General features: G+C 39.0%; 1 protein-coding gene across 7 annotated transcripts; it reads right to left on the bottom strand.

The window, feature by feature from the left end:
* Positions 1-25,314: 25,314 nt before the first annotated feature.
* On the bottom strand, positions 25,315-56,873 carry pax2a (paired box 2a). Of its 7 annotated transcripts, none has more exons than XM_058651878.1 (12): positions 56,190-56,873; positions 54,690-54,867; positions 53,479-53,676; positions 50,066-50,151; positions 49,807-49,926; positions 48,765-48,809; positions 41,615-41,790; positions 39,055-39,175; positions 32,303-32,518; positions 30,347-30,448; positions 28,279-28,365; positions 25,315-28,149 (listed from the first exon to the last, which is right to left on the bottom strand). In XM_058651878.1, the coding sequence occupies exons 1-12, from the start codon at positions 56,230-56,232 to the stop codon at positions 28,028-28,030; spliced, it is 1,494 nt and encodes a 497-aa protein (XP_058507861.1). In that variant the 5' UTR covers positions 56,233-56,873; the 3' UTR covers positions 25,315-28,027. The 7 variants fall into 7 exon arrangements, with proteins under 7 accessions (XP_058507861.1, XP_058507862.1, XP_058507863.1 ...); XM_058651879.1 differs by having other exon boundaries at positions 54,690-54,855; positions 56,190-56,872; XM_058651880.1 differs by having other exon boundaries at positions 25,315-28,168; positions 56,190-56,871.
* Positions 56,874-72,089: the final 15,216 nt, after the last annotated feature.

Here is a 72,089-nt window from a genome sequence, read left to right as displayed (position 1 = left end):
TGTCGTCCAAAATGTGACAAAAAAGTCATAGTATAGTATGTCGTCCAAAAATGGGCAAAAAAAGAATTGGTTAGTATGTCGTCCAAAAAGTGACAAAAAAGTCATACTTTAGTATGTCGTCCAAAATGTGACAAAAAAGTCATAGGTTAGTATGTCGTCCAAAATGTGACAAAAAAAGTCATAGGTTAGTATGTCGTCCAAAATGTGACAAAAAAGTCATAGGTTAGTATGTCATCCAAAATGTGACAAAAAAGTCATAGGTTAGTATGTCTTCCAAAATATGACAAAAAAGTCATACTATAGTATGTCATCCAAAATGTGACAAAAAAGTCATAGGTTAGTATGTCTTCCAAAATGTGACAAAACAGTCATAGGTTAGTATGTCGTCCAAAATATGACATAAAAGTCATAGGTTAGTATGTCGTCCAAAATGTGACCAAAAAGTCACAGGTTAGTATGTTGTCCAAAATGTGACAAAAAAGTCATAGTATAGTATGTCGTCCAAAATGTGACAAAAAAGTCATAGGTTAGTATGTTGTCCAAAATGTGACAAAAAAGTCATAGTATAGTATGTCGTCCAAAATGTGACAAAAAAGTCATAGGTTAGTATGTCTTCCAAAATGTGACAAAAAAGTCATAGGTTAGTATGTCGTCCAAAATGTGACAAAAAAGTCATAGGTTAGTATGTCGTTCAAAATGTGACAAAAAAGTCATAGGTTAGTATGTCGTCCAAAATATGACAAAAAAGTCATAGGTTAGTATGTCGTTCAAAATGTGACAAAAAAGTCATAGGTTAGTATGTCGTCCAAAATGTGACAAAAAAGTCATAGGTTAGTATGTCGTCCAAAATGTGACAAAAAAGTCATAGTATAGTATGTCGTCCAAAAATGGGCAAAAAAAGAATTGGTTAGTATGTCGTCCAAAAAGTGACAAAAAAGTCATACTTTAGTATGTCGTCCAAAATGTGACAAAAAAGTCATAGGTTAGTATGTCGTCCAAAATGTGACAAAAAAAGTCATAGGTTAGTATGTCGTCCAAAATGTGACAAAAAAGTCATAGGTTAGTATGTCATCCAAAATGTGACAAAAAAGTCATAGGTTAGTATGTCTTCCAAAATATGACAAAAAAGTCATACTATAGTATGTCATCCAAAATGTGACAAAAAAGTCATAGGTTAGTATGTCTTCCAAAATGTGACAAAACAGTCATAGGTTAGTATGTCGTCCAAAATATGACATAAAAGTCATAGGTTAGTATGTCGTCCAAAATGTGACCAAAAAGTCACAGGTTAGTATGTTGTCCAAAATGTGACAAAAAAGTCATAGTATAGTATGTCTTCCAAAATGTGACAAAAAAGTCATAGGTTAGTATGTCGTCCAAAATATGACATAAAAGTCATAGGTTAGTATGTCGTCCAAAATTTGACCAAAAAGTCATAGGTTAGTATGTCGTCCAAAATGTGACAAAAAAGTCATAGGTTAGTATGTCGTCCAAAATCAGACAAAAAAGTCATAGTATAGTATGTCGTCCAAAAATGGGCAAAAAAACTCATAGGTTAGTATGTCTTCCAAAATGTGACAAAAAAGTCATAGGTTAGTATGTCGTCCAAAATGTGACAAAACAGTCATAGGTTAGTATGTCGTCCAAAAATGGGCAAAAAAACTCATAGGTTAGTATGTTGTCCAAAATGTGACAAAAAAGTCATAGGTTAGTATGTCGTCCAAAATGTGACAAAAAAGTCATAGGTTAGTATGTCGTCCAAAATATGACATAAAAGTCATAGGTTAGTATGTCGTCCAAAATGTGACCAAAAAGTCATAGGTTAGTATGTCGTCCAAAATGTGACAAAAAAGTCATAGGTTAGTATGTCGTCCAAAATCAGACAAAAAAGTCATAGTATAGTATGTCGTCCAAAAATGGGCAAAAAAACTCATAGGTTAGTATGTCATCCAAAATGTGACAAAAAAGTCATAGTATAGTATGTCGTCCAAAATGTGACAAAAAAGTCATAGGTTAGTATGTCATCCAAAATGTGACAAAAAAGTCATAGGTTAGTATGTCTTCCAAAATATGACAAAAAAGTCATACTATAGTATGTCGTCCAAAATGTGACAAAAAAGTCATAGGTTAGTATGTCTTCCAAAATATGACAAAAAAGTCACACTTTAGTATGTCGTTCAAAATGTGACAAAAAAGTCATAGGTTAGTATGTCGTCCAAAATGTGACAAAAAAGTCATAGGTTAGTATGTCTTCCAAAATATGACAAAAAAGTCATACTATAGTATGTCGTCCAAAATGTGACAAAAAAGTCATAGGTTAGTATGTCTTCCAAAATATGACAAAAAAGTCATACTATAGTATGTCGTCCAAAATGTGACAAAAAAGTCATAGGTTAGTATGTCGTTCAAAATGTGACAAAAAAGTCATAGGTTAGTATGTCGTCCAAAAAGTGACAAAAAAGTCATACTTTAGTATGTCGTCCAAAATGTGACAAAAAAGTCATAGGTTAGTATGTCGTCCAAAATGTGACAAAATTCATAGGTAAGTATGTCGTCCAAAATGTGACAAAAAAGTCATAGGTTAGTATGTCGTCCAAAATGTGACAAAAAAGTCATAGTATAGTATGTCGTCCAAAAATGGGCAAAAAAAGAATTGGTTAGTATGTCGTCCAAAAAGTGACAAAAAAGTCATACTTTAGTATGTCGTCCAAAATGTGACAAAAAAGTCATAGGTTAGTATGTCGTCCAAAATGTGACAAAATTCATAGGTTAGTATGTCGTCCAAAATGTGACAAAAAAGTCATAGGTTAGTATGTCGTCCAAAATGTGACAAAAGTCATAGGTTAGTATGTCGTCCAAAAATTGGCAAAAAAAGTCATAGGTTAGTATGTCGTCCAAAATGTGACAAAAAAGTCATAGTATAGTATGTTGTCCAAAATGTGACAAAAAAGTCATACTATAGTATGTCGTCCTAAATGTGACAAAAAAGTCATAGTTTAGTATGTCATCCAAAATGTGACAAAAAAGTCATAGGTTAGTATGTCTTCCAAAATATGACAAAAAAGTCATACTATAGTATGTCATCCAAAATGTGACAAAAAAGTCATAGGTTAGTATGTCTTCCAAAATGTGACAAAACAGTCATAGGTTAGTATGTCGTCCAAAATATGACATAAAAGTCATAGGTTAGTATGTCGTCCAAAATGTGACCAAAAAGTCACAGGTTAGTATGTTGTCCAAAATGTGACAAAAAAGTCATAGTATAGTATGTCGTCCAAAATGTGACAAAAAAGTCATAGGTTAGTATGTCGTCCAAAATATGACATAAAAGTCATAGGTTAGTATGTCGTCCAAAATTTGACCAAAAAGTCATAGGTTAGTATGTCGTCCAAAATGTGACAAAAAAGTCATAGGTTAGTATGTCGTCCAAAATCAGACAAAAAAGTCATACTATAGTATGTCGTCCTAAATGTGACAAAAAAGTCATAGTTTAGTATGTCATCCAAAATGTGACAAAAAAGTCATAGGTTAGTATGTCTTCCAAAATATGACAAAAAAGTCATACTATAGTATGTCATCCAAAATGTGACAAAAAAGTCATAGGTTAGTATGTCTTCCAAAATGTGACAAAACAGTCATAGGTTAGTATGTCGTCCAAAATATGACATAAAAGTCATAGGTTAGTATGTCGTCCAAAATGTGACCAAAAAGTCACAGGTTAGTATGTTGTCCAAAATGTGACAAAAAAGTCATAGTATAGTATGTCGTCCAAAATGTGACAAAAAAGTCATAGGTTAGTATGTCGTCCAAAATATGACATAAAAGTCATAGGTTAGTATGTCGTCCAAAATTTGACCAAAAAGTCATAGGTTAGTATGTCGTCCAAAATGTGACAAAAAAGTCATAGGTTAGTATGTCGTCCAAAATCAGACAAAAAAGTCATAGTATAGAATGTCGTCCAAAAATGGGCAAAAAAACTCATAGGTTAGTATGTCATCCAAAATGTGACAAAAAAGTCATAGGTTAGTATGTTGTCCAAAAATGGGCAAAAAAACTCATAGGTTAGTATGTCGTCCAAAATGTGACAAAAAAGTCATAGGTTAGTATGTCGTCCAAAATCAGACAAAAAAGTCATAGTATAGTATGTCGTCCAAAAATGGGCAAAAAAACTCATAGGTTAGTATGTCTTCCAAAATGTGACAAAAAAGTCATAGGTTAGTATGTCGTCCAAAATGTGACAAAACAGTCATAGGTTAGTATGTCGTCCAAAAATTGGCAAAAAAACTCATAGGTTAGTATGTTGTCCAAAATGTGACAAAAAAGTCATAGGTTAGTATGTCGTCCAAAATGTGACAAAAAAGTCATAGGTTAGTATGTCGTCCAAAATATGACATAAAAGTCATAGGTTAGTATGTCGTCCAAAATGTGACCAAAAAGTCATAGGTTAGTATGTCGTCCAAAATGTGACAAAAAAGTCATAGGTTAGTATGTCGTCCAAAATCAGACAAAAAAGTCATAGTATAGTATGTCGTCCAAAAATGGGCAAAAAAACTCATAGGTTAGTATGTCATCCAAAATGTGACAAAAAAGTCATAGTATAGTATGTCGTCCAAAATGTGACAAAAAAGTCATAGGTTAGTATGTCATCCAAAATGTGACAAAAAAGTCATAGGTTAGTATGTCTTCCAAAATATGACAAAAAAGTCATACTATAGTATGTCGTCCAAAATGTGACAAAAAAGTCATAGGTTAGTATGTCTTCCAAAATATGACAAAAAAGTCATACTTTAGTATGTCGTTCAAAATGTGACAAAAAAGTCATAGGTTAGTATGTCGTCCAAAATGTGACAAAAAAGTCTTAGGTTAGTATGTCTTCCAAAATATGACAAAAAAGTCATACTATAGTATGTCGTCCAAAATGTGACAAAAAAGTCATAGGTTAGTATGTCTTCCAAAATATGACAAAAAAGTCATACTATAGTATGTCGTCCAAAATGTGACAAAAAAGTCATAGGTTAGTATGTCGTTCAAAATGTGACAAAAAAGTCATAGGTTAGTATGTCGTCCAAAAAGTGACAAAAAAGTCATACTTTAGTATGTCGTCCAAAATGTGACAAAAAAGTCATAGGTTAGTATGTCGTCCAAAATGTGACAAAATTCATAGGTTAGTATGTCGTCCAAAATGTGACAAAAAAGTCATAGGTTAGTATGTCGTCCAAAATGTGACAAAAAAGTCATAGTATAGTATGTCGTCCAAAAATGGGCAAAAAAAGAATTGGTTAGTATGTCGTCCAAAAAGTGACAAAAAAGTCATACTTTAGTATGTCGTCCAAAATGTGACAAAAAAGTCATAGGTTAGTATGTCGTCCAAAATGTGACAAAATTCATAGGTTAGTATGTCGTCCAAAATGTGACAAAAAAGTCATAGGTTAGTATGTCGTCCAAAATGTGACAAAAGTCATAGGTTAGTATGTCGTCCAAAAATTGGCAAAAAAAGTCATAGGTTAGTATGTCGTCCAAAATGTGACAAAAAAGTCATAGTATAGTATGTTGTCCAAAATGTGACAAAAAAGTCATACTATAGTATGTCGTCCTAAATGTGACAAAAAAAGTCATAGGTTAGTATGTCGTCCAAAATGTGACAAAAGTCATAGGTTAGTATGTCGTCCAAAAATTGGCAAAAAAAGTCATAGGTTAGTATGTCGTCCAAAATGTGACAAAAAAGTCATAGTATAGTATGTTGTCCAAAATGTGACAAAAAAGTCATACTATAGTATGTCGTCCTAAATGTGACAAAAAAGTCATAGTTTAGTATGTCATCCAAAATGTGACAAAAAAGTCATAGGTTAGTATGTCTTCCAAAATATGACAAAAAAGTCATACTATAGTATGTCATCCAAAATGTGACAAAAAAGTCATAGGTTAGTATGTCTTCCAAAATGTGACAAAACAGTCATAGGTTAGTATGTCGTCCAAAATATGACATAAAAGTCATAGGTTAGTATGTCGTCCAAAATGTGACCAAAAAGTCACAGGTTAGTATGTTGTCCAAAATGTGACAAAAAAGTCATAGTATAGTATGTCGTCCAAAATGTGACAAAAAAGTCATAGGTTAGTATGTCGTCCAAAATATGACATAAAAGTCATAGGTTAGTATGTCGTCCAAAATTTGACCAAAAAGTCATAGGTTAGTATGTCGTCCAAAATGTGACAAAAAAGTCATAGGTTAGTATGTCGTCCAAAATCAGACAAAAAAGTCATACTATAGTATGTCGTCCTAAATGTGACAAAAAAGTCATAGTTTAGTATGTCATCCAAAATGTGACAAAAAAGTCATAGGTTAGTATGTCTTCCAAAATATGACAAAAAAGTCATACTATAGTATGTCATCCAAAATGTGACAAAAAAGTCATAGGTTAGTATGTCTTCCAAAATGTGACAAAACAGTCATAGGTTAGTATGTCGTCCAAAATATGACATAAAAGTCATAGGTTAGTATGTCGTCCAAAATGTGACCAAAAAGTCACAGGTTAGTATGTTGTCCAAAATGTGACAAAAAAGTCATAGTATAGTATGTCGTCCAAAATGTGACAAAAAAGTCATAGGTTAGTATGTCGTCCAAAATATGACATAAAAGTCATAGGTTAGTATGTCGTCCAAAATTTGACCAAAAAGTCATAGGTTAGTATGTCGTCCAAAATGTGACAAAAAAGTCATAGGTTAGTATGTCGTCCAAAATCAGACAAAAAAGTCATAGTATAGAATGTCGTCCAAAAATGGGCAAAAAAACTCATAGGTTAGTATGTCATCCAAAATGTGACAAAAAAGTCATAGGTTAGTATGTTGTCCAAAAATGGGCAAAAAAACTCATAGGTTAGTATGTCGTCCAAAATGTGACAAAAAAGTCATAGGTTAGTATGTCGTCCAAAATCAGACAAAAAAGTCATAGTATAGTATGTCGTCCAAAAATGGGCAAAAAAACTCATAGGTTAGTATGTCTTCCAAAATGTGACAAAAAAGTCATAGGTTAGTATGTCGTCCAAAATGTGACAAAACAGTCATAGGTTAGTATGTCGTCCAAAAATGGGCAAAAAAACTCATAGGTTAGTATGTTGTCCAAAATGTGACAAAAAAGTCATAGGTTAGTATGTCGTCCAAAATGTGACAAAAAAGTCATAGGTTAGTATGTCGTCCAAAATATGACATAAAAGTCATAGGTTAGTATGTCGTCCAAAATGTGACCAAAAAGTCATAGGTTAGTATGTCGTCCAAAATGTGACAAAAAAGTCATAGGTTAGTATGTCGTCCAAAATCAGACAAAAAAGTCATAGTATAGTATGTCGTCCAAAAATGGGCAAAAAAACTCATAGGTTAGTATGTCATCCAAAATGTGACAAAAAAGTCATAGTATAGTATGTCGTCCAAAATGTGACAAAAAAGTCATAGGTTAGTATGTCATCCAAAATGTGACAAAAAAGTCATAGGTTAGTATGTCTTCCAAAATATGACAAAAAAGTCATACTATAGTATGTCGTCCAAAATGTGACAAAAAAGTCATAGGTTAGTATGTCTTCCAAAATATGACAAAAAAGTCATACTATAGTATGTCGTCCAAAATGTGACAAAAAAGTCATAGGTTAGTATGTCTTCCAAAATATGACAAAAAAGTCATACTATAGTATGTCGTCCAAAATGTGACAAAAAAGTCATAGGTTAGTATGTCGTTCAAAATGTGACAAAAAAGTCATAGGTTAGTATGTCGTCCAAAAAGTGACAAAAAAGTCATACTTTAGTATGTCGTCCAAAATGTGACAAAAAAGTCATAGGTTAGTATGTCGTCCAAAATGTGACAAAATTCATAGGTTAGTATGTCGTCCAAAATGTGACAAAAAAGTCATAGGTTAGTATGTCGTCCAAAATGTGACAAAAAAGTCATAGTATAGTATGTCGTCCAAAAATGGGCAAAAAAAGAATTGGTTAGTATGTCGTCCAAAAAGTGACAAAAAAGTCATACTTTAGTATGTCGTCCAAAATGTGACAAAAAAGTCATAGGTTAGTATGTCGTCCAAAATGTGACAAAATTCATAGGTTAGTATGTCGTCCAAAATGTGACAAAAAAGTCATAGGTTAGTATGTCGTCCAAAATGTGACAAAAGTCATAGGTTAGTATGTCGTCCAAAAATTGGCAAAAAAAGTCATAGGTTAGTATGTCGTCCAAAATGTGACAAAAAAGTCATAGTATAGTATGTTGTCCAAAATGTGACAAAAAAGTCATACTATAGTATGTCGTCCTAAATGTGACAAAAAAAGTCATAGGTTAGTATGTCGTTCAAAATATGACATAAAAGTCATAGGTTAATATGTCAGCCAAAATGTGACAAAAAAGTCTTAGGTTAGTATGTCGTCCAAAATATGACATAAAAGTCATAGGTTAGTATGTCGTCCAAAATGTGACAAAAAAGTCATACTATAGTATGTCGTCCAAAATGTGACAAAAAAGTCATAGGTTAGTATGTCGTCCAAAATATGACATAAAAGTCATAGGTTAATATGTCATCCAAAATGTGACAAAAAAGTCTTAGGTTAGTATGTCGTCCAAAATATGACATAAAAGTCATAGGTTAGTATGTCGTCCAAAATGTGACAAAAAAGTCATACTATAGTATGTCGTCCAAAATGTGACAAAAAAGTCATAGGTTGGTATGTCGTTCAAAATGTGACAAAAAAGTCATAGGTTAGTATGTCATCCAAAATGTGACAAAAAAGTCATAGGTTAGTATGTCTTCCAAAATATGACAAAAAAAGTCATACTATAGTATGTCGTCCAAAATGTGACAAAAAAGTCATAGGTTAGTATGTCTTCCAAAATATGACAAAAAAGTCATACTTTAGTATGTCGTTCAAAATGTGACAAAAAAGTCATAGGTTAGTATGTTGTCCAAAATGTGACAAAAAAGTCATAGGTTAGTATGTCTTCCAAAATATGACAAAAAAGTCATACTATAGTATGTCGTCCAAAATGTGACAAAAAAAGTCATAGGTTAGTATGTCTTCCAAAATATGACAAAAAAGTCATACTATAGTATGTCGTCCAAAATGTGACAAAAAAGTCATAGGTTAGTATGTCGTTCAAAATGTGACAAAAAAGTCATAGGTTAGTATGTCGTCCAAAAAGTGACAAAAAAGTCATAGGTTAGTATGTCGTCCAAAATGTGACAAAAAAGTCATAGTATAGTATGTCGTCCAAAAATGGGCAAAAAAAGAATTGGTTAGTATGTCGTCCAAAAAGTGACAAAAAAGTCATACTTTAGTATGTCGTCCAAAATGTGACAAAAAAGTCATAGGTTAGTATGTCGTCCAAAATGTGACAAAATTCATAGGTTAGTATGTCGTCCAAAATGTGACAAAAAAGTCATAGGTTAGTATGTCGTCCAAAATGTGACAAAAGTCATAGGTTAGTATGTCGTCCAAAAATTGGCAAAAAAAGTCATAGGTTAGTATGTCGTCCAAAATGTGACAAAAAAGTCATAGTATAGTATGTTGTCCAAAATGTGACAAAAAAGTCATACTATAGTATGTCGTCCTAAATGTGACAAAAAAAGTCATAGGTTAGTATGTCGTTCAAAATATGACATAAAAGTCATAGGTTAATATGTCAGCCAAAATGTGACAAAAAAGTCTTAGGTTAGTATGTCGTCCAAAATATGACATAAAAGTCATAGGTTAGTATGTCGTCCAAAATGTGACAAAAAAGTCATACTATAGTATGTCGTCCAAAATGTGACAAAAAAGTCATAGGTTAGTATGTCGTCCAAAATATGACATAAAAGTCATAGGTTAATATGTCATCCAAAATGTGACAAAAAAGTCTTAGGTTAGTATGTCGTCCAAAATATGACATAAAAGTCATAGGTTAGTATGTCGTCCAAAATGTGACAAAATTCATAGGTTAGTATGTCGTCCAAAATGTGACAAAAAAGTCATAGGTTAGTATGTCGTCCAAAATGTGACAAAAAAGTCATAGTATAGTATGTCGTCCAAAAATGGGCAAAAAAAGAATTGGTTAGTATGTCGTCCAAAAATGGGCAAAAAAAGAATTGGTTAGTATGTCGTCCAAAAAGTGACAAAAAAGTCATACTTTAGTATGTCGTTCAAAATGTGACAAAAAAGTCATAGGTTAGTATGTCGTCCAAAATATGACATAAAAGTCATAGGTTAGTATGTCGTCCAAAATGTGACCAAAAAGTCATAGGTTAGTATGTTGTCCAAAATGTGACAAAAAAGTCATAGGTTAGTATGTCGTCCAAAATGTGACAAAAAAGTCATAGGTTAGTATGTCGTCCAAAATATGACATAAAAGTCATAGGTTAGTATGTCGTCCAAAATGTGAACAAAAAGTCATAGGTTAGTATGTCGTCCAAAATGTGACAAAAAAGTCATAGGTTAGTATGTCGTCCAAAATCAGACAAAAAAGTCATAGTATAGTATGTCGTCCAAAAATGGGCAAAAAAACTCATAGGTTAGTATGTCATCCAAAATGTGACAAAAAAGTCATAGTATAGTATGTCGTCCAAAATGTGACAAAAAAGTCATAGGTTAGTATGTCATCCAAAATGTGACAAAAAAGTCATAGGTTAGTATGTCTTCCAAAATATGACAAAAAAGTCATACTATAGTATGTCGTCCAAAATGTGACAAAAAAGTCATAGGTTAGTATGTCTTCCAAAATATGACAAAAAAGTCACACTTTAGTATGTCGTTCAAAATGTGACAAAAAAGTCATAGGTTAGTATGTCGTCCAAAATGTGACAAAAAAGTCATAGGTTAGTATGTCTTCCAAAATATGACAAAAAAGTCATACTATAGTATGTCGTCCAAAATGTGACAAAAAAGTCATAGGTTAGTATGTCTTCCAAAATATGACAAAAAAGTCATACTATAGTATGTCGTCCAAAATGTGACAAAAAAGTCATAGGTTAGTATGTCGTCCAAAATGTGACAAAATTCATAGGTTAGTATGTCGTCCAAAAAGTGACAAAAAAGTCATACTTTAGTATGTCGTCCAAAATGTGACAAAAAAGTCATAGGTTAGTATGTCGTCCAAAAATTGGCAAAAAAAGTCATAGGTTAGTATGTCGTCCAAAATGTGACAAAAAAGTCATAGGTTAGTATGTCGTCCAAAATGTGACAAAAGTCATAGGTTAGTATGTCGTCCAAAAATTGGCAAAAAAAGTCATAGGTTAGTATGTCGTCCAAAATGTGACAAAAGTCATAGGTTAGTATGTCGTCCAAAAATTGGCAAAAAAAGTCATAGGTTAGTATGTTGTCCAAAATGTGACAAAAAAGTCATACTATAGTATGTCGTCCTAAATGTGACAAAAAAGTCATAGTTTAGTATGTCATCCAAAATGTGACAAAAAAGTCATAGGTTAGTATGTCTTCCAAAATATGACAAAAAAGTCATACTATAGTATGTCATCCAAAATGTGACAAAAAAGTCATAGGTTAGTATGTCTTCCAAAATGTGACAAAACAGTCATAGGTTAGTATGTCGTCCAAAATATGACATAAAAGTCATAGGTTAGTATGTCGTCCAAAATGTGACCAAAAAGTCACAGGTTAGTATGTTGTCCAAAATGTGACAAAAAAGTCATAGTATAGTATGTCGTCCAAAATGTGACAAAAAAGTCATAGGTTAGTATGTCGTCCAAAATATGACATAAAAGTCATAGGTTAGTATGTCGTCCAAAATTTGACCAAAAAGTCATAGGTTAGTATGTCGTCCAAAATGTGACAAAAAAGTCATAGGTTGGTATGTCGTCCAAAATCAGACAAAAAAGTCATAGTATAGTATGTCGTCCAAAAATGGGCAAAAAAACTCATAGGTTAGTATGTCATCCAAAATGTGACAAAAAAGTCATAGGTTAGTATGTTGTCCAAAAATGGGCAAAAAAACTCATAGGTTAGTATGTCGTCCAAAATGTGACAAAAAAGTCATAGGTTAGTATGTCGTCCAAAATCAGACAAAAAAGTCATAGTATAGTATGTCGTCCAAAAATGGGCAAAAAAACTCATAGGTTAGTATGTCTTCCAAAATGTGACAAAAAAGTCATAGGTTAGTATGTCGTCCAAAATGTGACAAAACAGTCATAGGTTAGTATGTCGTCCAAAAATGGGCAAAAAAACTCATAGGTTAGTATGTTGTCCAAAATGTGACAAAAAAGTCATAGGTTAGTATGTCGTCCAAAATGTGACAAAAAAGTCATAGGTTAGTATGTCGTCCAAAATATGACATAAAAGTCATAGGTTAGTATGTCGTCCAAAATGTGACCAAAAAGTCATAGGTTAGTATGTCGTCCAAAATGTGACAAAAAAGTCATAGGTTAGTATGTCGTCCAAAATCAGACAAAAAAGTCATAGTATAGTATGTCGTCCAAAAATGGGCAAAAAAACTCATAGGTTAGTATGTCATCCAAAATGTGACAAAAAAGTCATAGTATAGTATGTCGTCCAAAATGTGACAAAAAAGTCATAGGTTAGTATGTCATCCAAAATGTGACAAAAAAGTCATAGGTTAGTATGTCTTCCAAAATATGACAAAAAAGTCATACTATAGTATGTCGTCCAAAATGTGACAAAAAAGTCATAGGTTAGTATGTCTTCCAAAATATGACAAAAAAGTCATACTTTAGTATGTCGTTCAAAATGTGACAAAAAAGTCATAGGTTAGTATGTCGTCCAAAATGTGACAAAAAAGTCTTAGGTTAGTATGTCTTCCAAAATATGACAAAAAAGTCATACTATAGTATGTCGTCCAAAATGTGACAAAAAAGTCATAGGTTAGTATGTCTTCCAAAATATGACAAAAAAGTCATACTATAGTATGTCGTCCAAAATGTGACAAAAAAGTCATAGGTTAGTATGTCGTTCAAAATGTGACAAAAAAGTCATAGGTTAGTATGTCGTCCAAAAAGTGACAAAAAAGTCATACTTTAGTATGTCGTCCAAAATGTGACAAAAAAGTCATAGGTTAGTATGTCGTCCAAAATGTGACAAAATTCATAGGTTAGTATGTCGTCCAAAATGTGACAAAAAAGTCATAGGTTAGTATGTCGTCCAAAATGTGACAAAAAAGTCATAGTATAGTATGTCGTCCAAAAATGGGCAAAAAAAGAATTGGTTAGTATGTCGTCCAAAAAGTGACAAAAAAGTCATACTTTAGTATGTCGTCCAAAATGTGACAAAAAAGTCATAGGTTAGTATGTCGTCCAAAATGTGACAAAATTCATAGGTTAGTATGTCGTCCAAAATGTGACAAAAAAGTCATAGGTTAGTATGTCGTCCAAAATGTGACAAAAGTCATAGGTTAGTATGTCGTCCAAAAATTGGCAAAAAAAGTCATAGGTTAGTATGTCGTCCAAAATGTGACAAAAAAGTCATAGGTTAGTATGTCGTCCAAAATGTGACAAAAGTCATAGGTTAGTATGTCGTCCAAAAATTGGCAAAAAAAGTCATAGGTTAGTATGTCGTCCAAAATGTGACAAAAGTCATAGGTTAGTATGTCGTCCAAAAATTGGCAAAAAAAGTCATAGGTTAGTATGTTGTCCAAAATGTGACAAAAAAGTCATACTATAGTATGTCGTCCTAAATGTGACAAAAAAGTCATAGTTTAGTATGTCATCCAAAATGTGACAAAAAAGTCATAGGTTAGTATGTCTTCCAAAATATGACAAAAAAGTCATACTATAGTATGTCATCCAAAATGTGACAAAAAAGTCATAGGTTAGTATGTCTTCCAAAATGTGACAAAACAGTCATAGGTTAGTATGTCGTCCAAAATATGACATAAAAGTCATAGGTTAGTATGTCGTCCAAAATGTGACCAAAAAGTCACAGGTTAGTATGTTGTCCAAAATGTGACAAAAAAGTCATAGTATAGTATGTCGTCCAAAATGTGACAAAAAAGTCATAGGTTAGTATGTCGTCCAAAATATGACATAAAAGTCATAGGTTAGTATGTCGTCCAAAATTTGACCAAAAAGTCATAGGTTAGTATGTCGTCCAAAATGTGACAAAAAAGTCATAGGTTAGTATGTCGTCCAAAATCAGACAAAAAAGTCATAGTATAGTATGTCGTCCAAAAATGGGCAAAAAAACTCATAGGTTAGTATGTCATCCAAAATGTGACAAAAAAGTCATAGGTTAGTATGTTGTCCAAAAATGGGCAAAAAAACCCATAGGTTAGTATGTCGTCCAAAATGTGACAAAAAAGTCATAGGTTAGTATGTCGTCCAAAATCAGACAAAAAAGTCATAGTATAGTATGTCGTCCAAAAATGGGCAAAAAAACTCATAGGTTAGTATGTCTTCCAAAATGTGACAAAAAAGTCATAGGTTAGTATGTCGTCCAAAATGTGACAAAACAGTCATAGGTTAGTATGTCGTCCAAAAATGGGCAAAAAAACTCATAGGTTAGTATGTTGTCCAAAATGTGACAAAAAAGTCATAGGTTAGTATGTCGTCCAAAATGTGACAAAAAAGTCATAGGTTAGTATGTCGTCCAAAATATGACATAAAAGTCATAGGTTAGTATGTCGTCCAAAATGTGACCAAAAAGTCATAGGTTAGTATGTCGTCCAAAATGTGACAAAAAAGTCATAGGTTAGTATGTCGTCCAAAATCAGACAAAAAAGTCATAGTATAGTATGTCGTCCAAAAATGGGCAAAAAAACTCATAGGTTAGTATGTCATCCAAAATGTGACAAAAAAGTCATAGTATAGTATGTCGTCCAAAATGTGACAAAAAAGTCATAGGTTAGTATGTCATCCAAAATGTGACAAAAAAGTCATAGGTTAGTATGTCTTCCAAAATATGACAAAAAAGTCATACTATAGTATGTCGTCCAAAATGTGACAAAAAAGTCATAGGTTAGTATGTCTTCCAAAATATGACAAAAAAGTCATACTTTAGTATGTCGTTCAAAATGTGACAAAAAAGTCATAGGTTAGTATGTCGTCCAAAATGTGACAAAAAAGTCTTAGGTTAGTATGTCTTCCAAAATATGACAAAAAAGTCATACTATAGTATGTCGTCCAAAATGTGACAAAAAAGTCATAGGTTAGTATGTCTTCCAAAATATGACAAAAAAGTCATACTATAGTATGTCGTCCAAAATGTGACAAAAAAGTCATAGGTTAGTATGTCGTTCAAAATGTGACAAAAAAGTCATAGGTTAGTATGTCGTCCAAAAAGTGACAAAAAAGTCATACTTTAGTATGTCGTCCAAAATGTGACAAAAAAGTCATAGGTTAGTATGTCGTCCAAAATGTGACAAAATTCATAGGTTAGTATGTCGTCCAAAATGTGACAAAAAAGTCATAGGTTAGTATGTCGTCCAAAATGTGACAAAAAAGTCATAGTATAGTATGTCGTCCAAAAATGGGCAAAAAAAGAATTGGTTAGTATGTCGTCCAAAAAGTGACAAAAAAGTCATACTTTAGTATGTCGTCCAAAATGTGACAAAAAAGTCATAGGTTAGTATGTCGTCCAAAATGTGACAAAATTCATAGGTTAGTATGTCGTCCAAAATGTGACAAAAAAGTCATAGGTTAGTATGTCGTCCAAAATGTGACAAAAGTCATAGGTTAGTATGTCGTCCAAAAATTGGCAAAAAAAGTCATAGGTTAGTATGTCGTCCAAAATGTGACAAAAAAGTCATAGTATAGTATGTTGTCCAAAATGTGACAAAAAAGTCATACTATAGTATTTCGTCCTAAATGTGACAAAAAAAGTCATAGGTTAGTATGTCGTTCAAAATATGACATAAAAGTCATAGGTTAATATGTCAGCCAAAATGTGACAAAAAAGTCTTAGGTTAGTATGTCGTCCAAAATATGACATAAAAGTCATAGGTTAGTATGTCGTCCAAAATGTGACAAAAAAGTCATACTATAGTATGTCGTCCAAAATGTGACAAAAAAGTCATAGGTTAGTATGTCGTCCAAAATATGACATAAAAGTCATAGGTTAATATGTCATCCAAAATGTGACAAAAAAGTCTTAGGTTAGTATGTCGTCCAAAATATGACATAAAAGTCATAGGTTAGTATGTCGTCCAAAATGTGACAAAAAAGTCATACTATAGTATGTCGTCCAAAATGTGACAAAAAAGTCATAGGTTGGTATGTCGTTCAAAATGTGACAAAAAAGTCATAGGTTAGTATGTCATCCAAAATGTGACAAAAAAGTCATAGGTTAGTATGTCTTCCAAAATATGACAAAAAAAGTCATACTATAGTATGTCGTCCAAAATGTGACAAAAAAGTCATAGGTTAGTATGTCTTCCAAAATATGACAAAAAAGTCATACTTTAGTATGTCGTTCAAAATGTGACAAAAAAGTCATAGGTTAGTATGTCGTCCAAAATGTGACAAAAAAGTCATAGGTTAGTATGTCTTCCAAAATATGACAAAAAAGTCATACTATAGTATGTCGTCCAAAATGTGACAAAAAAAGTCATAGGTTAGTATGTCTTCCAAAATATGACAAAAAAGTCATACTATAGTATGTCGTCCAAAATGTGACAAAAAAGTCATAGGTTAGTATGTCGTTCAAAATGTGACAAAAAAGTCATAGGTTAGTATGTCGTCCAAAAAGTGACAAAAAAGTCATACTTTAGTATGTCGTCCAAAATGTGACAAAAAAGTCATACTTTAGTATGTCGTCCAAAATGTGACAAAAAAGTCATAGGTTAGTATGTCGTCCAAAATGTGACAAAATTCATAGGTTAGTATGTCGTCCAAAATGTGACAAAAAAGTCATAGGTTAGTATGTCGTCCAAAATGTGACAAAAAAGTCATAGTATAGTATGTCGTCCAAAAATGGGCAAAAAAAGAATTGGTTAGTATGTCGTCCAAAAATGGGCAAAAAAAGAATTGGTTAGTATGTCGTCCAAAAAGTGACAAAAAAGTCATACTTTAGTATGTCGTTCAAAATGTGACAAAAAAGTCATAGGTTAGTATGTCGTCCAAAATGTGACAAAAAAGTCATAGGTTAGTATGTCGTCCAAAATGTGACAAAAAAGTCATAGTATAGTATGTCGTCCAAAAATGGGCAAAAAAAGAATTGGTTAGTATGTCGTCCAAAAAGTGACAAAAAAGTCATACTTTAGTATGTCGTCCAAGATGTGACAAAAAAGTCATAGGTTAGTATGTCGTCCAAAATCAGACAAAAAAGTCATGGTATAGTATGTCGTCCAAAAATGGGCAAAAAAACTCATAGGTTAGTATGTCGTCCAAAATGTGACAAAATTCATAGGTTAGTATGTCGTCCAAAATGTGACAAAAAAGTCATAGGTTAGTATGTCGTCCAAAATGTGACAAAATTCATAGGTTAGTATGTCGTCCAAAATGTGACAAAAAAGTCATAGGTTAGTATGTCGTCCAAAATGTGACAAAAGTCATAGGTTAGTATGTCGTCCAAAAATTGGCAAAAAAAGTCATAGGTTAGTATGTCGTCCAAAATGTGACAAAAAAGTCATAGTATAGTATGTTGTCCAAAATGTGACAAAAAAGTCATAGGTTAGTATGTCGTTCAAAATGTGACAAAAAAGTCATAGGTTAGTATGTCGTCCAAAATATGACATAAAAGCCATAGGTTAGTATGTCGTCCAAAATGTGACAAAAAAGTCTTAGGTTAGTATGTCGTCCAAAATATGACATAAAAGTCATAGGTTAGTATGTCGTCCAAAATGTGACAAAAAAGTCATAGGTTGGTATGTCGTTCAAAATGTGACAAAAAAGTCATAGGTTAGTATATCGTCCAAAATATGACATAAAAGCCATAGGTTAGTATGTCGTCCAAAATGTGACAAAAAAGTCATAGGTTAGTATGTCGTCCAAAATGTGACAAAAAAGTCATAGGTTAGTATGTCATCCAAAATCAGACAAAAAAGTCATAGTATAGTATGTCGTCCAAAAATGGGCAAAAAAAGTCATAGGTTAGTATGTCGTCCAAAATGTGACAAAAAAGTCATAGGTTAGTATGTCGTCCAAAATGTGACATAAAAGTCATAGGTTATTATGTCGTCCAAAAATTGACTAAAAAGTCATACTTTAGTATGTCGTCCTAAATGTGACAAAAAAAACTCATAGGTTAGTATGTCGTCCAAAATGTGACAAAAGTCATAGGTTAGTATGTGGTCCAAAATGTGACAAAAAAGTCATACTTTAGTATGTCGTCCAAAATGTGACAAAAAAGTCATAGGTTAGTATGTCGTCCAAAATGTGACAAAAGTCATAGGTTAGTATGTCGTCCAAAAAGTGACAAAAAAGTCATACTTTAGTATGTCGTCCAAAATGTGACAAAAAAGTCATAGGTTAGTATGTCGTCCAAAATGTGACAAAAAAGTCATAGGTTAGTATGTCGTCCAAAATGTGACAAAAAAGTCATAGGTTAGTATGTCGTCCAAAATGTGACAAAAGTCATAGGTTAGTATGTCGTCCAAAAATTGGCAAAAAAAGTCATAGGTTAGTATGTCGTCCTAAATGTGACAAAAAAAGTCATAGGTTAGTATGTCGTTCAAAATATGACATAAAAGTCATAGGTTAATATGTCATCCAAAATGTGACAAAAAAGTCATAGGTTAGTATGTCGTCCAAAATATGACATAAAAGTCATAGGTTAGTAGGTCGTCCAAAATATGACATAAAAGCCATAGGTTAGTATGTCGTCCAAAATGTGACAAAAGTCATAGGTTAGTATGTCGTCCAAAATGTGACAAAAAAGTCATAGGTTAGTATGTCGTCCAAAATATGACATAAAAGTCATAGGTTAGTATGTCGTCCAAAATGTGACCAAAAAGTCATAGGTTAGTATGTCGTCCAAAATGTGACAAAAAAAGTCATAGGTTAGTATGTTGTCCAAAATGTGACAAAAAAGTCATAGTATAGTATGTCGTCCAAAAATGGGCAAAAAAAGTCATAGGTTAGTATGTCGTCCAAAAAGTGACAAAAAAGTCATACTTTAGTATGTCGTCCAAAATGTGACAAAAAAGTCATAGGTTAGTATGTCGTCCAAAATGTGACAAAAAAGTCATAGGTTAGTATGTCGTCCAAAAATTGGAAAAAAAGTCATAGGTTAGTATGTCGTCCAAAATGTGACAAAAAAGTCATTCTATAGTATGTCGTCCTAAATGTGACAAAAAAAGTCATAGGTTAGTATGTCGTCCAAAATATGACAAAAAAGTCATAGGTTAGTATGTCGTCCAAAATGTGACAAAAAAGTCATAGGTTAGTATGTCGTCCAAAATCAGAAAAAAAAGTCATAGTATAGTATGTCGTCCAAAAATGGGCAAAAAAAGTCATAGGTTAGTAGGTCGTCCAAAATGTGACAAAAAAGTCATAGGTTAGTATGTCGTCCAAAATCAGACAAAAAAGTCATAGTATAGTATGTCGTCCAAAAATGGGCAAAAAAAGTCATAGGTTAGTATGTCGTCCAAAATGTGACAAAAAAGTCATACTTTAGTATGTCGTTCAAAATGTGACAAAAAAGTCATAGGTTAGTATGTCGTCCAAAATGTGACAAAAAAGTCATAGGTTAGTATGTCTTCCAAAATATGACAAAAAAGTCATACTATAGGTTAGTATGTCTTCCAAAATATGACAAAAAAGTCATACTATAGTATGTCGTCCAAAATGTGACAAAAAAGTCATAGGTTAGTATGTCGTTCAAAATGTGACAAAAAAGTCATAGGTTAGTATGTCGTCCAAAAAGTGACAAAAAAGTCATACTTTAGTATGTCGTCCAAAATGTGACAAAAAAGTCATACTTTAGTATGTCGTCCAAAATGTGACAAAAAAGTCATAGGTTAGTATGTCGTCCAAAATGTGACAAAATTCATAGGTTAGTATGTCGTCCAAAATGTGACAAAAAAGTCATAGGTTAGTATGTCGTCCAAAATGTGACAAAAAAGTCATAGTATAGTATGTCGTCCAAAAATGGGCAAAAAAAGAATTGGTTAGTATGTCGTCCAAAAATGGGCAAAAAAAGAATTGGTTAGTATGTCGTCCAAAAAGTGACAAAAAAGTCATACTTTAGTATGTCGTTCAAAATGTGACAAAAAAGTCATAGGTTAGTATGTCGTCCAAAATGTGACAAAAAAGTCATAGGTTAGTATGTCGTCCAAAATGTGACAAAAAAGTCATAGTATAGTATGTCGTCCAAAAATGGGCAAAAAAAGAATTGGTTAGTATGTCGTCCAAAAAGTGACAAAAAAGTCATACTTTAGTATGTCGTCCAAAATGTGACAAAAAGTCATAGGTTAGTATGTCGTCCAAAATCAGACAAAAAAGTCATGGTATAGTATGTCGTCCAAAAATGGGCAAAAAAACTCATAGGTTAGTATGTCGTCCAAAATGTGACAAAATTCATAGGTTAGTATGTCGTCCAAAATGTGACAAAAAAGTCATAGGTTAGTATGTCGTCCAAAATGTGACAAAAGTCTTAGGTTAGTATGTCGTCCAAAAATTGGTAAAAAAAGTCATAGGTTAGTATGTCGTCCAAAATGTGACAAAAAAGTCATAGTATAGTATGTCGTCCAAAAATGGGCAAAAAAAGAATTGGTTAGTATGTCGTCCAAAAATGGGCAAAAAAAGAATTGGTTAGTATGTCGTCCAAAAAGTGACAAAAAAGTCATACTTTAGTATGTCGTTCAAAATGTGACAAAAAAGTCATAGGTTAGTATGTCGTCCAAAATGTGACAAAAAAGTCATAGGTTAGTATGTCGTCCAAAATGTGACAAAAAAGTCATAGTATAGTATATCGTCCAAAAATGGGCAAAAAAAGAATTGGTTAGTATGTCGTCCAAAAAGTGACAAAAAAGTCATACTTTAGTATGTCGTCCAAAATGTGACAAAAAAGTCATAGGTTAGTATGTCGTCCAAAATCAGACAAAAAAGTCATAGTATAGTATGTCGTCCAAAAATGGGCAAAAAAACTCATAGGTTAGTATGTCGTCCAAAATGTGACAAAATTCATAGGTTAGTATGTCGTCCAAAATGTGACAAAAAAGTCATAGGTTAGTATGTCGTCCAAAATGTGACAAAAGTCATAGGTTATTATGTCGTCCAAAAATTGGCAAAAAAAGTCATAGGTTAGTATGTCGTCCAAAATGTGACAAAAAAGTCATAGTATAGTATGTTGTCCAAAATGTGACAAAAAAGTCATAGGTTAGTATGTCGTTCAAAATGTGACAAAAAAGTCATAGGTTAGTATGTCGTCCAAAATATGACATAAAAGCCATAGGTTAGTATGTCGTCCAAAATGTGACAAAAAAGTCTTAGGTTAGTATGTCGTCCAAAATATGACATAAAAGTCATAGGTTAGTATGTCGTCCAAAATGTGACAAAAAAGTCATAGGTTGGTATGTCGTTCAAAATGTGACAAAAAAGTCATAGGTTAGTATATCGTCCAAAATATGACATAAAAGCCATAGGTTAGTATGTCGTCCAAAATGTGACAAAAAAGTCATAGGTTAGTATGTCGTCCAAAATGTGACAAAAAAGTCATAGGTTAGTATGTCATCCAAAATCAGACAAAAAAGTCATAGTATAGTATGTCGTCCAAAAATGGGCAAAAAAAGTCATAGGTTAGTATGTCGTCCAAAAAGTGACAAAAAAGTCATACTTTAGTATGTCGTCCAAAATGTGACAAAAAAGTCATAGGTTAGTATGTCGTCCAAAATGTGACATAAAAGTCATAGGTTATTATGTCGTCCAAAAATTGACTAAAAAGTCATACTTTAGTATGTCGTCCTAAATGTGACAAAAAAAACTCATAGGTTAGTATGTCGTCCAAAATGTGACAAAAGTCATAGGTTAGTATGTGGTCCAAAATGTGACAAAAAAGTCATACTTTAGTATGTCGTCCAAAATGTGACAAAAAAGTCATAGGTTAGTATGTTGTCCAAAATGTGACAAAAGTCATAGGTTAGTATGTCGTCCAAAAAGTGACAAAAAAGTCATACTTTAGTATGTCGTCCAAAATGTGACAAAAAAGTCATAGGTTAGTATGTCGTCCAAAATGTGACAAAAAAGTCATAGGTTAGTATGTCGTCCAAAATGTGACAAAAAAGTCATAGGTTAGTATGTCGTCCAAAATGTGACAAAAGTCATAGGTTAGTATGTCGTCCAAAAATTGGCAAAAAAAGTCATAGGTTAGTATGTCGTCCTAAATGTGACAAAAAAAGTCATAGGTTAGTATGTCGTTCAAAATATGACATAAAAGTCATAGGTTAATATGTCATCCAAAATGTGACAAAAAAGTCATAGGTTAGTATGTCGTCCAAAATATGACATAAAAGTCATAGGTTAGTATGTCGTCCAATTGTGACAAAAAAGTCATAGGTAAGTATGTCGTTCAAAATGTGACAAAAAAGTCATAGGTTAGTAGGTCGTCCAAAATATGACATAAAAGCCATAGGTTAGTATGTCGTCCAAAATGTGACAAAAGTCATAGGTTAGTATGTCGTCCAAAATGTGACAAAAAAGTCATAGGTTAGTATGTCGTCCAAAATATGACATAAAAGTCATAGGTTAGTATGTCGTCCAAAATGTGACCAAAAAGTCATAGGTTAGTATGTCGTCCAAAATGTGACAAAAAAAGTCATAGGTTAGTATGTTGTCCAAAATGTGACAAAAAAGTCATAGTATAGTATGTCGTCCAAAAATGGGCAAAAAAAGTCATAGGTTAGTATGTCGTCCAAAAAGTGACAAAAAAGTCATACTTTAGTATGTCGTCCAAAATGTGACAAAAAAGTCATAGGTTAGTATGTCGTCCAAAATGTGACAAAAAAGTCATAGGTTAGTATGTCGTCCAAAAATTGGAAAAAAAGTCATAGGTTAGTATGTCGTCCAAAATGTGACAAAAAAGTCATTCTATAGTATGTCGTCCTAAATGTGACAAAAAAAGTCATAGGTTAGTATGTCGTCCAAAATATGACAAAAAAGTCATAGGTTAGTATGTCGTCCAAAATGTGACAAAAAAGTCATAGGTTAGTATGTCGTCCAAAATATGACAAAAAAGTCATAGGTTAGTATGTCGTCCAAAATGTGACAAAAAAGTCATTCTATAGTATGTCGTCCTAAATGTGACAAAAAAAGTCATAGGTTAGTATGTCGTCCAAAATGTGACAAAAAAGTCAAAGGTTAGTATGTCGTCCAAAATCAGAAAAAAAAGTCATAGTATAGTATGTCGTCCAAAAATGGGCAAAAAAAGTCATAGGTTAGTAGGTCGTCCAAAATGTGACAAAAAAGTCATAGGTTAGTATGTCGTCCAAAATCAGACAAAAAAGTCATAGTATAGTATGTCGTCCAAAAATGGGCAAAAAAAGTCATAGGTTAGTATGTCGTCCAAAATGTGACAAAAAAGTCATAGTTTAGTGTGTCGTCCAAAATGTGACAAAAAAGTAATACTTCCTCATGAAGGATTGCGATTTTGATTAAATTTTGATGAATTGTTCAGCCCTACTGAGAAAGAGTCATGTGATAGCCTTGATTATCTTTAATCAATCGTGTGAGTTCATTAGAAATGTATTCAATCATATTTGGATATATTCAAAGGTTATGCTCTTCAGTTTCAATGCTGACAGGTATTAAAGTAAACTAAGGGCATAGTTATGGAATAAGCTCAATGATGAAATTAAATTGTGTAAAACTCTTTTTGGGTTCAAAAAAAGTTTGAAATGTAAAGTAATTACAGCTTACAATGCAAAGTGAAGTCTAGTACTATAATCATCAGTGTATTGTTTTTATGTATTTTCTCCACATTTCTGATTTTCTTGTTTTTTCCTAGTGTACAGGATATGCAAAAATAAGCCATGTGCTTCAGCCTCTTCCTTTTTTCGGTTATTTGCATAATTGTGTTAAATGATTTCACTTCATGTTTACTTTTTATATGAATGTAACCAAAATAAAGATATTCATTCATTCAATTAATATTGTAAAATACACTATTTTTATTTATTGTGTTTATCGTTGTGTTAAAAGAAATGTAAATATATGGCAAAATGACATATGTAACATCACATAAATGGGGTTTAAATTTGCCACAAATGGCTTCAGTCCTTGTCCGCCAGCTTCCAGCTCTGTAAAGCAGTTTCTTTGCTGTATATATTACCAGTGACAGACATGAATCATGCCAAAGAGGCCTCGCTGTAGGGCATCACCACGCCACGTTGACAATAAGGGTGAAGTGTTTGAGTACGTCCTGCCACGAGGCCCATTGGCCCCTGTGGCAGGGGCCTCTGTGCAGCTTGAGGAGCCTCGCGGATGACAGGTGCTTTTTGTAATGCCTAACTGATGAGAGCCAATCAGTGTGCCCCGTTCTGCCGGTGTGTGTGTGTGTGTGTGTGTGTGTATGTGTGTGTCTTCTCCTGTTGTTGTCATCTGGCCTGCTAAAGTAAAGATGAGCTTGACTGACAGATGCATCTGAGTTCACAGTTTATTGGTTTCTACGAGAGAGCCAGATATGCCAATTTAGATAGTGACAAAAAAAGTTCCCATCTAAATGGAATAATTTTACCACTGGGAATTCTGAGCTGGGAGAATAGGGAGTGAGTGTGTGCGTGTGTGTGTGTATGTGGGGGGGGGGGTCTTATCTTTTAACAAGGCCTGAATGACAAACACATAGGACAGTTAGGGGCTGACAGAAACAGCAGCTTTTGATGCTTCACAGGGGATCCATGAAATAAACAATAGGCAGAGGAAACAGGGAAAAAAAGAGAAATCCGAATGGCTGGGTTTGTGTGTTTCAGGGTAGAGAATGCAGGGAGGAAGCCATGCAACAGCAGTGGTGTGGTATAGCAGGATGAATCTGATGCATCATTAAATAAAGTGGAGACAGAAGCTGGTGCAATGCTCTCCTGCCTTTTCGATTGTCCTTCTTATTTGTTTCACCCTCGTCTTCTTCCCCTTCCTCCTGTTTCTATTTTCCCCTCTCTCTCTCTCTAACTTGCACAAACACACATTACCATAATGCAGTTGATCTCTCTATCGCATACGGCATTAAACTATAATGTATATAATTTCGGCATTCGTTATCCCACTGTGCAGCTATTGTGTGGACCATATTTGAGAGCTGTAACCCATGTAAGTGCCTTCTGTGCTCCTGACTGTTAATAAAACCAAATGTCAATACACCAGCAGCAGTAGCAGCAGCAGCAGCAGCAGCAGCAGCAGCAGCGGTGCTCCCCGGGAACCTTGAACTCTGAATCATTTTCTTATGGGGTTAATAATGAGGGGACACCGAGTCAACGACTGACATATAAAAGAATTTATTTCTCATGTGCACAAAAAGAATTGGAACAGAACTGAAACAGAACAATGATTGAGGCCACAAGGCTTTCTGTATAGATTTTCATCAGAAATCCTTTTTATGTCCATGACACATCTCCTGTATCATCTTTACTACAGCAGAAGAGCCATTCCCTCAGAGGTGCTCCGCTTCCTAAAGCAATGACTTAGCTGAATGACGTGGCCTGCACTCTGTGCCAGTGTTTCATCTCCGGATATGTCGAGCTACACGCAGACAGAAATAGGCAAATCCCATGTGCAATTTGTGGAGGAAATCTTCTCGTGCAGAGCCGGGCTGCAGTCTGTTTTTCTCTGTTATCTGGTTCCCTCAGAAATGACAGTCACCCCTGGCACCAGATTATGTAGGTTTTTTTTTCTTGTGTTGAATTAAACTTCCCCCTTGGATGCTTTTATGCTAAAGAGATGCATTGTTTGTTGGGCTGAGCGAGAGAGAGAGGAAGAGGCGAGGAAAACAGTGGAAAGACGGGGAAATGGACGGGTTTCTGTACATGGAGGCACAGATGATCTGAATTAACAAAATGATCACGACATCTACGAACACAGACAGGAACGATATCTTTGATTGTTGCCAAGGACTTCAGTTTGATCTTGTCTTGATGATTTTTTTTTTGGGGGGGGGGGACAAAAACAAAAAAAAGTAAAAACCATTTCACACTGAAGGTCTTTGAACTTCTTCACTTTTATGCTGTTTTTCACGGGTGGGGGGGGGGGGGTTACTTGTTTCAGAGCCCGACAACAAAAGATGACACAGAAAGCCATTTAACTCATTGCATAGTGACATAAAACATCATCATGACAACATCATGAAAAATAAAAGTTAAATGACAAAGACAAAGTCTAGTGTATGGGATGTTAGCTGCTGAAAACCTGTGAGGTGCGATAATAGCTGCGCACTTCATCAGAGCACAACATTACATTAGGACACATAATGTAATGCACGTTTTTTTTTTTTTCCTGTTTGTATATCTACAAAGGGAGCCAGTACATTGGAATGATACTGCGATGGTGTGAGTGTGTGTGTGATATTATTTACAGAGAAGAATTGTCTTCACATTATTCACAAATCATTCTACAAAGCAGCATTTGAGTTGCAGCCGTTGGAATATTGACTCACTGAATTTTCAACCTCATTTGTGTGGTTTGTTGAATAGTCACAGCATACATGTTCAGTGTTGACTACGTACTCAAACAAAAAGAGATAATACTGTTTTACTTATGCATACATATACTGTAAATAAAATATTAAATATCAAACTAAGTCTTTGGCAAATGTAGTTAAAAGTACATTCACAAAATATTTTTTCCCAAAAAAAGCAAAACTGAATCAGTGTTTTCTTCCAGTCCGTGTGGAGCGTTGAGCCGTGGATGTGATTCGGAAAAAGGCAGCTGATCTCTTTGAATAGGCGTGACTTTAACTTGGAAACACAGGGTTGTAAGGCAATTGTTGAAGCTCATTTACAAATTGGCTCGCTCAACTGCGTACAGCTTTCTAATCAGTGTAGGCATCTATTGGTATGACCAAGCAGCTGAATGGAATATAACCAAGGAAAATGATAAAGATGTTGTTCTGCTTTGTTTGCTTTACACCCAAATATTTAACAGTTCTGCTTCGACTTAATTTGTATGTGAACGCACCAAATAAATCAGATAAGCTGAGGCGATAGTGCAAAAAAAGCGAGATGCATGGACATGGACGTGACGGGAGATGAGAGGAAACAGTGTGACAGCAGTTCTGCAAAATCTTTGATACCATATTTTTTTTTGTTGTCTTTACATTAAAAATTAGTAGTGACAGGAAAAAAATAATTTAAAGTATTCAAAATTCTGGCTAGACCATTTTCTGAGTCCACATTCTCTGCATTTTTTTTTTTTTTTTTTTTTCTTTTTTAATACTTCGGAAAAAAATGATTTACATTTTTACATCTGATTGTTTGCCACAGGGAGTGGGATGTCGCCAGTGGTCTGTACAGGGTCAGTAAACGTTATAGGGACATGCTGTGTGTGTCGGACAGAAATGGGAGCAGAAGATGTCGTCGAAGCACCAGAGTAAAGCCCGCCCTACATCGTGGAGCCAGGATCTCGGTAAGTGTCAGAGGGGCCCCACAACACTGGCTCAGGCCGCTGCATCGTCAAGCTATGGGGGACCATCGTCGAACTCCCTTGGACTTCTCTTTTTACGAGCAGAAAAACACTGCAGTTCGTTACGTAAAAGGAATGTGAGGATCCATGAATAAAATAACAACAACAACAGCAACGAAGAAACAAAAAAAAAAAAACACAACAATTTTTTCCACATGGTATTCTTCACACGGTTTTTCTTCAATTTATACTTTATAATATATATATTTATATAATCTCTTAAAGTCATTCTGGAAATATTCAGGTCTGTGTGTGTGTGTGTGTGTGTGTGAGAGAGAGAGATAGAGAGAGATTGAGGGCGTGATGGGTAAGTTCTAAACGCCACACGGGCCCTTTTTTTTGGCCCAAAGTGTGAAGCGCTGAAGTTGGGCTAGATGCACCGCCATCAGCCTTGCTGATCCTTCCTTCCTTCTTTCCTCCTTCCTTCCTTCCTTCCTTCCTTCCTTCCTCCACATCACATAACATCACAGGGCTTCCTTTAGGATTCCACCTCGCTTTCCCTTTGACCTCAGTGTTTCTCAGACGGGGACAATATGGAGGCCGAAGCCCTCGCCCTGCAGTTTGAGCTGCTCTCCATAGTAACTAGTGGCGATCATAGGCAGCGGCAGCAGTGGGAGGTGCGGAGCCACGGGACGCGGCACTATAATAATAAGGGGAACCTGAAAGTTAACAGAAGAACGAGGCGTTGGAAACAATGAGGTCAAAACTTGTTTAAAGCCCCAAGTACAGTACAACTTAAAAAGCTTATTAAAGTACATTAGTCACTTACTTAATAACGCTGGATTGCTGAACCGCCAGGCTTCGTTGTAAGTGGTGTATTGTGGATGAGAGTAAGGGTTCCCGGAAAAGTCCCCTCCTGGAAATCAATAAAAACAAACATTAGCAAAGGGCTAACAAAGTGACAAAGACTGTTACATATTCTTACACCATGGCTACATTTCAACAGTGACATGAAATGAATTTGGTTTCTGAAAATACGGCTAACAAGAAACAAGAATGCAAAAAAACCGACTTGAATTCAAAGATAAGGTCAAAGAGAAAGTAAGGTTGGTCGTCATGAAGCGGCTAATGAGAGCTCATGAATGAAGAATGTGGAAACAGTACTTTCCTTACATCAAATTCAACCCCACCCCCGACCACAATGACTCTAAATGCTGTAGTATATATATATATATATGTATATATATATACATATATATATATATATATATATATATATATATATGTCTTGTTGTCTTGCTACTGTAATAGTGTCCCCACTGTGGGACAAATAAAGGACTATCTTATCTTATCAGATGAGTTAAGCTGTAACGCTGCCACAGAATTACACTAACGATGGAGAAGAAGAAGTGGAGCATGTTCATAAAGCAAGAAGAAGAAGATGGCGTCAGTGAATTTAAGAGCATGAGAGAGGCGGGGCTATGACATCATTGTTTTTCCAAAGTTACATAAAGATTATACACACAGAAATGTATGAGTGGCATTTCCCATCAATAGCATTTTAAAGGTAGTTTCCCAAACGCAAATTCAATGTGAATAAAAAGCTGACACGTTATAAAACATTTGCAGATTCTAAACTTGTTCTTGTGTGAACGGACCCTCAGTTTCTGCCGGACCAAATTTAAAAGCAGCTTCAGGTTTTTCAAACAAAAACTGAGCCAATAGTATTTTTAAATGTTTTTTTTTTGGGGAGAAGATGTGAGAAAGCATCAATTATTTAATAAAAAAGTTATCATCATGTTTTACAATTTCCCTTTGCTCTTTACTGCTCAAGGTCTTTCTTGCTTTTCGCGACGATTCTTTGCGTCAAAAACTTTCCCGTGAGTTTCACTGCCACTAATTCTGCGGCTGTCCTCCTGTGCAGGTCATGGTGGGAAGGACGGGGAGGCTGAGGGGGGGAGGGGTTAATGTCAGGGAGCGATGCTGTGGGTCCACAGGTTTCTTTCTTTTATGGGACCATAAAGGCAGGGTTTTATATGAAGCTGCTGAAGAATGGCTTTGCTTTAACAGTGTTTTGGACCAGTCACTAAATCTAAGTCATTCGCCGGCAGATGAAAAAGAAAATCCACAACACCTGGATTACAAAGGATTTTGGTTTGCATTCACCTCTATTTATATATGCCAGACGGGCTCGCTTTGATTACTGCTCAGAGTGAAAGGCTCACGTCTCTTGCACAATGAAGGGCACGGTGTTTTCAGTTGTTTGGAGGAGATCTACACGCACTACACAACAGCTATAGCATCCTTACAGCTGGTCGTGTAACCCGAGCTCATCCCTGAGAGAGATAGTGATTTAAATATTTACAGGCCCTCCACGCCTCTGTGTTTTGACCCTTAACTGTTTGCTGTGAACCTGAACTGCAGGTTAAGTAGAGGGGAAAGAGATACGCTCTGCAGCCCTGAGTGTCCGGGGAGGCGAGGAGAGGAGCAAAAGCCGTGTTTATCGACGGAGCTGGTGAGAGTGCGCCGTGTGGACATGGTGAGGGTAATGAGCGCTGGGAGCTGGAGTGTAACTGAGAGGAACTGTCCTATCTCACGGCCACTGATTGTGGTGATCGCCTATCGAGTTCATCTAATGTCCTCATCCGCAGATGCTAACCACACGCTAACCGCAGTCTAACAAAGCTATAACAAGCTTCCCTCAATCCTGCAGAGCCAGGATTTGCGCTTCCCTTTGCTTCTGAGTAAGGACTGACTGCGGGTTTCTTGTAGAGGTTTAGCACAGCTATGTCATTCAGCCCACAGTTCACAGTTCAGCCAACAAATGAAACAAATGAGTGTATCTTGTGAAAGTCAAAATGAACAGCATCATAAAAAAGAGGAAAAGTGCCACGTACCAGGGACCATACCAGCGAGTGTGGAGGTGGGGTAGCTGCCTTGTCCTGTTGGGGGAACGTGAGGTGGATATCCAGGTAAAGTGGTGCTGGCCATGTCTCGACCTGTGGGGACACAAGAGGAGAAAAATGATGAGGATTGTTAAAAATATCTACGGAAGTTTTATTTTCATATTAACACGCTGATAATGATTCATGATTCATATTTAAACTGACTTGTTAGGTTTAATTGTGAAGAATTGGGTTAGAGTGGCTCAGTGGTTAAGACCGGTACCCTGTGTGCGAAAGACACCATGGTCGCAAGTTCGACTCCACACCTGGCTGATTGTACTCAATTCCATTGTAAGTTGCTTGGGATAAAAGCGTCTGCTAAATGACATGTAATGAATTGTAACCAAAGTGAAGATATTGAAGGAAAACTGTTGAAATGTGTCATCTTATTTCCCCATCTGTCCAGTTAAAAAGAACAATTTGGTTTGAATTAAAATTAACTTTACTATAGAATATATATATATATAGAATTTCTCAGAAACAGTGTCATGTGACAGTGTCAGTTTTTTATCCAGGCATTATAGTTAAATCACCTTAGTGGATAATAGTCACAATAGCAATGAAATCACAACATTAAATTTCCTCATCCAACATTTGAAACCCATACAAATCCAAAAGGAATAACACACATGTGTAATGGTTGTTTGCATCAGCTGAAGGGTAGTGATGCACTGTAGGTGAAAGCTTAAGAAATAATTAATAAATAATAATAATAATAAATTCAAAGTCGCTTTACATTAAAAGCACAAAAAGAACAAGATAATGAATTAAGAAAAAAAGGAAAAAAGACATTTAAGTTAAAACAAGGTGAGTTTTGATGGGTGATTTGAATGAGGAGAGGTCAGAAGAGTCATGGAGCGGTTGGGCCGTGTGGAGGCTCCGTCTCCACAGGTCTTGTGCGCTCGTCCCTACATGAGTCAGCGCTCTATCACAGAGCAGTTTGTTATGTTAACTTCACCAAAGTTATTATGGTTAAAAAAAAAAAGTATGAAACAAGCTCATCAGTGATGCAACTACTGTAAGATGAATGCACCGCTGTCCTAAGCAGCTCTTAAACTGACATGAGCATCAGACCAGCGAGTGCTCTCGCTGCTCTCTGCTCCACATTCAGCTCTGTAATTAACGGTGACAGTATCGGGCCTGGCTGGATGAAGGGGCACAGGACAGGGAGTTAGGGGTCCAAAGCTGCCCCCCCCTCGCTTTAGCCTTGCCTGGCCCCCCAGACCTCAGGCCTGTCACGAGGACACTGGAAGGACTTGGAGGGCTATTGTTAACCCGAGGGATGAGCAGTGGGTCAGAGCGGGAGAAAAGCAGGGTGAGGAGAGGAGGGGAGAGCAGTTGCTGTTAATGAGGGGCAAACAGTTTTGCCCTTGTATACACAAGAGTAAAACCACAAAGAATCCTGGGATTTAGTGCCGTAAACATGAAAGATTATCATGGCTTTGAGTAGATTATTTGAACATAAGGTCCAATGTGTAACATTTAGGAAGGTTTATTGGCAGAATATGCTTCCCATAAAGTGTTTGTAAAGGTGATTAACTGCTTTAAAACAAGTTAAATAAATAAATTTTGTTTCATAAAAATAAAAATAATAATAAATAATAAAATAAAATAAGCCTGTGTACTTTAAGAAAAGGCCTTTCTTTTCGGAGGCTGCTATCTTGCGCCAGCATGTTTCTATGGCAACATTAAGGACAAACCACTGCATGTTTCAATTTTCAATGGAAACCTTACTAGACTACAGTGGTTCCCTGCTTTATTGTGCAAGTTCATATGTTACTATTTGCTGTCTCACCATTAAATATTACTCATTCTGACACACTGGAACTTTAAGGGTGGAAAAAAATCATCAGAACATGGTGATTGAGTTTTGATCTGGGTCACAGGGACAGGAGGCTAAAGTTGTACCTGCTATAAAGGGCTGGCTGGCATACTGGCTGTAGCAGGGGCCATTGGCATGAGCAGGGTAGCTGGGAGTAGAGGCATCTACAGAGAGGCTGGACTGGCGGGACAAGATGTCAGCTAGAGCAGAGTCCCCAACAGAGGAGGGGGTGAAGGGGGCAAAAGACGCCTCATGAGGCTCCCGCTTTACACACATGGAAGGTGGATAAGATGGGTGAGACTCTGCCAGGCAAAGAAAACAAAAGGAAAAAAAAAAATAGAGAGACTATGATGCAAACATGCAACACCTCACATACTGTTCATGCATTCACATCAGTCACTCGGATGTAGAGCTATGGTGGGATGAATGTAATGTAACTTTGTAAATGTTCTAATAACCAAAGGAAGGAAGCATTGTTTAAAAGTCCAAGGTCTGAAAATCTGTGACCTCTAATGTTTTGGTCCCAAGCTGTCACTTCAAAAATGCAAAACACATGCTCCAAAGCAAAGCTAAATTACAGGTAAAAACCAAACCATTCTTATTTTAAAGCCATTATATACACATACTTATGGCTAGTGTATATTAAATGTCTGTGTCACAGACAGGACCTTTAACTTCTTATCCTCCACCGAGGCCAGACCCAGGCATGTGCATTCATATGAGTTGTGAATAGATGAGCACTCTTTAGCAGTTGATTTGTTCATTTACATAGCTTATAATAATAATCTCACATGCAGCCATCGGTAATTTATTCAACTAAGTGGAAACATACACCAGTGGAATGTTACAGCGAGCACATCACGCCTGATCAATCAAGCCTGAATGCGTAAAAAAAAAAAAAAAAGAAAAAGAAAAATTTCCCCAAGGTTTTGGGTAAACAAACAACATAATCTCATGGCTGCCTTCGCGAAAACCAAATCACTCCCACAAATACACCAAACAATCGTCTTGCAGACAGTTCAGAGCTCCACACTTTGGATCTAATTTGGCTGATGAGTCTTGGCGTCTTTTCATTCCTGCAGCTCTGCCCCTCAAACCTATGTAATCATCAATGCGAGCTCTGTCTCCAGCTCCTCCATGTCTGCTCCAGAGCCCGTTTTATTTTCGCTGGGGCCTTTAGGGAGAGATGGCTCTTTCCCCGACACCATGATAGCCTCATTAGCTGCCCCCCCCCCCCATCATTGTTGTTTTACAACAGGACTGTGTGTGTTGCAATTCCTCATTAAGATAAGGACTGTTCTATGGACGGGGACGCAGCCCCTGTCGGCCCTATGAACTTAACGACATAACTCAACGCTTTCCCATAGATACAGTGTGTCATGCAGGTCTCCTCAAATCTCCCCCTCTTTGTCTTTACGACAGTTGTAATTGTTGCTGTAGACAGAAGTGCCTCGATTACATCTCACTGAGACAAACACCATTGTTACTGAGGAAGCGACACATTTCTGACACATGATCAAGTCATTAAAAAACGAGTGTTCGCCATGAGTTTGTGGTGTGAACAGAAATATTGTAATAAGTGGGCTTTGCATCTAATTGGCCGTTGTCAAATGTAAATGTGTGTCATACATTTATTGGAGAGTATGCACACGGGAATGAATTTAAATAGCTCACACTGAATGATGGCAAACATGCAGCCTATTAAAGTGTTTAAAGTTAAACAGCTTCTAAAAGTTTGTGAGTGGATCACAGCAAAAAAAATAAAAAAAATAGCACTTCCCCTCAGAAAAGAAGCAGGCATTCTTTAATAAAAGACAATACAGCAGCCTTGTTAGTGGTTAGTGTCTGCACAAGCACATTATGTTCAACATGCACCCACATCATTGCTAGAATATACACTCACAGCACATGAAAACCAATTACCGGGTCAACCAATGGGCTACACAGTAGAACAACATCAGCTAAACATATTTAAAAAAAATAAAAAGACTCTGTCGAGCATCAACCTGAACTTGAGTCTATTTAAACTGTATCGCAGACTCCACACGTACAAGTGGAGGTCGCTGTTTTCTCAGCGCCTGAGCAACCGTTGTCAAACAGACAGGGGTTACGATGCAACAACAACTGATACAAAACGCTGCGTTCAAGACCACTGAACTCTGAAACTAATCAGACATGGTGTTGCTTATTGTCCTAGAGACGAGGCAGCGCTTGGGTAAAGGGAGCCTGTCAAATCACAGGCCTTGATGATGGAGATTGAAGATAAACTCAGGGTCCTCTGGGACCTCTTCTACCCAGCAAACACATCTCTGAGAGAGGGAGTGCAGACGCTATAGAGTTCTCCAACATCTGTCTCTGCTCCACCACTGACGCCACGTCCGCAGACCCCATCAACCATAGAAATGGACTGTTAAGAACCTACAACAGCCTGCCGAGTGATGTGTCGGAATATAGCTGCAACAGCCTTCTCTCAAGTGGGCATTTCATTTTTAAATGTTCACCAAGGAACTCAAAGCATTTACAGGCAGAACTCTGTTTGCAAAGGCTGACAGTTCCAGATCCACAGAGAACTTTTCAGTTGTGGAAAAACTTCCAGATCATCTGGAGACAAGTCTACTGTACCTCAACATGGACAGTCATATTTGCTTTGAGTGCAGACACATGAAGGCCCAGTGCGGAACTTCTGTCGCCCCCATGAGGAATTCTGAATAATTACCTGAACCTGCTGGCATCTCTACATGACGAGTGATCCCGCATCACCCCCACCCCTCAGCAACCCAGCACTGATCCTGTCAAACTGCTGAATGTTCCACAAACATTTGCACGGGCACTGGCAGCTTCTGCCTTGCTTCCATCATTCGTGACGTAAAAACAAATCACTTGTATTTGTATTTAAAATTTACGCACTACAGCTTTCAGCCTATACCTGGTCATTTATAACCACTTACACAAGGAAAAAGGGACAAAAGAACACTTGTCAAACGGCTGCATCCAATTGTGAGCGAGAAATATTTACGGGGGCCAAATAGCGTGAATTCCCCATCCATGTGTTTAAAGTAATTCATTATCAAATGTGTGCTCAAAGGTTAGCGTGCTATTGTGGGGGGTTGATATAAACATTAATTTCCAAGCTCGGGGCTGCTGCTGGCGTTAACTGAGCTGAGACAAGCCGTTTGTCACCGGGCCACACACCACGCACCGCGGGTTAGGTGGCGTGTTGTTTGAGACTCGCTGTTACTGCCAAGTCATAAAAGGTAAAATTAATTTGAAATAAAAAATCCAATCCTTTTTCTTTTTTTCCCCACCTTCACTCTCCCACAGAGTGAAAGAAGCACAGGTAGGTTAACAGGTAGCGATTGTGTAAAAATCCTCACATCTGTGGTCGGTCAGAGGGGGTGCCCATTTACACCCAGCCTCCCTGCAGGCTCTGATGGTGAGAGCCATTATCAGGCCCAGCCTGCACAGAGACCACTGAACTCTCATCGCGTAAAAACACTGTTTAACAACAGATAAGTAGCTAAGCGACGTTTCACTCAATACAAACCCGGTTTCGAGATATCCAGGATCCGAACTGTACTCCGTGTGTTGTTTCCCGTGCTCAGGTATTAATGGATAACTGTGCAGACACACAGATGCTGGTCCAGAGCCAAACACCAGGGGACACACGATGACATGTTGTTGTTTTATCCACTGAAGAGTTCAGTGTTTACCTGCTTGTGAGTGACACTGACTAACTGACTTGTGACTGGACACAGACACACACACACAGGCACAACAGCCTTTCCTCGGTGTATCCCTTTGTCCTCACACCGTTATTACACAGCTGAATAAGCATGGAAATGAAAACACTGGACCTTAGTGTGCGCTGGTACTGCACCTTACTGTATTATTATTAAAAACAGGTTCTATAGGGTTTTGGTCTGATTGAAGGTTAGTGTGATGGGACATTGCTGTCCTCTGTGTCTTGATATCAGCTGAATGACACATGATCAAAAGGAGCAATAAACATCTACATCAAAAGAAACTGCTCCATTCACAAACTTTATCTTTAACACCTAAGCTTCAAAAACCCTGAAGTTGTACACAAACACCAGATTTTGCGTGTTAAATTTGAACAGTATTTTGCAACTCTCTCCTCTCTGCTGACAAAGACTCGCCGGCTTCCTGCAACAGTGCGAGTGAAATTACCGTAATTAACTTCTCAGCTTTCAGAAACCGCTGGAATTTTCCCCAAAGCACAAACCATCACGTAACTACAGTAATGCAAATTGTGCTTGTGCGATATGCTTGGTGTTAAAGGGTTAAAGATCATTTAGAAGGTGTGTTCTAAATATTTTTTTAATTCCAAATATTTAAATTCTTATTGGTAGTAGGGATGGGAATCAGTATCGGTCCGATACTGGTCAAAATCACTGGATTGGATATTGAACAGATCAGAAAAATCAGCAAAAACATTTTAGCTGAGTCATGTTTTGGCTGTTTATTTCTTCTTTTTGGGAGAATGGTGTAAAATGTCTGTATCAGACTAATATCAGTATCGGTAGAGACTCAAGTTTTTGATATTGGTATCAGTATTGGACACACAAAAGTGGTTTCATCCCATCCCTAATTGGTAGTATATTAAATGAATGTTAAACACTGGACCTTAAAGGTAAACCTGAAATAACATTGTGCAGCAGAGGAACTTCTGCCCCTCTTGAGTGTCTTAAATCTCTCTCTGAGTTTGGCTGTTCCCCTCCTTCTGAGGTAAGTGTCTCTTTCACACATTAGTGTAAACAGAGGACACAAACACGGCCAACATCGCTTTCACAAGCGCCCTTGGAATGCAAAACTGAGCACTTCATTAATCATTCATCTTTAATAGATTATGCAAATTTCGGGACATAAAAATCAACAAAATCAATAACTGTATGAATTTTAATTGGGAGCTGAAAACATTTAAAGAATGAATATAATCTTGTAGCGCCATCCAGTATGAGAGCATAATTTATTGATAATTGGATCTCACCCTAATTGAGGAAGGTAATTTAGCTTTTTTTTTTTTTTTTTCCCCTGCCTTGGCATACAGTCCTATTTACAGTGTTTGCTAATGGCAGAAAAAATAATATTATGCACTAACAACCTACAACAAATCAAATGCTTCATGTATTACTTTGCATAGTCGCAAAAATTAAGCAGTAAGTTTACTGGATATTACTTCCCAGTTTAATTTGGAGCTGAGACACTTTTTTTTTTTCTTAATGGTTGTACCAAAGTATGCCGTGATGTTTAACTTAAAGTTTTGATGGTTTATTATGCAATCTGTGGCCCTCACATGTTTGGCTTTAGGAGGCCCCTGGGCCCCCAGGTGGCTGTGAGGCCACCTGCTATGACTGTGCTCCACAGAGCGAGACAGCTTTCATAGGAGGAGCCCGCCATAAAAGACAAAAACACACCTTTCTTCTCCTGAGGCCCAACTTTCTGGGGCAAATCTACCTCCCACATATTCAGGAATAAAAGAGGGGTCTTTCTTTTCCCATAGCTCTGTGTCTGGGTCCAGGGCTGGACTATGGGGATCATTTGAGAAGGGTTACTGCAGTTTTCAATCATCTTGTCCACTCTCTCCCCTCCCTCTCCCTTACACACACCACAGTGGACTCATTGACTTTGATGCCCACTGCATAATTATGGGTGTTTTATTAAAAGGCTGGCATATTATTCTCTTATAGTCGGAGTAGCCGTCAGTAAACCTAACCTCTCCTGGGAAAGTGCCTCAGCAGCCACAATGAGACAACATTTCAATTAGCCAGGCGGCCATCAACCTCGACAGCACAGCAAAAGAAGCCACTGTGCAATACAAGGTGGGTTAGTATGGGTTATATGATCCAGATAGTTAATACTATGTGATATTCAATACACTGCACCTGCTATTACCTGCCTGCTCTCAGTGGAAGTTCATAAGTTGGAAAAAACTAGTTCAGTTTTCTTTTACTTCGCGTCTCATCATTTTCAGACAAGCCAAGCGAGCCGCGGTGCCGTTCCAGCCGCTGTCAATCAGCGGGCTATCATCATAGCCTCTGATGACAACGCCGTGTCACGGCGAGAACAGCAGCTGTCTCTTGTGAGAGAAGTGAACCCAGTCAATCTGTTAGCAGGCCAATATAGGGCCAACACAATAGCCAGTTAGGAGCAGTGTGTGAAAGGCCAGAAGGATTTAATGGGCTCACATGATATATCACTTTGCTCTGGAAATAAACACACAAAAGTGCCACCAAAAAAGGCAAAAAAAAAACAAGAGGAAGTGGCCGTCAAAAGTGAAATGAGTCAGTATTGATGATCTTAAATAAGTGGCCAAACAAGAGTTTCCAACAAGGTTTTTGCCAAAATGTCTTTCCTTCTTCTAAGGATTTAATATCTAACATTTCGATTGTCTTCACTTGATTCTGCCAATCTTGGGATTGAATTAAATTTGTTAACTGTCATAGGGTACAGGTGATGATAAGATAATAGCAAGTATGCTAAGGCCTGCACATCCACATGAGAGAAACACAGAGTGCTTCACAAAATGATAAAACACACAACCAGTTGTTGCTGCCAAAAAAAACTATTACTCTCAAGACTGTTGAAGCTGGTGATGAGGATTTGGAAGTTGCTTCTTAATATCAGTATTTTTAGAGTCAACAGCTCTTTGAACGGATGTTTCTGGTGAAAACAGAATCATCAGCAGAGAGTGTGTTCTGAACACTGACGCCTGTAAGTTCAACCGCTTTGCTGTAGATGTCTTTGACCCGCTGCACCTTACAGTCGTGTATGTGTGTATGTGTTCTTTCAGGGATCAATAGCGTGAGTCAGATTGTACCTGTCACAACAGAGTAGCTCTGGGACACACTGGAAGCAAGGTCGGAGCTGGCGCTGGTGGAGAGGCTCGGCTTCACGTCTTCCAGGCCGGTGTTCAGGGATGGGAGGGAGTATTCATTTGCCTGTGGACAGGTTTGCAACAAATATGTCAGTGGGGAGATGCACAAAAACAAAAGAAACTGAGGCTTCCTATGTGGAACAATTCCACATTCCACCATGTGAGCTCGGTGATACCACTGCCACACTACAGGCGAGCCCACTTTGGGTCACAGATTTAGAGCAGATCTCCCAGTTTAGGCAACAATACGTGAAATATGTCTGAAGACAACCTCTGGTGTATCAGAGGAAGCTGCCTGTGATCCTCTCACTGTGTATTCTTCTCAATGTTTCCTGTGAATTCTTTCAACACCGCCGCCGCCCCCCTCTCGACCCAAACTGTCTCCCCTGCCTGTGCTTTACCAAGACCCATGATGTATGCATGCATTAGGGCTTGTCTGAGGAGACGGCAGAAAGGGAGAGAGGGATGAGAGGAGGATTGGGAGAGGAGTGAAAGGACGGGGTGTCAGCTGGCTCTTTGTGCTCCACTGCAGTCATCCCTGTGACCAGTCAAGGGAGGAGACATTCAGGGCTTTGTTACAGGACAGACATGTGGTGTGTTTTTTTTGTTTTTTTGTTTTTCTTTAAAGGAGAGTACAACCTCAAAACCAACCTTTGTGTTTTGCCTCCAGGACGAACACATAAAATCACGTTCATAAAAAATATAAACTAGTGAGTATATTTTTATTTATTTGATGTTGTATTAGAGGTTATAAGTGCCTTTCTCTGTGGCTGTATATTCGTTCTGAATGTTTTTTGTCCACTGTGCTGCCTCTTTCACATTAAAGAAGACAAATTCACAACATTCACATTGCCAGTGGTTGGTCTGTCCTGAGGTGGGACTTTTCACCCCTGCACCACCCATGACATCACATATTATGTGAGGGAAACAAAACAAGTTGAAGGAAGAAAAAAAACAACCACAACCCCTGATTACATACATTGACAAACCCATTTAAATCTGGGATTAACCTGGGTTTTTTGACCAGTGGAAATGTGGTATAGGAAACTTCAACCACCAACTGCTCTCTTCAGTATTTATCCACTGTAATCTCATGTAAAGACCACACTCGCAGCTGTGATGAATCCTGTTTTTTCTTTTTTTTAATGAGATGACACTTCCTGAACTGACTCTTCTTTAAAAAGGAGAAGTGTGTGTGCATACGCTTGTGTCTGTGAGTGTTTGTATGCGACTGTGTGTGTGTGCATCTGTTTGCCTCAATGGGATGGGGGTCCCACAGGGGCAAGCTGGTGACCCCGGTCTTGTCTGCCTCTATCCCAGATAAACTCTAATTGTCTGCTTACAACTGTTCCCTGGCACTAGGCTGGATGTTCCTCTCTATTCCGCTGGGCCTCCGCAGCACAAGAACCATTTTGTCATGCAGATGGGCTGTGAGCAGGGCTGGGCAGGACTGGGCGGAGGGCGAGTGGCAAGCACAGAGGGACCTGAATGACCTGACCACATGGCTGCCAGAAGTGTGGGAGGGATGAGGCCTATTCAGCCTGGCCTCCTCAAAATGGCTTTTTAATGCCCTGACGCAGACACCAGACAAGTCCCTAATAGCCTAATATCCCACCTTTTCACCAGTTTAAGAAAAGGAGGGGGTGTTGGAAGCAGGGAGAAAAAAAAGGAGGTGCACGGAAAGAGGGGAAAGTGGCCTGATTAATATTACATTAAATTAAAACAGATTTTTCTGGACTATTCTGATGCCGTTTTTCTCTCCCCCTCCTCCACCTTGCCCTCGCCTTTTTAATACCTTCTCCCACACTCTTTGTGATTGCAAGTCATTTCCAATTCGTTTTGGTATTGATCTTGCCGTAGAAATCACTTTGGTAATTAGCTGCATTAGGGGCTGTATAGCAGGCTGAGGGGCTGTCCCCCTGATTTATCGCCGCTGTAATTCCCCGCGATCGCACAGAGATGAAAATGAACTCAATTAGGGCACTGCTCAGGCTGCATGGGCACCCACATAGAGTTCCAATGGGAAAATTAATAGTCTCTTGTTGTTTAACAGTCTAATAAATGTAAATAAAGGTTATCCGCTGAAAAAGGCTGTAGTCTTGTATCGCCTTGAGCAAGAAGTTGTACAGAGCCTTTTGTTGCCAGCGTCACAATCTGTTTACTATAAAATGTTAGGAATCAGGGTAACTTATTTTGTTTGGTGGCAACTACAATACAAGAACAGGTAGGACACATAGTAGAGTAGTGTTATAGGTCATTCCCACTAGTGGAAAACCAATTTAATCCTGGATTTTAAAGCTGTGTTTGACCAGTGGGAATGCAAATTGACATTCTCTCTAGTTGCTAATGTCCTGATTGGTGGGAACACAAGACACAAGCGAACTCAGACGTGTTTTCTTCATCTGCTTTACGTTTGGCAGTGCAGACCAAACACCATCTATTCCAGGTTTATCCACTAATTTCAGTGTGAATGAGGCTTTAGAGAGAAATCTGTCTGGCTAACCTGTTCCGGTTTGATGTGTTCTGAAGTGGGGAAGACATCAGGATAAGAAGGACGTTCAAACACACGGTCCAGGGCCTCCAGCTGCTGCTGGGTGAAGGCGTCCGCTCGCAGATGTTTCCTTAAACTCTCCACACTGCCCTGAGAGTCGCTGCCGGGGCCTGAGCCATCAGAGCCATCTAGAGAAAGAAGGAGAGGAAGAAGGAGGAGGAGGAAGAGGAGGAAAGGAGGACGACAACATTCTGCATCAGGCTCATTTTCTTTTCTTTTTTACTGCACATTATTCTAACAGGCTTGCAATGTGAGATAAAGAGGAGGAACATTTCTGAGCTCAACGGGTATGAGAGTGATGGCATGAGGAGATGCAGTAAATTCAGGGGAAACCCACCAGCTTCAGTGTCTGCCTTTTATCTCCCTCTCTCTTCTCCTCCCTCACACATACACTCACTCGAGCATCTCTCTCTGTCCCCCCCCCACCTCACTCCCCGCTACTCCTGGCCACCATCAGCACGGTCATCATGTGATAGGTCTATGGTAATTGATGGATTACCTTCAGTGCAAATATATACTTGTAAGGGGGAGCGTGTGTTTCAGGTGGAGGACGTATAGGGCTGGCGATTACACACAGAGCCTCTCATTCTGCCAGCGGGAAATAGAGAGCCATTATTTAACTGTACTATTTCCTCATGAACATATTACCCTTCCCTCCATCTACCCCCCCTCACATATTGCCTGTCTTCTGGAAAACAGAATGGAGAGGGTAGGAGCTCAGGGCCGAATGAGGACGGGGCGTCGAGGGCAAGTGTATGCATTTCCTCACTCGGTCACACTCTATATAAACAAATGAGCCGATGCTTCCCTCGCTCTCCTGATCTTTGACCCTATCAACGCAGCCAGGGAGCCCACCGCTGCCACGACAGCTCCCTCTCTCTGCTCACTCATCAAGTCCTGAACACAGGGATATAAAGAAATCAGCTAAAACCTCCAGCCAGCATCCTGGGGAACCCTCCACACAAGTGCTGGCTATACCGCCACCCTCCCTTCTCTCCCCACGCCCGACCGCCAACAGCGGATGAGGGCTTTAGCTACCGTACAAATCTGTCATTCTAAATTTGCAGCAGATTATGTTCTCTCCTGGGCGAGCCAGCGGTGATATATGATATGCAAGGCCGCTATTGATTGCCTGATCCGCCAGCAGAGGAGGGAGGCGAAATGAACTTGGAATGAACATCATGCCTCAACTCATTGTGCGTATAATACTCTACTTAATCCCACATTTTTCTGTGCTATGGAATTCAATTGATCAATCATGTTCCACTGATGGTACCATTTCAGGGGCGTTATTGCCATTCTGCTCGGCTGCTTGACCTTTTTTCAATGGCTGAGGCCAGAGGATGAACCCGCCTCGCACCAAGAAATAGATCCAGGGAGAGAATGGAACTCGAATTTGCTGTGTGTGTGTGTGTGTGTGTGTGTGTGTGTGCAGAGGGAAAAGGTGTGTGTTGGCGGGTAAATATATATGTGAATTTCGCTCTCTAAAATATATTGACTTTTCTTAGTGTAACATTTATGAAGAAATCCATTTTTTTCCTCCTTCCACATGTTTCTTTTTCCTTCCATCAGTTAACCAAGTACGTTAACAAAAGGCTGTTTTTTTTTTCTTTCTTTCTTTGAGTGAAGGCCTAGTGGTGGTGGTGGTGGTGGAGTAATATTAGTGTTGCTGCATGAAACTCAATTGCTGTATCTGTGGTATATAAGAAAATGGAGTCATTAATTACCTTGTTTCAGCTGCTCTGAGAAAAGAGGCTCAATCAATAGCCTGCATTTGTCATTTATAATGGAGGAGCACACTTTATTGTGAACTGGTGGTAACGTGACATATTCTCATTATAGCAGGTTATTATTTTAAGTCTTTGCATTTTGACCTAAAAATAATCAAAATGAAATGTGCAAATTGATCAGTCAGTCCCTGCAACACAAACAATCACAATAAACAATGCCTCAATCTATATTTACTACTTAATAGTTAATAATACTTAATCTAAATCTAAATATTTTGAACAGTGTATATTTATTCAGACACTTTATTTTTTACAGGCCTTCAGTGACGCGTTGTAAATTTATGTGGCTCCCAAAAAAAATTCAGATTTGGCCATTAAATAGAAATAATGGTAAATCATTTATTTTCACAATTCGCCATTAGAGGCTCATGTTTGACATATATCATAAGATAGCTGCAATAAATCAGATTCATCCTCTGACAGTCCACGTGTCAAGTGGAGTGTGAAGCCCGACTGTCAGAGGTGCATATGTGTGTGTGTGTGTGTCTCATTGACTGGTTTCTTTTCTTTCTTTTTTTCTTTTTCTCTCCATTTTCTCACTGTTTCTTCAACCCCTTCGGGTGTCACAGCAGGTATCCTCTTATCAAACCCACAGCACCAGCTCTCACAGCATCTCTTTGTTTAACGCCTAAGTGTGAGCAGACAAAACCCGAGATAAAAACAACCAACAGTGACGTTTACACATGCCAACCACAAAGCACAGGACTTAGTGCCACACGCGCTCTCTCTCTTTGAAGAGCAGTGCGCTTCACAACAGTCGATCCCCAAACTTGTACATTTTCATCGCGACACGTCCGGCTAAAAACAGAGAAACTCAAACAGCCACTGCTAGAAGCTCTACAATGATATCAAAAGCTGTCTTACTTTGTCTCTAAGGGGAATGTTAACGTCGTGTGTTGGCAAGGTGGCACTTTTTATGTCCTTCTTTCATCTCCCCCTGTTCCTGTGATAAGATAACTCAGAGGGAGAGCGGGAGGTGGTGGTGGTGGGGGGTGTTGTGGGGGGGTCGCTTGTTTGAAAGGCAAATGAATTCCTACACACGAGCTTGGCTCGCTCCGTAAATCAATGACACGGGGTTTCCAAGATCAGAGGCTGCGGCTCCACTGTTTACTTATTCGTCCTCTGCTGATTGGTGAAATGATGCTATCGCAAATTGCGGATCATTTGTTTGCTGTTTTAAAAAAATAAAAAATGCAGTTGAGTTTGGAAAAAAAAGAAAAAAGAAAAGCACAAACAAACTGGTACACCCAGAGGGTGAAAACTCCTTCCCTGTAAGCTATATTTATGAAACCTGTGAAGCGGAAAGGAGAGAGGTGGGTGGGGTGGTGGGGAGGGAGAGAGAGAGAGAGAGAGAGGGGGGGAGAGAGAGAGAGAGAGAGAGACAGCTACACTGCCATGGCTGTTAAGATCCTGTTATGTTGTGGCGTGTTTAAGAGCTTTATTAATTCGATTTAGCACCGCCAACCAGTGTACTGACTGTCAGCGGGGATAGTGATGCTTATTTGATATTTGCACTCACGGCTGGCACTGGAGCTGCATTGATAGTGCTTTAAAACACTTGTTATTATACTTGATTGAAATTCTCATATCCCACGAAAATGCCTGAGGTTTATAATGACTATATGAAATTATTGTATACAACTGTGTGGATACAGATCATGAGTGGTGGCTGGAGCTCCTGGTCCACTCACTGTGAGTGTAGGCCTCCAACTGAACGCTTACATTTCCCTGGCTATTCATGTCAATGTGTCCTTGAGCAAAAACTCCTGATACAAGTAGTATTTGCACATGATTTTAAAACACAGGGAAAATGACAGTATAGCCACTTAACTGCAGACTGATATGATATATTACTCTTTCAAGATAAAGCAAACTGATGCACCAAAAACAACATAATACATAATGGTTTGCACTAAAAACCATCAAATTGTTCCAAAAAAAAAAGTATATCATATTTCAGATGACTCTTTCTCTCCCTCCTCTGGACTTAATGTTGCCACCCTGTGTGCTGAGTATTTGTGGAAACGCCGTCTTTCCTCAGGCTGAGTAATGCATTGCTCCATTAATTCTCGACATTGGTGCCCATCACTGATTTTTCTCTGACACGATCCCTCGACATCAACTGACTTCCTTCTCCTTATATTATTATCCTTATATTATATTATCTACGTGGTCTCATCTCATGCAGCCATGTTGCTAAATACGAAAAGACTTGGAGAGGAGAAAGGTAGAAATGAAATGTTGAGGAGAGAGAATGACAGAGATATAGTGGTGGTGGTGGTGGTGGTGGGGGGGGGGGGGGGGGGGGGGGTGTAATGCGGACCCTTGTGTGTCCTCCTCCTCCACTGCCGGGGCCCTAACAGCTTCTTGTCTCTATGTTACGCTCCGTGGCCCCTCTCAAACCTGAGCTTTTCTCCAGCACACACAGCCCATCAAGGCCATCATGGTGCTCATGATTCCATTTATTTCTGTCTCGCTCTGGATGCATTTATTTTCTAAAGCGATCCTCTATTGACTCATTGTCATGGACTGGCTTGACTAGCCAACCAGTGTCGGCCCAGGTTCAAATCCCTACACTAACTGATTTAAACTTCACAAAACGGGTCATATGTGTATGAGACGCACACTCGGGACAATCTCCAAAAACGACCAAATATCAAATTTGAACAAATCAACACGGCGACTGTATTCATCTTTTCCTCCAGCTATTGAACGAGGTTGATGTGACTCCCGTGCTACAATCGTTCTTTTATGTCACGAATGAATAACCTGACAGGGCCATATTTTTTCTTTCTCTCTCCGCGCTCACACACTCATCAACTCCTTCTACACTCATCCCACACCCACGCTACAATCACAAGTTATGACCTTTGCTTTCTCCGTCTAATTTATCACTGTGGCTCCCTGCTGCCTGTCCTCCCTAGAGCTCCACTGGGCTCCGTCCGGGATGTGGTAAGCTGGTGATGAGGGAAACATACACTTAGGTCACATCAACCTGACTGCACACTGCAGCAAGGTCAGAAGTGAGTTGTCACTGTATGATGTTAAAACTACTGAGGGAAACTGATTTAAAAAAAGATCCAGTGTGTAACATTTAGGAGCTCAGGTAGTCAAAGCATGAGGATCCTGCAGTGTGACTCAGGTGGTCAAAGCATTTGTCTTGTAAACAGGAGGATCCTGGGGGGTTCAAATCCCAGCGGTGCCTTAGGAAAATATTGGATATACTGCCAATAAGTATATGTGTATAACCACTATAAAATAAAAATAGTTTGTTTAGGCAAGGACCTTGCTTCATGGGGGTCACGATCTTGCACTGCCTTGTTTCTACGGCAGCAGTGAAAGAACAAACCAGTTAAGAAGAAAGGCTCCGCCCACATTAACTTGATGCAAACAACAACAAAACTTCAAAACATCTGCATCTATTGATTCAGTCACTCAAAGCCCTCATTCTTAGCGTCCGAGGAGGAAACTGAACACTGCATTAAAAGCACATCAGAAAGTGCTCTTTGTTTAGTGTCTTCGTTTGAAAACTATTGCACTTGTGCGTTGATTTGTAATTCTCAATTGTTGCAGTCAGCAGTCCCACCAGTAGATGCCACTACTTCTTACACATTGGCCTGCAAAGAGAGAGAGAGCAGAAAAACTAAATAATTATCTCCACATCATCGAGAGAAAACGAGTGCGTGGACCTCCTCCACGATGGTAAACATTTGACAACCTCACAGCAGTTGTCGCCTGGTTCTCTCTCTCTCTCTCTTACTCTCTGTCTGTCTCTCTCTCTCTCTCTTTTCTTGGCTTCCACTTCCACCATAGGTTTGAACGACTGAGTTAGATGCATTCTGTACAACAGGCTAATTTTCCCACTTCACTATTAATGCATTTGGCAGGAACAACATCCCATTTCCCGTAATGAGATACACAAATAAATCTGGCCATGGATAGATTCGGGGTGGCGGCGGCGGCGGCAGCGGCAGCGGTGGTGATGGTAGTGGTGGGAAGTGGAGGAGGAGGAGGTGCGTGGGTGGGGGGGGCAAAGGAGGGGGCACATTGAGACGCATTCTCCCAGCTCTGGCATAATTGGTATCGCTGCTTGCAGACATGCAAACCAATCTCTCCACAGATAGGGCTGAGACTCTCTCCTTTCCCCCCTTAAGGCTATTTCTTTTGTCTTTTCGATGGCTTGCACATCCCAGATAGAGGGAGGGGAGGTGGGGGGGTGAGATGTTAATTTGTGAATTAATAGCTTTTCTCTGCAGAATTGCAAATTCTTTTAAATGTCACTATGTTCACTGTGTGAGGTGCATCCGAAGCCACGGAGTTACTAACAGACACATGTAACACACACACATTTCCATGCTTATGGAGGTGTATATGTATATATATATATATATATATACACGTGTGTGTGTACTGTACATGCACAAATCCTAAAAACTAATCCTTGCTCTATTCTCACTCAGGCTGCCAGAACCTTCGTCTTCATCCTTCATCCTTCCTCACCTCATAAACCCACTCCCCCCCTCCTCTCCCTCCCTCCCTCCCTACTCCTCTCTCTCTTTTTTCCTCCTCCCATCTTCACTCAAAGCCGCCCCGGTGTAACATGCAACTTTTAATTTGCAATAACACATGACAAGGACAGATTAATGGCTCTTATGGCACCTATGTCCCTGAAGCTCGTCTTACGGGGGACCCGGTGTACATAACGCGTGTCACACTACATTATCTCTACAGCCCTCCAGTAATGGGGACCTTTTTCTACCTTCAAAGGGCAAACGACGACTTTAGCCACACTGGGAACACACACACGCACACACGCGCCCCACCAATGCAACACCAGGGACACAAAGAAATGAACAAGAATGCAAGAACAGATATGTGAGGGGTTAAAACATCTGAGACATGCAACAAAGTCCAGGTCTCCCCTTGTTTTCCTTTGTTTTTCATGTGTTTACTTGTCAAGTTTTAGCAGGTACGTTTCTCTCATTTAGCTCAGATGGACTGGGCCTTTCCTACCACGCAGGTCAGCCTGCAACTGCAATTATACTTATACTATACTCTATACCAGATACAGCATTTCAACCAAATATCATCTTTAAAATCATTTAAAAATGTATGTACGCGTAACTGCATGTTGAAAATCCATTGACTTTGAATTTCCCTGATAATAATTCAAAGTAAAAAGACACTGTACATGCCATTGTTTGGAAAAGACCCAGAAGAGCGAAAAAAAAGGAAGAAAGAATTGAGAGGGAAAAGTTTTGTGATCTGATGGAGCAGAAGCAGAAGAGAAGGTTTGTCTAACTTCAACTTACAGTGTCCTATTTTCCTCCCATCCAAGTGGTTGCCACTCCAGTGAACTAAAGAGACAGAAACATAAAAGAAGGAAGTGGCCTGTTTTGATGAGTGCTCTTTGAGATCATTTCAACCATATCATCCCATCATTGACACACACACACACACACACACACACAAACACACAAACACACACACACACACAGGCACATGCGCAGCCCCCTCCCTGCCTGCACCGGTCTGTTCCTACACCTGTTCAGGCCTCCACTAGGGACATGTTAATTCATAGGCATTAAAAAAGCCAATTGTTTGCACAACCGATAATCTATTAGCCCTCAGGCAGTGTGTGTCCACTCTTGCCTTGCCTAGGAATGAGAAATTCTGGCTTGGACCGGTTAAGCTTCCACTTAATCTTTGAGTGTATCTATTTTCTTGCCAGTCTCCTGATGGCGTCTATGAAGTCATACAAAAAAAAAAAAGAAAAAAGGAAAAAATACAATATTATTGAGTTAAGTGTTGCTCAGCTCCTCACAATAAAAATACAGTTTAGTCAAAAAAAAAATGAATTGATGTATCTATAGACTGTGGAAGATTAGATGACTGGTAGGTATCAAGGCGGAAAAAAAGAGCTTTCTTTTTTGCTGCCTTTTGCTATGATATAAAAATAAAAGGAAGAGCAGCAATAATGCTTTGCCAGGGGGGGATTAGAGTTGTATGACAGCTATATAGGATATCTACAGTACGCCCAGGCATGCTCTGAAATTGAGATGCAGCTCTGTAGGCGTATGGTAAAAATGGGGGGCATCAAAAAAAAAGAAAAGAAAAAGAAAAGAAAAATAAAAGCTGATTGAATCACAACACTTGCCCTGCCCTGATATACAACATAACAAGTCACTGGAGACAGCACACAGAAACACACTTGGCTGCAGCGCTGTCATAAATGCCATCTTCTTCACACACACACACAGAAAAAAACAAACAAACAAAAAAAGTCGGAGGCGAGTGATGGAGGGAATTAAAAGGATGGAAAACAAAAGGGATCTTGTCTTTCCTCTCTCTTACCATCGTCTCGTTTCCTCTTCTCGCCGTTGGAGCGGGGGATACCCAGAATGCCGTTGATGGAGTAGGATCCTACGGGATTGTTGGAGGCGCTGGTCACAGGGGGGGAGGCTGTGCTGGGCACTGATGGAGAAAGCGGAGTTAATGTGTGTGTGTGTGTGTGTGAGTTATTTGTGTCTTTATTCAGGTGATTGTGGGTCGGCCGGGTGTCTACAAAGTTGTAACTGTGCTGTGAGCTGTGTGCAGCCTCATTCACGCTCACCTATGGTGTGGCCCGGCGTGGAGAGCGGCGTGACAGATCCGTCTGGGGACGGGTGGAACTGCTGCTGGACTTTGGTGCGGATAATCCTGGCAAAGTGAACAACAGACACGGATCAATCAATTCGGCTTCCAGAGCATGGAGATTTCACACCAGCACAGTCGCCCCCGGGACACTTAAATGCGGCACATCGGTCCACTTACGCCTGTGCATGTACAAACACTCTGTCGTTTGGGGGGCACTTGTATCCTCATATTCTGGCCCCCGTCACTAGCAGCCAATCTCAGGGCCTTAGGGGCAATCTCTGTGCTCCTGTGTGAGGCTGAATAGTCGCTGCCCCCAGAGATTGTGGATTCAATCTAGTTGGATTCTGGGGTTAGAAATATGATAAAGTCCCCGTACCAGTAAGATGTGATGTGGCGGGAAAGTCTTCATTGCACTTTGGTCTGAATGATCTTGCAAACAAAGCATGAAATCACATCAATTCACCTCAATGATCGGCTTCACTGGCTCTACCTGGCCAACTCTAATAATCTCCCTCTCCTGCTCCCCACTCTCCTCATTCTCTCCTTCCCTCTCCATCTCTCACACCTGATCTTTCACTCCCGTACCCATCCTCTGTTCTTATTTCTCCTCCAGTGTCCAGTGTGCTGTCTGTTTTAATGTACTTTACAATCTCTGTCTCTCTCACTCTTCTCCGCTCTTTTTCTCTCTCTCCGTCTTTAGCTACTCCTCTCCGGCTCATTTTTTTTAGTATTCCTCTCTGTATTTCTGTGTCACCTCTCTGGTGTCTGTTCTTTCTGCTGCTCAGTGTAGCACACAGAGATCCTCCAGGCTCGCTGACAAACAGAAGGGGCCGATTAGATGGAAAAGTTGATGACGAAAGGCAGCGAGGACGAGCACATGCAAATAATGATCTATAAATTTCACATGACAGGAAAGCAATAGCGTCTTATTGAAAGCACCGCCACATCCATACCCTGTTAAATCTGTTGTGTGTGCTCTTGGAAAATGATTTAAAAAAAATAAGCATTAGGTGATGTTTAAAGGTGGCAAAAATAAAAGCTGATTTTGTTAAAGTGAAGGGTTACAGTGGGATTACACAATCTCAGCTTTGCTTCTTATGATCGCATTACACCGTGATAATCTTTTGACTGACAGACAAATGTGAGATCGTGCAGCGTTGCTGTGCACTTCCTACAAACCTCTCACTCCAGAGGTGTGAGACAGAAAAAACAGACTTTTGCAGCGTGCAGATGAGGCTACATTGACATTCAGACGCAGCATCGTTACAGAATCAGGCAGCTACAGGGTTAACATCCTCAGGGGCAAGAAAAAAAGAAGTACATCAGACTGTTTTCATTCCCCTCAGTATCTCAGGCGTCCTCTATACTCTCTCCTTCAGGCAGAGTAACAAAGGCAAGCAGCAGCCTCCTCCAGAAAACACACATCAATATTTTATTTGAATTTCTAACATCTCACCACAACAGTTATCTGACCTCATGACTCGAGGGAGCCTCATAAATTCAAGGACTTTGTTTCAAGTCCATGTTGTTGATATTGAATAAGCAATTTGGATGGCTGAATTAACGACTTTGGGCGTTTGGCTGTTGTAAAGAGAAAAAAAAAAAATCCCCAAAGAAATATTAAAATCGGGATCAATATGATTGAAAGCCACTTAGGACCTCATGGGTGGACGCCTCCGTCCACTGGGCACCGCGGTGCAGCCAGTGGAAACTCCTCTCTCTACGGCAACAAAACAAAAGTGCAACCCAGTATCTGTGTAATCTTTAATAATTCATGCAGGGAAAATGTGTTTAAAGCCGGGGCATCCTCTTTAGTCTACAGCACAGGGGTCAGCCCTTGTAACCACAGAGACCACCAGGAGTGCACTGCCTCCTCTCCTCTCATCTCCCTCCTTTCTCTTCCCTTCCTCACTTTATTCCCTCCTCCATATCTCTCCATTTGACACAAAACAATATTATAAGAGGCCTATTATTTGAAAACTATAGGGAACTTTCACTTGAGTGGTTTATTTTGTAAAACAAACACAGAGAAGAAGAAAACACCAGCTAATAATCACATTTAAGAGTGAAAGTGACTGTCTGTCGCGTGATTGAAGAAGGAGAAAAGTGCAGATGTGCACAATGCCACAAGTTGTCATATTAATTATTAATGTGCAAGTGAAAATACTTTCAAAAGACCCAACTTCTCCCATCAGACAGCTTAAACCCAGCAGATTGTCTGAAATGTTGTTTTTCTTTTACATGAATGCATCCAAAAAACAACAACAACATCATCAATATCTGTGAATAAGATTTACTCTGCGTCTGAGGACAACAGGTTAAAAACGTGACACCAAGAACCTGTTGAAACCATACATATTTATAACATACAAATGTTCTAATAATTCTGTCTCTTTTCTTTTCTTTTTTTTAATAAAGATTCATCCATCTCTTTCATTTAGGCTGGATGGTGTTATGAGACTCTCTTCAGCTCATTAAAATGTAATGCCGATGACCAGCTCTCTGGAACAGTGCCTCCTAACCAAAGTTCATCACTCCCAGCCTCCATGGGGCTTTTTCTTTTTTCACTTTGCACACGTGCACTGGGGCTTTTCACAGACGTCCTCTGTCTAAAAGACACTTTGTCCACTGCTGTCCCCGCTGCATGTGGAAAGGTGAAGGTATAGGGTGTCTGCTGCTGTAGCAGTGGAACACGTATTCTTACCTGCACACGGTTTTTACATAGACTGTATTTTTCTAGATTGATTCTACAATAATAATAGTGATCATGATAATAATGTGATATTTAACTCGGAATAATTGAAAATTGAGATGTGCTGTGGCGCCACATGCGCCTTTGGCGCAGGGAAACAGAGCAAATGTGTGGTAATAAAGAGGCTGCTGCTGCTGCTGCCTCTGTCGCAGTGTGGTCCGCGTATTGAGCGACTTGGTTGGGTATTTCCCTCCGCCTCTGGATCTGGTTACGCGGTATCGATCGGTTTTTATCGAGACAGATGTGATTCTCCGTGGCCCCGTGCAGCCCCACGCATGCAGCCAGCCCCCGCGCTGGCAGTGTCGTGGAGGGCCGCACAGGGGATTGGATTTCACTTGTGAGACCACCCCGGTTACATGGCTCGACTGGAAACGACTATGGTTCAGCCTCGTATGTGAAAATAAAATAGCTATGTGTCTATTTTAAAGCTAATGTATCGCCTTTACGCGGGTTAGAAATGTCTCTCGTCCGATGTCTCATTTTACTTTAGCTCAATTAAACATCTGTCACAAACGACCACACGTTTCTCAAAAAAAGATAAGAAAACGACTATTTCAGAAGGATTTTGCTCAGTGTTGGAACACTTCGGCATGCTTTTAAAGACAACAGCGTGTAGTTAAAACGTGATTTTAACCTACCTGTTGATGGATGAGACGCTGGGGACGGTGTCGTTGTCGCAGACGCCCTCAGCCAGTAGTCGGTCCCTAATCTCCCACGCGAACATGGTTGGATTCTGGCGCTTGTAGTCGGCTATTTTGTCCACCACCTTCGGAGTTGCAACCTTTGGTTTGGAGCCACCAATGACTCCGGGTTTAATACTGCCGGTTTCATAGTACCTGCATGGGGACAGAGTGCGTGTTCTTGAATGGATCCAGCCTTTATTCAACAGTCCACATGAGTCAGTCGTGGGAAATGATGAGGGGGGGAAAAGGTGGCTTTAAAAAAAAAGCGTTTGTGTGGAAACAAATCTCCGCCGACCCTCTGCGAGTGACTATAAAAAAAATACACAAAAACACCTCGAAATGTGTCTTTTAATCGACTATCTGCAGATTTTATGGGCCAAATCAAATCGTGTGTCAGCTGGAGGGTGATTTTCCAACAAAAAAGGGGCCGTGTAATTGAAATCACACAATATAACAATAATAATAATAATAATAAGCGGTGAGACGGACAGAACAAAGGACAGGTTTGCTGTGAGGTACATATAGAGTTTTTAGACTTCAATTTCCACTCTCCATGAGCTTGTACAGTAGCATGCACGACATGCCACCATGACCTTTCTGGCAAAAATGTTGGTGACAAACATTCAGTGTGTGTGAAATGAAAAATACCTCTGAAATGCCTTCTGATAGCTGAAAAAAATATAATTTCAAAATATTATCTCACAGCATTTGTGCTCTGGAGTGAAAAATATGTATGCATATATATAGCAATTTAAAGCCTGTGTTTATGATGTTTAATCTGATGGATTATCAGACTATTGAGTCACATTTCAGGTGTTCTACTTATAATACAGTGATTTACATTATAATTTTTTGTAACTCCTCTCGTAGTTATTATGGTGTGGTTTTTTTCTGTCCTGTGAGGCTGCAGGTGATGGATAGAAATATAGAAATAGTAAAAAATAAATAAATCTCTGACGCAGAACTGCTGTGTTCAAGGAACAAAAAAAAGAATAGAAAGATAGAAAGCAGAAAATAAAAATGACCTGCCTACATAACCGATGACTGAGGCTGAAATAGAGCTGGGTGCGCATTATTATTATTATACAGTGCAGGAGAATCTAGAGAAGATTGATGTTTGACACACAGAGCGCGCGCTGCTGTCGGTGGTGGATCCCCCCTTTTACCTGCCGAGGATTTTGCTGACACAGCCGTGACTGACCCGTAGCTGTCTGGAGATGTCGCAGGGCCGGACGCCCTGGTGCGCCAGCTCCACGATCCGCTGCCGAACCACGTCCGGGAGCGGTCTGCCGTTGACGAACACCCCGCCGAGCTGGTTCACACCGCCGTGCCCTGCGTGGGACACAACAGCAGCACAAGGGGGAGCATAACATTACACACCTGCAGCAGCAGAAGACACGCGGGGGTTTTCTGTCATGGGAGAATATACCGCAGTCTGTATATTTATGTATATGTATGTATGTTATATAAATATTAAATCACATCACCACTGACACACACACACTTACAATTTAGTGTAAAATAGCTATAAATTACAAGTAATATGTAAAATTTCAATTTGTATTTTTTTTATTTTAATAGCACATAATAATGATAATGTTACACAGTCATTTCAGTTTTATATTCATACACACATTAATAAAAAATAGTACCCCCAATAGCCATTTAAAAAATGATAAAAATAAAAGATGAATGACTATTTTCCCTCCCAATAATTTATTAAAAATATTAATTTTCTTGCATCTATAGGGAAAAAAAGCAACATTAAAACATCTCTTACTCTGTGCACTGAGAATTATTTGGACAACATTTTCCAGGAGCATCTCTTTCCCCCCTCGCAGCTGAACACATGTCGCGGGATATTGTGTTTCAACCTGTTTAATTTTCCTCGCACAATTGCTGTAAATAATTAAAATGAGCTTTGATAACTCATATTACAAACGCGGATGGTGCGAATGAGGAGGGGATAAATAATTTACGCACAGCGCCGGCTCTTCTTTACATATCATATGGAGGAGAAATAAACAAAAACAAAACAAAACAAACAAACACTCGCTTTGTTTTTCCCTCCTCCACAATTACTTTGCATTTTTTATTCTTAAACACCTGAAGTTAAAGTGAGAGATGGGTTAAAAAAAGAAAAGAAAAAAGGGGACACGATCACATCCATTTACACACAAACGTGCTCTCTTCTCTGTGTCATTTCGCAGCTAATAAACGCTTTGTATTTAAATGGGGGAGCTTCTGTTTGAAGCAGATCAGCTTAAAGCGGATGTTTCATTTCTGTTAATGTAAAAAATGACTTAAAACTGTTCAGCAAAACTAGTTTTTACAATCTATTTATTTGCTGTGCTGTTTTTTTTTAAATTATCAATTTCAGAAAATAAAAAAAGCTACCGTTCAAACGAGTTGATACAAAGTTGTGTCGTTGAGTTTTCAAAGAGAAAAATTATTAAAAAAGAGCAAAGGTACTAATTTCCAACATTTAATGGATTTAAAAAGAAACATATTCGATTTTAGACAAAAGTTTTGACATATTTAACTGTAACTTACATAATTACAATTTCTTGTATTTATTTTTCGCCAGAGGAGAAGCCCTGTACATATTTATTTTCTTTCATTTTTCCTTTTTTTTCTCAGTCTATAAACTCGTCCATTATACTCACGGTGCATCGCCGAGAAGGGGTCTGCTTTGCAGTGAATATCCATGGGATAGCAAAGGAAAGAAAGGTAATCGACTGAGGTCGCCGTTTCGCCTTTGTGGTGCAGCTTTATAGGAGTAAAAAAAAAAAAAACGAAAACAAGGACTTAGATTTTGGAGTAAAACAAGTCCTGGTGCGGAGAGTCCGCAGCAGCAGCAGCAGCGCGGAAGAACTTCTTTGCAGGTGCGATGTCTAAGTTTCCCTCCTGTTCTCAAGTGTGGACTCAGAAGTGTGCGGATGAAAGACTGTCAGGTGCGGAGCGTGACCCATGCGTGTGCATGCATACGAGAGCGCACCATTCGCGGCAACGTTGGCTCGAAACGGGTCACAGTTTGTGTTTAAAGGACATGGTGATTATGAAGAAGAAGGAGAAGGAAAAAGCAGCAGCAGCAGCAGCTCAAGTCCTCACGGGTCCGTGTGTGCGTGGAAACTGCAGGCCGAACCAAAACAAACAGAAAAAAATCCTTCTTCTCTCCTCTTCTGTGGAGGAACCGCGAAAGGTGCTTTGAGTCAGACGCGGGGCGGAGATGACAACAACGTGGACACGGCGGAGCGCGGAGCAGTGCGTCCCCTCTCCTCCGGAATGGGCTGTGCCTGAGCGAAGCTTTGGGCTGAGAATGAAACCCCTCTCCTTGTGTGTCTGTTTCTAAAAGCTGCAGTCCCACACATCAACCCCCCCACCACCACCACCACCTCCTCATCCTCCCTCCCTCCCTCCCTCCTCCTCCTCCTCCTCCTCTACCTTCATCCCACAGATCCTCTCGCATAGAGATGGATGACTTGTCAGACAAAGGCAATAGATTCCAACACTTTGTGATTCGCCTACGTTTAAAAAAAAAAAAGAAAAAAAAGAAAAAAGAAGAAGAAGCTGCAGCTCAAATGAGGAGGTCCCTGCATCCGACAGCCAGGAGGGAGGAGGGAGACGGAACGGGAAATGATGAGACTTTGGGGTGAAGAATCAGGGAAATTAAAGGAATGCAGGGGGTAGAGGTAAAGAAGTGTCAGCTGCTCGAGTGTGTTGTTCAAAGCGATGATGTTAGACTCTCAGGTTTGTTTTCAGCAGCACTCATGAGCAGAGGCTGCAGCACCAGCTGGGATAAATAAAATAAAAAAAAACATTACATACAACATCACAATAAATGTCAAAAAACAGTGAATTCAACTTGATTTTAAACTTCTTTACTCGACTAATAATGATAAAGACGGGTAATGTTTGCACACTGTATAAAAATGAGATATTGAACTATTGTTATATTGATATTTAAGAACATTATATTGCTATATACATTATTTTTGAATTATTACATATAGCCCTAGTTTCAAAACAATGTAAACAAGTTTAAAAAGTAACAATAATGAACTTTTTTCCATTCTTTTGGAGGCGACACAGTAACCCAGATTTTTGTGTGAACTCCTCATTCAAAATGGTTCAAAATCCACTGTACCACATTTTTTTGGTACAATATTTGTATTGGATTATCTCTGCGAGTAATTCAGGTTTCATTGTATGGCTGGGGTTGTATCTAGAGAATCAAGTTTCTTCTCTCTTTAAATAAGTTTTTTTTTCATTGTTAATGAAAGAAATATGACAGGGTAAAAAAATAAATAATAATAAAAAAATAAATAAAGTGCCCTTTTATTTTGGAAAATGTGCTGCTGCCATTTAACACATCACAGCTCCATGATTCTCACTGCTGCAGCTTCTTGGTGTTAAATTCAGCAGAAATTAAAAAAGATAAACAAATAAATAAATAAATAAAGCATTTGCACGTCTTGAATGTTAATATATATATATATACATACATATACAATAATCTATGTTTTCTTAATGACAGTCATGGTCAGGGAGCAGAGAGGGGCCAGCCCAGTGCAGACCATCATCCTCCTCATAATCCTCCACCACCATCATCATCATCATCATCATCCACTCACTCACTCACCGCCTGTGTGCAGCATCGCTCTGTAGATGGCGCTCACACAGTAGCTTACACACACACAGCTTACATGTGCAGTGCTGCTGTTCACAGGCTCTCAGGCTCACAGGCAGCAGCAGCAGCAGCAGCAGCAGCAGCAGCGGGCTCAGGTTGTTTGGTGAGGTCAAACCTACTGTAGGTTTTGACAGTTACTCACTTCCGGTGTGGAGCTCAATCCGGAAGATTCAGTTTTTTTTCTTCTTCTTTTTATTTACATATATATAAAAAATAGTGCTGACTTAAAGTGGCAAAAACTTGTGCAAGTCCAAAAGTGACTGATGAAGTTAAAATCATTTCTATTAGAAAATAAAGTAAACACGTGCACATCACTACATCATATCAGTGTTTAAGTGGAGAAAAGAAAGAAAAAATATATATATGAAACTGCAATTTCGATTCAGGGATTTAACCTATTTGCTCTGAATAATAATATTAATGATTATTCTGCTAATAATAATAACACTAATAATAACAAAAAAGGAGAGTTTTTCTGTTCATTTGCCCTCTGGACAAGTTTGAGGACGATTCTTCTTCTTTCTTCCTTTTTTGTTTCTGCCTTTTTTGGGGAAGGATGGGAGCTTCTGGTACAATATGTAGCACCATGGGCTGTAATTTCACACGTCAGTGCACTTTTGCCCTAAAGCTGCTGCCGTGTTTCCCCCTCAACAGCCCGATTTGCACCCTCCGTACCTCTGCGTGGATCCTGCTCCACGAGCGTCTCTGTGTCACAGCGCAAACAAAAGTCAAAAACAAAGCGCGTGATCATTAACAAACTGTTAGTCCTCACTTCATCTATACAAATTAAATTAAAAAAAATAGTTCCCTCAAAGACTTACAGCGATTATGTTCGCAATTTTCTTTCTGCCTGCACTCACACTAACAAGAGTTGATTTTCATAATTGAAACAGAAGATATGAAAAACATAATAACAATAATATGTAATAATAATAATAATAATTCATTGTTATGTGCGAATGGGTTGTGATATAATAAGAGCACTGAAGTGGACAGACAGACACAGACAGGAAGGGCAGGATGATGAATTTCCATCGGGGACAAAACCTTTTTTTTGGTCTCTTCTCTGTTCAATAATCAATATTTCTGGGATGTTTTTTTTTTTTAAAATCTGCCTTATATTTAAGCCTTGAATGTCTGAGCCCTTTCAATAAAATTCAGAATTAAAATTGCCTTAAAATATTTTAATTGGCCTAATATATGTATCTATCTATATATATATATATATAGATAGATACGTGTATATATATTGTGTGTATATATATATATATATTGTATGTATATATATATATATATATATATAGATATGTATACATACACACATAATGTGTGTACACATATAAAGGCCTATATATATTATATATATACATATATTTCAAAAAAATGGCCACCCAAATAAATAAATAAATAATAATAATGTATCCTATAGTAAACACAGATAAATCTACTTAAATTCAAATTCAAATGAACTCTGAATTATTACATTAAATTCCATATTTTTTGATGGTGATTTTTTCTCCCCTGCACGTCAGACGTCACATGATTCTTAGCTTCTATATTGCCCTCTCCTATATTAGTGAAAAACACCATCATCATACCGGGAGTCACACTCGTAATGTCCCACAATGATTGTGTCGGTGTCTCCTGACACCCGGAGCCATATGGACAGACAGGCGATGCCAAACTGCAGGATATCATCAGCTGCAGCCCTTAGATTGCTTATTCATGTGCTTTAGGACGGCAGCAGATGGATATCAATTTGACTCCATATCCTCGACACCAGCACAGATTGATTTTGTACTTGCTTTTAATTTTGCCATAATTAATTAGATCATTACAACTGTTTTTCCATTGATCTGCGCGTCCACGCCCCAAAATTGAGAGGTGGATTAGTGTGTGATCTATGTTTTCAATTACAGCCACGAGCATAATGATAATAAAAAATATTATTATTATAGTTGCAGTGAGGGGAAAAAAACTGTTTAAGTAGTGAAATTGCTGAAAACTTTGTTTTGTCTGATGTCAAAAATAAAATAATTATTTTATTATCATTAGTATTATTATACTAATGATAATAAAATAAAATAAAAGTGCAGCTTCCACACAGTTTAGTTCCACACAGAAAAACCAAGTCACCTGCAAACAAACACAGACACAGGAGTGTGAGGCAGAAGCAGAGGGAGAGAAACTCTTACCTGATCGACCAGGCGCTGTGAGCCATGCTTCTCTCTCTCTCCCCTTGTCTAATGGTGCGTCTCCCCGACGCAGCCCAGCAGATCTGTCCGGCCTCCTGCGCTCCCTCCCCGGCTGCGGCGTCGCGCCTCTCCCCGCTGGTTGACAGAATCTTTGACCGATCAACCAAAACTAAACGGTTTAGGCGACGACGACGACGACAAAAAAAACAAAAAACGAAGTAGCAACACTGCTCCAGTGGACTAGAATTTAGATAAAAATAAAATAAAAAATAAATAAATAAAATAAAACAAGTAGAAAGTGCAGAATTAAAACAACAACTTGTGTGTGATGTGTTAAAATAACTGGACCTTCGTGTGTGCGTGTGTGTGTTGTCTTTTGAGTTAAATAATGACAAAATAAACAGTGAAATAAAGCATTTATATCATTATTATGACAACATACAATGAGCTAACAAAAAATGGCCCCTCCCTCCCCATGAACACCAGCTCTGATGTTTTTAAAACTTGTTTTAGTGTTGTTTAATTTATTTTATTTAATGTTGTTGTGTAGTAAAAACAAGTTTATACAGATTTACTACAACACAAAGTATCTCTCTGTACAACACACACACACACACAGAAAGACTGACTTATTGAGTCTTAATTTAATTCCATAAAACGTTGCTGTCTCCTTTTATTTTTTGAGACCCTTCACTTTTATTGCTCAATACATTACACATTACCCTCTATACTGTACATCCTCCTTCTTATCAATCATCATTTCAACACCTGGGCTTTAAAACAGTCATCAAACTGCTCTGCTCTTCACTCCACTCAAGTATATACATAAACTTTACAAAGGAAACTTTTTCTCTGTGTGTGTTTAACAGTGTGAGGGAATACAAAAAAAAAAAGTATAAGGGGAGTATAAAAGTTAGTAACTGGAACATTAACAGATGAATAACCAGTAAAAATGCAATATTACAATATTCACAAGAACGACAGAGCGTGGTAAAGCCATAAAATTCAACATTAAAAGATTATAGCTTCTCTATCGGCTATTTAACAAACATTTTGTATTATAAGACTCTTTACAGTGCTTGAAGTTCAGAAATGGCAATAACACTGCCACTGGACCACGGACCAGTAATGGATATTATGGAACACTTTATATCTAAGATACTCAGGCAGAAAAGATGAGTTCCTGACTAAATTTAAATAAGTAGCCGACTTTCACACCAGGAGCATGTGATGTGTATCAGGTTTTCATGGAAAAACATGCACATTATTGTCCATTTCATTGATTAAAAAAAATGCGCCTACACTGTGACCGACAAGGAATATGTCTAAATTAAGTGTTAGAGTTGCAGTAAATGCACAAATATGAACTAAAACAAGACTTTTAGTTACAAAAACTGGTTGTTTTGTTGTAGAAATATAAAAAAACCCTAATTTTCAAATATGTAGTGCACTGTTTTTATGCTGCAAAAAGTGAATGCACACCAATTCACTGGTGGACACTGGCACACGAGTGTGTTGTTTTTGTTCTATTATTGTTTATTGCCGCGTTTAAATTACATTTACAACAGTGAGAGCCGAGTCGGCCTTAGCAATCTTGACATTAATGATCTTAATAAGCAGTTTTTTTTTCCCTCCCCTCTCTATATGTTGGTGTTGCAGCGACACACTGGGGGTCTGCAGGAACATCGGAATGGGAGGAACCCAAATCGAGGAGCTTAAATGGCCATAAAGCTGTGTGGGCTGTCAGTAATGGAACCTAAGCTCTCCTCAGAGCCACACAGCACATTTACGGGTTATGACCAGCGTCTGCAGGGGGAGAGAGTCAGAGAATTGAGGGAGAGGAGTGATTTTGGTTGGACGATGTCATGAGGCGGGGGGGCGGGGGGGTTGGAGGGGAGAGATCTTATGGCATAGTCCATTAGACTGGTCAATGGTATCTTCTCTGTCCAAGATTGCCAGGGGGCTGGAAGGAAGTGTGTGTGAAAAGGATGTGTGTATGTTTAAGTGTGAGGGTCAGGTTAATGTTAAAGGTATGTATCTTCAAACCTGCTCTTCCTTCCTGTCTCCACAGAAAGTTCTCACCTGCATTTACACCCTTTATCCTCTAAATCCCCCCACTACTTTAAAAAAAAAAAAAAAAAAAACGTGTCCCACTTCATGGGCTGAACATTAAATACAATTCCCACCGTCGCAACACTCCCCCTCTCACAGCCCACAACCAGCAGCACCAACACTTCCCTGTCGGCCTCTGTAGGAGGCCACTGTAACTCCATATGTACCAGACTGTAAGTATAAGGATATTTATTATTTATTTACTATTTATGACCCTCTTCATAGTAAAAACACAATAGATAGGGGGGAAAATATAATCCATGATCCAATTAATCAAAAACAGACTGGAAACAAATATACATCATATGATGCAGCGAGGCAAACCTGGACATAGGGATCAAAATCGGAATTTTTATTTAACCCTTGGTGCTCACGCGGCACAGATCTGTGCTGCAGGTGCACCCATGGTAAATTGCAGTGGGAATAATAGACAACGGACATCCTGGGTGTGTGTGTTTATAGGTCACCATGTTTTCACCGTGTATACCATGTTTTAGCAGTGATAGAATTATCAAGATAATTGTGCAGAAGTCACAAATGTAGACATGTTTTTCTTTCATGAAAACAAGCCGAGTGAACTTTGACCTGTGAATTCAATCCAATCTTAAACACTTTGAGTCCTTTTGGCTTAGGTGTGTTTATATAGTTGGTGAAAGTGCATTTGGTTGTGCTGGGAAAAAAAAGCACATAACACACTCTATGTTGCACATTCTTTAAAAGCAGCCGAAATGCTCTGTGTTCTAAGGGTTAAAAAAAGAGGAAAAAAATGTGTCATTGTCATACAGAACAGTGCATTCTTACATATCATGTATTATTATATTATTCACTAGAGCACAATTAAAATCAGATGTGCAAATGTACAAACATTCTTCTTCTTATTGCAGTATATTGGTGGTCAGTGGATTCACAGCAGCACATTATTTTCTTCCTCCTCAGACGAGAAATGCTTGGCCAAACTAAGACAACAAAGGGACAATATGCTTCCTGCCTGGTGTCTGGATGGTTTGTTGGAAATCTGGGCTGAGCGACAGCCAGTATCATCATCATCAACTCTTGCCAGCTTTTCATATTTAAAGCCAGCAAGGGTTTAATTACCAAATGATGACAGTGTCATATGGTACCATGATGGCACAGAATGAGGGTGTATAATATGTGTGTGTGTGTGTGTGTGTGTCTCCCTCTCCGTGTTGTGCACGCTTGTGTAGAGCGAGTGTGAGAAAACCCTTTTTTTCTTTTTTCATGTGTTAACGTCAACATTGTAGCTGAAGGGCCTGAACATGGAGACAGACAGTGGACAGGAGGACGTGTTGTGGAAGAGAGACAACACACACACACACACACACAGTAAAACATCTGTAATTTGTACTTCCCATGCAGTATTCAAAGGGTGCTCATGGATTAAAGATTAAAATCTTTTGTCTTGACAGATGGAAGAGAGAGAGAGAGAGAGAGAGAGAGGGGTGGGGGGGGGGGGGGGGACACTCATGCACATCCCATTTCCATTTGTATATGAGCAACACAGTTTGGCTAATCACGGTGGAAAAATAAGCTGTCTGCTCGCCTCACTCTGGGCAACGCCAGCTTTAAATCCAGCTGTGGACACATTAGAGACAGTGGACTCGCTCTGCTGTGGTGAGACTGTGTCGGCCCGCTGTGAAGACTATTTGTTTATCCACATGGCAGTGCGGGAATAAATGGCAAAAAATGAACAGTAATGTGATTCTATGACACTGTAATACAGTTAATCTTCCCAAACCAGGTCAGATTTGAAGGTTATTCTGCTGTCACTCCCAGAGACAGCGTTAGGTTATTTTTGCACATTTTGTTTTTACAGATTTTAGATTAGATTCAACTTTATTGTTGTTTATTACACATGTCAACACAGTTAACATAGTTCCAATACAAATAATGCAGCAGATGTGCTGTATGTAGAGTTTATAACTATTGCTAGTTTGCAACTCTTCTCCCTTGGCCCGCTAGAGGGTCCAATCCGGTGCGCAGAATCTAATCGTAATGCCAAATACTATATTTTTCACTTCCAGATACCTGTGACTAAAGTGTTTGTGCCTTTACAGATCCAGTGTGATGAGTAAATGGTAAATTTAGGCATGTTATTGTCAAAATTGCACTTATTTTTCTAAGTAAATTTCATGTTTTGTAAAAAGATACTTCATTAAATGTAAAACAAAGGAACAAAATGCTATTATTATGCTATTATTTTACAGAAATTGCAGTATAAATAGCAGTGTTATATTATGCAGAAATCATGGAATATATTGTGAATTTGTCATCTTTAGAAGTCTGTCAGGTGTCTGTCAAGTAAAGTTTTTTTCTATAGTTAAAATGTGTCCGTGCCTTGTTTGAAGTGTAGATAATTGTGCACGGAAGGAGCAAAAAGAAGCTGCAGCACAGCTGAATTAAAATGTTCTTGTTTAGTCTGTGTGGTCTGCACAGAGGTCTGTGAGTGTATATGTGTGCGTGTGTGCGTGTGTGCGTGTGTGTACGTGTGTGTGTAGGGGTAATGGTCTGGTCAGTGGAGTGAAGCAGACCACCTGAGAGTTGTTTTTGGGCATTAGTGTGTGTTCCTGTGTGTGTGTGTGTGTGTGTGATATACGACACTGGCCATCTGAAGGAGGTGCCTTGCTTCTCCCTCTCTCAGAGCTGCATGAAAGGGAGCTGAGAAGCCTGATGAATTAAAGCCTCTCTTCAATAAAACATCAGAGTCTTTCAGTAACACACGCTTGAGATGCCCCAGTAATTGACTTTTTGGACTTTAGGATTTACATGAACCCTCCAAAAGCAGCTTACCTGTGCAGCGATGCCCCTTGAGTCCACATCCAGTCCCCTCTGATGTGGATTTCCATAAACTCAGGCAATATTTTTTGTTTTGTTTTTTTGTTTTCCATGTTGATAAATGCAAAACTACCCACTGTAGATAATTTGAAGGATTTGTCAAACTGTTATTTATCTGGAAAAGAAATCTAAATCCGGAGACAGCTGGCACAGATATATAATAAACTAGCTGACTCTCACGTACAATTTGAATATTGTAGAATTAGAATATTAGCATGGCTGTAGCAAAGCAGTCAGTCCAGCAGCTTGAATGTTAACCCTTAGAACACAGGCTGCTTTTTTCCATTACTATGTTTAAACACACAGTATATACGGAGGCTATAAGATAGAGAGTGTCTTATATCCTTTTTTTCTGTAATCATTTTCATTTTCACCAACTATTTAAACACACTTGAGCTAAAAGTACTCAACATGTTTAAAATTGGATTGAATTTGTGAAATTTCATAAAATGAATTATAACTTTGAACAACACACAAGAAGACGAAAAAAAACATATGAAGATGTGACCTGTAAACACACATGTCCATATAAGGAGTTGTGTATTATTCCCATGGCAAATTAACCATGGGTGCACCTGTGAGCACTAAGGGTTAATATCTTATGTAGGAAACAGTAATATTGGGCAAAAAAAACCTGGCAAATGTGTGAAAACGCGTGGAAAAACACAAATGAAAACACCTGGTTGGACCTTAAAGTAAGACACACACACACTGGTGGTGAACAAATAGAGTGTATTGGGTGTCAAAAGTACAAATTTGTGACTGTCAGACCAAACATTATTCATTGCAGTTGGTCAAAGCAGCCCAGGAGGTTTTTTTTGTTCTCTCACAGCCAGAACCCAGAAGCTATTAGAGGGGGCAGGACGGGTGCGATGTACTATTTATTGGTCCATTCCTCACAAGTGTCAAGTGATATTTGCTCCTTTTATTCACCATGTTTCACACCATGTGTGAAATCTGGGCGAGCAATTTGGGGGCGACGAGACTGCAATTATGATAATACACGACCAGGTTACAGTCAAAAAAGTGGCGACTTTAGGGAGATGCTCCTGGTAAAAGTTGTGAATTTACCGCTCGCCTCACATAATAAACTCTTTAACAAGACGGGGGGAAAGTCAGAGTGAAAGAAGATCTATGGGAGGGGAAGAGTAGCTTGGCAGATTTAATTAATTACTGCATATTAAAATGTTTGTTTACAGAAGTGAGCAGCTACAAGAGGTCCGATGTTAATTAATTTAAGGCGTACAGCCCCCCCCCCCCAGCCTCAGCGATGTGTCACAAGCTGCAGAGCTACTCCCTTTGGCAGGGACTCTGCGTCTCATTGGATATCCATCAATTGCTGTGAGGTGTGTGAGAAACAAAGATGCACGCTGCACAAATTAGAGCCAATGTTAACATGATTGCATATTAAGATTTCTAATTAGCAGGCAGAAGGAAAAAGGTGAGGTGCTAGAGGAGCGCGCGCGGTGTCCGTTCAAGACACACACACACATGCACGCACACGCACACACACACACAGAGCAGCTGATGCGGGAGTGTTTGCCTCGGCGGCGTCCGGTTTCACTTCAGAAATGACTGAACGATAAGATTTGTTTTGTGCTAAGCAGCACAGATGCTCGTGTCCAAAGCGCTTGTTGACAGATGCAGCAGCCGGACAAAGTCAGACCGCTTAACACGTGTGCCGCTTCTCTCCAGAGGTTCCTCTTTTGGACAATGATGAATCTAACTTCCCCTTTGAGGTCAGCTGGACTGAGTCCAGAACATCACCTGCAATCAATAGTGTGGGTAAAGCAGGCCCAGCTGAATGCATGTAAGGGCAGAGACTCCACTCAGAAACCCACTGTGGGGGGAGAAAAAAAAGGCCTGCATGGCCCATTGCTTTGCTAAAGCCAAACCACAGACACACTCGTGTCTTTAGGAAAAGGCTGTTCAGTTGGATCAACATTAAAAGACATGGGTCATAAAAATGGAGTTTGTATGTTCTCCCCGTGTGCGCGCATTACCTCTCACAGTCCAAAGACATGCAAATTTGGGGATTAGGCAAATTGGACACTATTAATTAACTGTAGGTGTGAGAGTGGATGGTTGTTTGTCTCTACGTGTCCCTGTGATGGACTAGTGATCTGTGGTGTGACCACGACTATCAACCTATATCTGCTGAGAGCATGTTTTTACATGCACTCAGATATAAATCATGACCAGATTCTTCCTTAGTGTCTGAAATAATATCAGGGATTTGTTTTCTCCCGATCGCCGCTTATTTTTCTATTTCCGTTAAACAAATCAAAAACGAAACTTAACCCTTTAACACCGAGAATATTGCAGACGCCACGTTTGCACAAGTGCACTTCGCATTACTGCAATTCCGCTACGGTTTGTGGTATCGGAAAACGGTTTCTGAAAGCTGAGAAGTTGCACGTCAAAGCCGACATGTGGTTATTACGGTAATTTCACTTGCGTTGTTGCAGGAAGCTGGCGAATCAGCATCAGGAGCGCCTCAGGCAGAATATAAGAAATAAAATACAACCCCCTAGTGGTTTGGAGGAAAATCTCACAAATAAAAATGAGACATGGCTCCTACAATATATTACATGTTAGTTCATTCTTAACCCTCCAACAGACGCCAACAGAGCCGCGACTGCTTCCTCAATCAGGAGCGCACAGTGGCACAGCGCAGTCTCCGGTTCTGAAGACACTGATGACTGAAACACACGAAGCTCAGGAAAGAGGCAGATGCTTGGCTGTGTGTGTGTGTGTGTGTGTGTGAACTCCTACTGTAAGTGGGATTTGAAGAATTGGCACAGTCATCTGAGCAGTCCTCCGCATCTCTCACAAACAAATGAAGGCCCAGAGCCTCAAAGTGAGATTGATATCTCTTTCTGAACTTCACAGCCAAATATTCTGAATATGGCTTCTCGCTCCCAGGAGGGATCTGACGGGAGCCTCTTCTCCTCTGCTTTCTAAACAATAACCGGGGGGGGGGGGGGGAACGGCCTGGATTCATCTTTTTTGTTCATCTATATTCACTCATTCATCGTGCGTCCTGGCAGCTGAAATGTCAGCGAGCCTGACGCAATGGATGTTGCGACAAATCCATGTCAATGCAATTGGGTTTGGAATTAAAATAGAACAATCCCCCAATTTCTCTGGACCGGAGGCTGAGCCCATACATTTCACTTAGCGACTGAAAACTTTTCAATTTGCGCGACGGCTCGTCAACAGAAACCATCCATTAAATAGGTCAAGGATGGATGTATCAGAAAGTTGGAGGCATGTTCACAAAACGTCGTTTTTTGTTTCGCACAAAAAAAGACGCTTGAGACTAAAGGGGATTAAAGATGTGCAGTGAACTCCTTTTTAAAGCTGGACAGCTTTGACTGAAACTAGAAACATAAATGTTTAACACCAGAATACCTGTCACTGATAGCAATAACCACACATACGCGCACGCATCGCCAACGTCTGAGTTGTCCCATGTGGAGAGTAAGTTGTGCAATACTCACATGAACAGTAGGTGGCAGTGCAGAGAAGCGGTAATAGCGATCTCTCATTTTTTTCTTCAGTAGTATCTCAGATCTCAGAAGTAACTACAAGCTAAACTCCTCCACTGTCACCAACTTTTTGCAATTTACTAAATGCAAATTCAGTCGTTGAATACAGTCCGAGTTCTGGAGTGCACCCCCTAGTGGAAGTTCTACCTACTCTCGAACCAGAGGTTCAGAGAGAGCTGTAGCATCGTTCTCTTCTTCTTTGATGGGAATGCGACATATTCTCTGCGTCCAGACTTGTACCGCCACCCGATGTTGAAGTGAGATACTACAGGACCCTTACGCGTAGGTATACCAGGGTCCGTGATATGCGGCATGTGCGTGGAAGTATACCAAGGGCTTTTCATTTTATTTCATGTTTAAAATAAAATGATTTATGACAGCAAGTATGTCAATAATTACATTACATTTGATTCTGTTTCTCTGCATAAATGAAGGGTTTAAATCGCAAGTTTTTATGCAGCCAAACAGCGTGATGAGCTTTTTCCTGGACATGCCTCACACCTCACTTGTCTACAACACTGTATTGTGGATGGCTGCATTAAAATGCGCCATAATTAAGCTGGGATTTAACCGGAGCACGTTTATATTATATGCTGTCTTTTTTTTTTCTAAGATCTTTATTCTTTCACAAAATATGCAATTAAAAAGTGATGAGGACAAAAATCAGAAAGTGGTGGGGATGATTAAATGACATTACACATAATTCAAGTATAATGTATAGTCAGAGAAAACAGATGCCCGGTTGGGATTCATCACGCCCAAATATACCGATTATGACCACACAGTGACGTTGACAGATCTGGCCCTGATCTGACTCACTGACCTGGTCCGGCATGGGTCACAAACTAAGCAAAAGTTTACGACACTGAGGCAGCGGACCTCTGAACACGTCTCTGTTAAAATCTGTCTCCTGGAAATATCTGCCAGCCCCGATACAACAAAGTGATTTGGTGTTTTTTAATCATGTAGGACGGATGCAGATCTAACATTCATTTACATGGTGGATGCACATAGCTGCTCATGTCCACTCGTGGGGTCAGTGATTTCCTGTTTTTCAATATTCAATATCAGTTGTTTTCTGTTTTGACAGCTGATGAAGTAGGGGAAATTAATTGCAGATATCTTTCGTACGTATCTGTAGATATGTACGACATGTAGAAGTGACGCTAATCCCCCTTTTCTCCACATAAATGACAACCTTCCAAAGTGGCTTTATAATGATCTCCCTCTGAAAGGTAAATCAATTATATAATGAGGACAAAAGAACCGTTTTGTCATAAAATGGTAATTAGTTTGGGTCCTGACCTCCCTCTTGGCACCGGGACTCCCCCAGCTGAGGACCAGGGCAGGTCTGCGGTCCACACTTAACGACAGGCAGGCGTAACACACTGGCTGAGCATTGTGGGGCCTTTGTCTTCATTCAGGGGGAGATGAAGTTCCTCGCCGCCATGTTTATCAATCATGGAGGGGCTCCAGCTGTTCCACGCGCTTCGACTTGGCTTCACCGACGGGCCTTACAAATTGTCTGTGAATAGCAAAGGCAGAGGGACCCCCGCCCGCCCGCCCGCCCGACACACACACACACACACGCGCGCGCGCGCGCGCGCACACACCCCGCCATGTGCACACAAACATTTGCATCAACATACATGCACAGCCATGTACACATATGCACACACAGCAGCAACGCAGAGGCAAACAAAAGCTTTCCGCTCCACATGCAGATGCCCACAGATAAATAATATCTATTGTTCAAGCCTGGTGACAAATGTTTCTCCACAGCCTTTTTCCACAGACAAGACCCACCCTGCCGTCTGCTCGCTGCAATTACAAGGTGGATTAACAGCTCTTTCCAACACTGTCATCATCATCACCTTGCATGCCTTGGAGGAATCAGGGGAGGCAGCATTCCTGAGGATTATGTCCAATTACAGTTTAATGAATGAAGAAGAGGCAAATACTACTGAGCGAATCAGGCACACGGAAGCTGATCGGAACGAACTCGCAGCCTAGTTTTGACGGTGTCATTTTAAGACCCTACGTATGGATAGTTCGGTGATCCAATGACCCACATTTTTCAAAACCCTGCGAGTACAAAATGCATCATTTAATGTTTGCATGAATGATCCGTGGGCTTTTGCCGAAATGAAAAAAGTTACATGTGTCAAAAAATACAGATAGATGAACATTGGAATTAGCCGTTCTCCAAGGTCAGACAGTGATTGCGTTGTTACTCTCACATGCCACCGTGTCAAAGCCATCTGCACCCTCACTTTTTCATCATATTCTGCACATCAACAAAACAGCAGAGAGAATGAAGTGAAGGGGGCACAGAGACAGAGAGAGGGAGGAGGAAGAAGAAGAAGAAGAAAGAGAAAAGGATACAAATTGATCGTTCGGTGGTCAGATCAGTCATAGTCACCCTGTTGGGATGGATGAGTGTCTTTGATGGTCACTGCAGGTTCGAGCAGGGAGAGTGTCTGAAAGTGAGAGAAATTGGTTTGGGCCCTCGGGAGAGGAATCAGTGTGTGAGGGACGTGTAAGAGTCCTACTGTTGATTTGTGTGGGGGCTAAAAGGAGAGCGTCCGAAGTTTGAGGGGTTTTGAATGTGACAGTGAAACTCTCTTGAAACGACCATGTTTTGTTTGCTTCTTTCAAAAAGGAAAAAAAACTTTTCTAAGATGAAGAGCAAAAGCTCTTTGGTCAGTTTCCAAACTAAGGAGTGATAGACCAGTGATGAGCAGTGAGGCCTCATCACTGCTCTTGATTTGTTTTATATCGCTGTAATTGTAAATCTGACAGTTTTTAGGCTTTTTATTTTGGAAAAATAAATACACACATCTTATTTTTTGCTTCTCTTTGTCATAAAGTATGAGGTAATAATGAGGTTTTTCTCTATCGTGAACTAAACGTACTGTGACCTGTTATTTTTAAAATGACTGAGAACCTTTGTGTCATTCAACATAAGTCAGCGCTAACATTAAAATACATCACTTAATTTGTTGGCTTTTTGATGACGTCATCCACTTTGCAGAGTTGCTGCAATGTTTAACAATGGGTTTGCCTTTGAAAATAACCTTAAATTCAATTCAATTCAATTTTACTTGTATAGCGCCAAATCACAACATACATTATCTCAAGGCACTGTGCATAGATAACATCATG

Source organism: Solea solea, chromosome 15, assembly GCF_958295425.1.
Source record: "Solea solea chromosome 15, fSolSol10.1, whole genome shotgun sequence".
In the NCBI taxonomy this organism is placed as follows: Eukaryota; Metazoa; Chordata; class Actinopteri; order Pleuronectiformes; family Soleidae; genus Solea; species Solea solea.
Note: the sequence above shows the minus strand (reverse complement) of the source record. Positions and strands in the feature narration are given on the sequence as shown.

What these genes read in the sequence shown, in the direction of transcription:
- pax2a (XM_058651878.1), bottom strand. Translation starts at nt 56,232, where the DNA reads ATGGATATTCACTGCAAAGCAGACCCCTTCTCGGCGATGCACC. An exon ending in AGCGTCTCATCCATCAACAG is followed by an intron (nt 50,152 to 53,478) that starts GTAGGTTAAAAT and finishes TCACTTTGCCAG; the next exon opens with GATTATCCGCACCAAAGTCC. An exon ending in ACTCGCTGGTATGGTCCCTG is followed by an intron (nt 28,366 to 30,346) that starts GTACGTGGCACT and finishes ATTGATTTCCAG; the next exon opens with GAGGGGACTTTTCCGGGAAC.